The sequence below is a fragment of the Schistosoma haematobium genome, chromosome 6 (genome assembly GCF_000699445.3).
Source record: "Schistosoma haematobium chromosome 6, whole genome shotgun sequence".
NCBI lineage: Eukaryota > Metazoa > Platyhelminthes > Trematoda > Strigeidida > Schistosomatidae > Schistosoma > Schistosoma haematobium.
The window spans coordinates 20,354,822-20,426,910 of record NC_067201.1 but is presented as its reverse complement, the minus strand read 5'-3'; the positions used below and the strand labels follow the sequence as shown (position 1 = coordinate 20,426,910).

At 34.3% G+C, this 72,089-nt stretch overlaps 3 protein-coding genes across 3 annotated transcripts; all 3 read left to right on the top strand.

Annotated features, from left to right (window-relative positions):
• The first annotated feature begins 1,806 nt into the window (after nt 1–1,806).
• On the top strand, nt 1,807–8,330 carry MS3_00008748 (uncharacterized protein). The gene is made up of 3 exons (XM_051217090.1): nt 1,807–2,204; nt 4,417–4,469; nt 5,894–8,330. Exons 1-3 carry the CDS (start codon nt 1,872–1,874, stop codon nt 6,867–6,869), a joined length of 1,362 nt encoding a protein of 453 aa, XP_051065725.1. The 5' UTR covers nt 1,807–1,871; the 3' UTR covers nt 6,870–8,330.
• Nucleotides 8,331–33,796: 25,466 nt separating this feature from the next.
• MS3_00008747 (uncharacterized protein) lies at nt 33,797–62,209 on the top strand. Its single transcript, XM_051217089.1, has 2 exons — nt 33,797–34,075; nt 55,967–62,209. The coding sequence occupies exons 1-2, from the start codon at nt 34,057–34,059 to the stop codon at nt 59,152–59,154; spliced, it is 3,207 nt and encodes a 1,068-aa protein (XP_051065724.1). The 5' UTR covers nt 33,797–34,056; the 3' UTR covers nt 59,155–62,209.
• A 1,330-nt stretch (nt 62,210–63,539) lies between these two features.
• MS3_00008746 (uncharacterized protein) lies at nt 63,540–68,383 on the top strand. Its single transcript, XM_051217088.1, has one exon. The coding sequence runs from the start codon at nt 66,318–66,320 to the stop codon at nt 67,452–67,454; it is 1,137 nt and encodes a 378-aa protein (XP_051065723.1). The 5' UTR covers nt 63,540–66,317; the 3' UTR covers nt 67,455–68,383.
• The last annotated feature ends 3,706 nt before the right edge of the window (nt 68,384–72,089 follow it).

Below are 72,089 nucleotides of genomic sequence, written 5' to 3'. Positions count from 1 at the left end.
AATAGGACGAAACGGCCATCCAGTGCTTCCAGGTTTTCCATGGTGATCTAGTTTCAGTTGACTCATGATCTCAACTATTGGAATATCTGGTTAATACTTGGTAGTTTACAAAGGATATAAATGGAGCCTACGTCAAGTAGGGTTTTCTGAAAATTCTCTACCATCACAAACTAACATCGAACTATAACGTTGATGACGTTGATTGACTTAGAATAGTGGCCATATTACGCAAATCGCTCAACAAGATACGATCACTACTGAATGATTAGACAAATATAACATTTGTCAATTCTCAGTGATCAATTTAATTGTAAATAGATTTGAATTGAATAAAGAGACACAAGTACATTGTAGCTACACATACAATTCATTAAATAGAATCAATTAACAAGATACTTTAGATTATAGCAATTCACCTACAATCAATTTTGATTAGGGTTAACATTTGTCAAGTCCTTTGTTATTCGAACGGTAACAATTCGTCTATTTCTTTGTACTATTATGATCACTATCATGTCTATATAAACGTATACACTTGATCACATGCGGTAGCCTACTCATATATATCTCTCTAGCTTAAATGTTGATCGCTTAAATATAGCTCGGTGAGTGATTCTTCTTCCCATATATGTATTCACTTGAATCCTATTAATAGCATTTGTATTGCTTTGCTTAGCCTTTGCCGTTGATTCGATTTGACTATAAATTCACCACGGTAGTTTATCGCACACAGACATTAGTCTCTTTGCTCCAATCCACTCAATATGCTTGTAACTTTTTTCTATCTGTGCTATCCGTAAACAAACTGTACTCGCTGCTTCTTATTGCCTTCTGAATTCAAACAATGTTGAGATTTATATAACAACGGTTATCAAGGTGATTGATTAACGAAGCTATGCCACTACAAAGTCAAATGTTTGTTTTCGTTAGTTACCTCTAACCTACTAAAACTGATTTATGTTTAGGATCTAAGTATTTTGGTAGTAATAACAACCTATTATTATGGAGAGGTATAAAACCTTGATAGAACGGAGGATTTTACAAAGTAGTTTGGTAATATAAAGTTCACGATTGAATCACTGAATTACCAAAGTTCTTGGAATGTACAAAACTTCGTTTAGCAATCCGTTTCAACTAATTTCATTGTAACCATGTTTGTAACTGTGAAAGATGGTTCTGATGTAAAAACAAAATTGATTAGAATTAACAAAGTGTTCCAAAAATTGAATTGTCAGTTTAATTTTATTATTGTTTTAACAGTAAGTAAAGGTAATTCTTCACATCTATTTGATATTTCCAGTTTCTTGACTTGAAAAATCGATGCGGAGTACTTAGTTACTAAATTATTGGTTGCTCTGGTTGTCAGAAAGGGCATCAGCTTGGTGACTTCCGAAGGAAGTCGGCTCCCATCATGAGACGTCATAACTCTTCTTAATGAAGACATTCTAACTCCCAGGGCAGAGTTTAAATGGTTTGAATTATTATTTCTGGTTAACATTTTTCTAGTGAGTTAGTTTTCTACGGAATGGGGTCACTAACTCCATGCCCAACCCCCTCCTTTATCCGGGCTTGGGATCGGCGGTAGCCTCAGAGGGCCTCCAGGCGGAGTGGCAGCTAAGTGAATAACGTGATGGCGATTGAAGCAAGTGGTTCTGGGTTCGAGTCCAAGAGTGAGCATCAACTCTGAGATGCAGATACATCCATCTGACGAGTTCCACATAGGACGACACTCGCATCCTGGATTTCACTGCTAGTCATCATCTATGTAGTGTTACTTTATATTTCATTTGTTTTCTTATTTTAGACGGCTGATATATATGTTAAACAGGCCTTATTTGACTTCAAAATCAAACAATTATTATTCCTCTAAGATGTTGGCTACTAATGATGTCATTAAATCTCAGTATGATACATTACTAGATAAACAATCAATTAATTCATGGCTTCCATTGCCACATCCATGTGTATTCACTTCAAATTGGTCATCTCTTCATTTTGATTTAACTAAAAATTATCCATTATCTTGTTTACATTCAAAACATACATCTGAATCAAATTCCACATTAACACTAAAAGAATCCTGTTTAAATGTTCATAAACTTGGATCTATGACAAATGAATCAACTTTAAACAATGATCATTATATAGAAGTGAATGAAGATTGTGAAACAGATTCAAATATGATTCAGAATGAAAACAATACAGTGAGTTACTTCTATGATATTAGTAATATAACCTCATCAAATGATGAATTAAGTAGTTCAAATCAAACAGTATATGAGTAATTGTTTGATTATGTTAGTATCACCACTTAATTTAGTGTTGAAAATCAAAGAATTTGTATTGTGAATAGCAAGTTACTTTTGAATTCCTTGTTTAGAGCTTTATAATCGATATGTTCCAAAGAACTTTATGAATAGAAGATCATGATTTTCTTGGCATTCATTCATTCATTACTTACTTACTTACGCCCATTACTCTTCGTGGAGGAGCATAGGCCGCTCACCACCACTCTACATTCAACCACGTCCTGGGCAATCCCTTCCGCCTCTTTCCAGTTGTTATTCTTCCTTTGCATATCTGCTTTTATTTCCCGACGTAATGTGTTCTTTCGCCTTCCTCTTTTCCACTTCCCTTCAGGATTCCAAGTTAGGGCTTGCCTTCTGATGCAGTTTGATGATTTGCGTGATGCATATGCGATCCACTTCCATCGCCTTTTTTCTAATTTCTTCTTCAGCTAGAAGCTGGTTTGTTCTCTCCCACAGAAGGCTGTAGCTGATGGTATCCTGTCATTGGATGTTGAGTACCTTGCGTAGACAACTATTTATAAGTACTTATACTTTCTTGATTGTGGTTGTTGTAGTTCTCCAAGTTTCAGCTTCATATGGTAGAACTGCCTTGACGTTCGTATTGAAGATTCTGCCTTTGATATTGGTTGAAAGTTGTTTTAAGTTCCATATGTTCTTCAATTGTAGGAATGCGGCCCTCGCTTTGCCAATCCTCGTCCTTACATCGGCATCTGATCCTCCTTGCACATCGATGATGCATCCCACCTATGTGAAGGATTCTACATCTTCCAGAGTTTAGCCATAGAGTGTGATTAGATTGGTGTTCTCCGTGTTGTATTTGGGGACCTTGGTTTTCCCCTTGTGTATGTTGAAGCCTACTGATGCAGAGGCTGCTGCTACACCGACTGTCTTTATCTACACTTGTTGATGTGTATGGGATAGGGAGGCTAGGTCATCTGCGAAGTCCAAATCGTCTAATTGGTTCTGAGCTATCCATTGTATGCCATGTTTTCCCTCAGATGTTGAGGTCTTTATAATCCATTTGACTACCAGAAGAAAGAGGAAAGGGGAGAGTGGACAGCCTTGTCTGACTCCGGTTTTTACTTGGAATGCATCTGTCAGCTGTCCTCCATGCACGACTTTGTAGTGTAGTCCGTCATATGAGTTCCTTATAATGTCGACAATCTTTTCAGGAACTCCATAGTGTCAAAGAAGTTTTCATAATGTTCTCTTATCTACACTGTCAAACGCCTTTTCATAATCAATGAAGTTGATGTATAGTGACGAGTTCCACTCAACTGATTGTTCGATGATCCGTAGTGTCGCAATTCGGTCTGTGCACGATTGATCCTTACGAAATTCAGCCAATAAATGCCTACTCCACTTGAAATAAGCTATTTTCTTCAATGATTTATCTACTTAGATAGTTATGAATTTCTTGAAAGCTTGTCGTTGGTGTGAGTGAAAATTAAATTTCGAGTTATTGTTCCAACGGTTAGTTAATCTCCATCTTCAAAACAAGTTAAATATATATTAACTTTGTAGGTTTTAAGTATTTAATTTATTTCAAAATGATACAGTTGTATAATTAGTCTAGAAGTGGGCAATAAATAGAATCATTTGAATGTTTATTCAAAAGATCGAACAACTTGAATAGTTAAATTCATGAGCCGATATAAGCTAGACCATCAATAAAATCCTGGAACTACTCTCTGATTATGATCATTGTATGATCACTAATGACTGGCTTCAAGAGGTATTTCCTGGAGTTCTAGTGAAAAACTGTGACCAGTGAAATTCAATCGGGTCTGTTGTGAGATAGTAACTCATTGAAGACAATAGTGGATATATCGCTGAATTTCGTTGATTAGTTAAAGTTAGACATTAACACCGTCGGATACCGATCGACTCAGTGGTCTGGATGTGAAATGTTCGCGTGCGAGACTGAAAGGTCCTGTGTTCAAATCAGTATCTTAGGTGGGCACTGTTGAGGAGTCCTTCAACAGGACGAAACTCCTGTTCGATGCTTCCAGGTTTTCCATGTTAGTCTAGCTTCAACTGACTCGTGATCTGTATAATATCCACATAACTCCTCTATAATTATAATTTTTTTCTTTTTCCAATATAGAATAAACACCTTAATAAAGAATATGAAACTCTACCAGAAGTAAAGAAACCAATGTAAGTAAGAACAAACTAATTCATATTACCAGATTTCTTTTGTTTTAATTAAATTGGATTATTCATAAAAGAATTGATTAATTGATAGAATGATTAACTAACAGTGAATGAAATATTCATTTAATTGGTTTAAGTTATCCTCTTGGCTAATAGTTTGATTGAATTTTGATCAGTCTTAGTTTGTATATGGGTATCCTGTATAGATTGCCTCGATATAGCCATTATCACACCAGTTTGTATGGAATCGATGAAATATAGTTAGAAGTGAAGTTCAGGGCATACATTTTATCCTATTTTTAATTCGTTAGAGTGGATGTTTATGTATTTTAGAGTGGATGTTCACTTGAGGACTCAAACCCTGTACGTCAACTCTAGTTTGAAGGTATATTCATCTGACAAATCTCAAATAAGACAAAATGAATCTCCTGGATTTCATTGCTAGCCACTATTCATCTTTGCTTATACTTCTTGTGAATTGAGGCAATATAGAGGCAGTTCGTACAGGACGCACATATGCCAATGAGAGATTGACCAATTTCAGTCCTGAACATCAATAAGAAGATTCAAGTAAAACAATACCAAGGGAATTTGAACTTCATACGATGGCACAAGTAAGTCACTATGAGGACTCAGTAGCTAGGTGGATAATGCGAACGGTACTAGGTTCAAGTCCTAGGGTGTGCATTCACACTGAGATTCAGAGACATCCATCTGATGAGTCCTGAATAGGACGAAAGGCGCATCCTGCATTTTAGTGCTAGCCACCATCCATGTTTTTTTAAATGTTTACGAATTAAGGCAATATCGAGGCAATCTTTATTGAATGAACATATGCCAGTAAGAAGGAGAGACTGATCAATTGCAGTCCTAAACATCAATAGGATTATTCGAGTAAATAATATTCAGTGAATTTAATCTTCATCTCATTGCACAAGCAAGTGGCTATCATGACTCAATAACTATGTGAATTACACAATAGTGTTTCGAAGTGAAAATGGTACTGCGTTCGAGTCCCGGAATGAATATCAACTATGCGAATCAGGTACATTCAGTTACCAAGTGAAATAACTAACATCAACTCTTAGATGAAGATACATCCATCTGACGAGTCACGACTAGGACGACACGTGCATCCTGGATTCCATTGGTAGGCACTATCCATCTTTATTTATAAAGCTTGTGACTTGAGTCAATCCTCACAATATGGACATAGCCAATAAGAGAGAAAGAGGGACTGATGATTTTTGGTCGTAAATAAGTGAATTTAACCTTCAACCTATGGCACAAGTAATTGCCTATTAGGGCTCAGTATCTAAGTCATGTTTGAACCCGAATGTTACTGAGGTTCGAGTCCCACAATGAACATCAATCCTGTGATTCAATTCCTTTATTCTTTATTTTTCTTTTCTCTTCCCTTCTTTTAGATTATCAACTCATAAAGGTATAACTAATAATTATATAACAATCAAAAAATTTACAATCCGTGAAACAACAAATTTATTAAAAACATGGTTAAATAATCATCGTCATAATCCATATCCAACAAAAAATGAAAAAATTAAATTATCTATTATAACTAATTTAAGTTTAACACAAATTTCAACATGGTTTGCTAATGCTAGAAGAAGATTAAAAAAAGATAATCAAATGACATGGATACCAAAAATACGTCATCATAGGATAGTAACTAATTCAATCAATTTAAATAATAATAATAATAAAATACAAATTAGTCAAAAACAAGGTGGTGGTGATAATAATGATAATAATAAGGTTAATATGGATCAATTATCACAAACGAAATCTCAATTAAAATCAACAATAATAAGAGATTGTTTAATTAATCCATTCAATACTAATCATCATCATCTTCATCATCACAACTATCACCACCACCACCACCACCACCATCATCATCATCATTCTCCTCATTTGACATCATTCAAAAATCAATTAATTTTGAAATATTTTCTAAATAAAACTATCCAGCAACAAGAAGAAGAAGACGGAGAAGAAGAGCAACAACAACAACAACAAGAACCACCATCACCACAACAAGAATGTCTACAATTCAAAGAGAAATTTAATAATAATAATAATGATGATGATCAGATCAATTTATCTAATGAGAATTCTATAATCAATAATGATCATAGTAACAATGATTATCATTTATGGTATAATGATTATCATACTAAATTAATCCATATAATCAATCAATTAAATTGTGAAAATATTGATCAATATCCATTATTCTACGGATCATTATCGAAATTAACTACATATAATAATACTACTATTAATAATAATAATAATAGAATAGTAAGAGATGATCAAACATCACAATTATGTAATCCTTCATCAAAAATATGGTCAGTTGCTGATGTCATCGATGTATAATTAAATCATAGAAGAGTATTGATGAAATGAATAATGTTCTCTTTACCTTTTTTTCTCTTTTTGTTTCTGTATCTGGGACACTTTGATTACGTAATGTTTGTTAAAATTATTATTATTATTATTATTATTATTATTATTATTATTATTATTATTATTATTATTATTATTCATAATACTTACATATATGTCTATTATCAGAAGGGGTTTACGGAGATTTTAGAAATTTCACTGAATGAAGTCATGAGTCAGTTGAAGCTAGACCAACATAGAAGCACTGGACGGCCCTTTCGTCCTAGTATAGGACTCCTCAGCATTGCGCATTCATGTTACCAGTGGAGTTCAACCAGGTCTGTTGTGAGAAATCGACTCACTCAAGACAATGGTATACGTTGGCGCAACTTCGTGGATTGGTTGAAGTTAGACATTAACATCATTGGATACCGGCTCAGTGGTCTAGTTGGTTAAGCGCTTGGCGCGAGACTGATAGGTCCTGAATTCGGATCTCGCGGGGTGCGGGATCGTGGATGCGCACTGCTGAGGAGTATCATGCCAGGACGAGAAGGCTATCCAGCGCTTCCAGGTTTTCCATGGTGATCTAGCTTCAAATATCTTATGATTTCAATCTGTGAAATATATATCTATTGTAATCATGCAAATGATAATCATATTGTCAATTACATTACATTTTATTAATGATTCAATCTGGAGAATTTAGTGTTAACTAATCAAATTGATTAATGATTATGATATAACATTTACTTTCATTAATGATATATTAAATGATAGATGAAATATTTGTTGAAGAATGGTAAAAAAGAAACGCTAATGATGATAACAACAATAACAACTTACAATTGTAACTATGTGATTAGATTGTATATTTGTATGGTTTAAGTAAAATATGTTCCTTTTTGGTTGTACAAGGAAGGTAGTCAGAAGTTCTATACTTGGACATCTTACTTACTTGCTTACTTACGTCTGTTACTCCCAATGGAGCATAAACCATCAATTAGCATTCTCTAACCCTTTCTGTCCTTAGCCTAAGATTGTATATATGATTTGTTTAAATCTATCTAGATTTCATCATATCCAACGCCTAAAAATAAACGAAACTCTTACCATCTATGAGATCAAGCCAGAACGATGAGTATAAAAGAAGCATGTCCTATCATTATCATTAACTTGACCTTAATTATTATTACTGCATTTCCCCCCTTGACTTATACAACATATTCTCATGATTTTATTCATCATTACTCATGATATTACTTTATTTAATTTTATACACCACTATGACCTTTAATGACCTTGAATAGCCTTCAATGACCTTGAATGATTGTAACAAAAACATTTAAATCATTTTACTACATTTACGTTCTCATTCGTTACTAACTTATTAATTCTATAGATTATCATTCGTATTACATAATCTAGTATTATAATCTTTCTATTACATCATCTTGATTATTTCTTGTTCGTATTTCCTTATGGTAAAAGTACTTTCACCAAATATGTTCACATATATATTGATACGATTGTACAGCTTGATAATAAATTCATTGAATACAGATCCCTTCACTGAACTTGATGTTTTCATATTCAATACTAGACATTGTTACAGAGTTGCAAACAGTTCATTTAATATCTCCAAACATTAAGATGATGGTTAAAGGTAGTCAACAGGAAACCTTAGACTTACCTTCAACTATCATCTTATCTCAACATAGTACATACAATGTCGAGTCATCTAGACTGGTAGCCACATTGCAATATGAACGATAGGATTCGATCTACAGTAAAAAGAACCTGACATACATGACAATGATCATCACCTAGTGATTAATCAATTGTAAATCTCCAAATATTATTCATAGTTATCATATAGAAAACTTAATGTTTTATTGTAGATCTTTATATAATCAATCCAGTGCGAAGCAGTGATCAATGGAGTTCAACCAGGTCTATTGTGAGATAGTAACTCACTGAAGACATTGGTGGATGTGTCATTGAATTTCGTGGATTAGTTAAAGTTAGACATTAACAGCATTGGATACCGGCCAACTCAATGGTCTAAAGGTTAAGCGTTCGAGACCAATAAGTCTTGAGTTTGAATCTCGCAAGGTGGAGTTGTGGATGGATGAGTGAATTTCGTGCCAAAATCCAAGACCTTTTCTCTTATACGTGATTGGTTCGTCCGTAAATTATGATCTCGCCGTTGGAATGTAACAACTTCAATATTGATAGACAGTTTTTTTGGTCTGTGCAAATTATATAATTCCAAATGACACTGTATTACGTTTTAGACAGGAGTTTTACATATAAAGTTACTAATTATGTTCTGAAATCTATAGATAGTGAACTGGAATATTTCTATTATGATGAGTGAATGTGTGGTGTGTGCTACTTATATCAATATGAGTAGTATATAACGATAGTCAGGATTAGAATGTCTGGCAGCAGAAGCTCAAGAAGATCGGGAACATAAAGTAAATGGTATGGAAATGCAGGAACACTGAATTCTGAGACAATTGATTAACATTTTTCAAGTGAATTATTTACTGTATGGTTCTCAGATTTTACTAAGAGATTCTGTAATTTTGTGTCCAATTACATTTGGTTGTCCCCACTGTGTGTTCTCGTTCACTACAAACGTTTTAAGTTATGAAAATACATAATTTTATATATCTTTTGTCAGACTTTACAACCAGTCACAAGTAGAATGACATAATTTAGGTATAGGGTTTGATATTCAGTAAGAACATTAACACTAGGAACCGTGTGCATGCAACTGACTAGTTACAGGCAGTGCCAGATTGTATTACTAACTACAGTTATCAAAATGTTAAATTAAAATTGATTGGGACCGTGAATCGATTGATGTCAAACCACTGTTGTAAACCTGGATGCGCATTGTTGAGGAGTCCCACAATAGGATGAAACATCCGTCCATTGCTTCCAAGTTTTCAATGGTGCTCTAACATCAATTGGTTCATGATCTCAATCAATAATTTAATAACATCCACAGCCATATACTGAAAATTACAAGTGACTTCTGAATGATACAATATAGTTCAATAATATTTGCGTTTAGTTTTCTATCATTTAGTTGCATCTCTAAATCTTCCCCCACATTCTGTAGTCCAATTCAGTCAGTGTAACATTTTCATAGTTGTTTCACTTCATATATGAAGATAAATAATATAATGACAAAAAGTTTCAAGTTAAAATCTGAACGCTCATGCTTAAAACCAATATTTCAGGCTGGACTATCCCAGCTAGAAGGATACGAAGGTAGATGCCATGACTAAGTGAATAATTGGTCTGATCAGAATGACTCCCTCATATTTGCATCCGAGCTGTCATGAGGCTTAGAGATATTGAATATTATCTCGCTTTATTAACAAGGATGTATTCCTCATTAGATTCAACTTCATTAATTGAAGTATGAACACAAGGTTCTTCTTATAACTAATTAGGTAGTATGAAATTCTGTTTCATTATACATGACATAGGGCCAGTGAAATGTAACTAAGCCCTAGGCAAATCATCACCGAATATCGAACAGATCATCGATCCTTGTCAAAGTGAAGGACAACTAATGCACATCAGTTAATCGTATGCTATGGACTGGCGCATGCGGTGGTGGTTTCACTATCTTCTCTGTACTCATTCTTACTAATATATTTTCTTAGTAATAAGATCATCATCAGGGGAAGTATGGGATACAATGAACAGCTTGGATGCAGATAGACGATTTCGATTATGCAGATGACCTAACTTTTTTTTATCCAATACACATCAACAAATGCAGATGAAGATAAACAGTATAACAGTAGCGTCTGCAGTAGTGTGGTGTGTGCTACTGATATCGACAGATATAATTAATAGGTATCATTAATAGAAAGTGATCTACCTAGCGGCAGAAGGTTAAGAAGATCGATGAAAAGAGAACGAGAACAGAGAATGATTGGTGTGGAAACGAATGAACAATGAAATCTGAGATGAACGAGTGACATTTTGCAGAAGGAATAGTCATGCTTGAGACAATTGTTTGATATTTCGCTAATGAAGTATTTACTATATGGTTCTCAGATTTTACTAAGATGTTCAGTAATTTTGTGTTCACATACGTTCGATTGTTACCACTTGTGTTCGCGTTCACTATAGCAGTGAAATTCAAAATACACAAGGGAAAAATCAAGATCTTCAAATACAACACAGATCGTACAAGCACAATTACACTTGATAGAGAAGCTTTGGAAGAGGTGGAAACGTTGAAATATCTAGGAAGCATAATAGATGAACTAGGAGGATCTGATGCAGACGTAAAGCCAGTGATTGGCAAAGCAATAGTGGCACCTATAGAGTTGAAGAACATATAGAACTCGAAACAACTGTCAACTGTTACGTCCTTGATCTGTCTACCCTCTTTGTGCAGAGGATACTTGTCTAAACTAGATTAAGTCCTTGACGCGATAGGCCAACTGGCTTAACCTTGAGGCTAGTATGCGTGAGTTCGAAGTGAGACCTACGGCTTGGGGTAGAGAGCGACAAAAAGCATTCTATCACCTGACTGACTGAGTGAGAGAAGACAAGCCAACTGGAACACTACTCGATTTATTCTCAATTCCGATCTGGTTCCCGACTTTCCGATTTCAGATCATTGTAAAAAAATACATGAATAAATAAATGACTAACCTGGCCACAACGTACAATTATTAGGAAAATACAATTATGTCCAATACTGGGGATTAGTGTAGAAAATAGAGTACAATATAATACGTTTCAATAACAATAGCTTTGGAACAAAAAGGGCTATGGCAGTGAATCATACATCAAAGGAAAGCTTATGATATGTAGAATAGAATATGAACGAAAATAAATATTACTGTTTTACGAGCTTTGGATGAAATGAAATAACGTCCCTAAAAATAACTTCCGTAGTTTGTCAAGGTTTCTTGTTTCTCTGTTCACATCATCAACTAACATCAAATTCAGAATCTTCTATGCAGTTGTCAAGACAGTTCTACTGTATGGAGTTGAAACATGGATAACCACTACAACTTTCATCAAGAGCGTTCAAGTATTTATAAATAATTGTCTACTTAATATACTCAATGTTCGTTGGTCAGAGATCATCAGTAAAAACCTTGTGTGGGAGAGAACAAACAAGCGTCTAAATGAAGAGGAAAGTAAAAAACGACTCTTCAAGTGGATAGCACATAGATTGTGGAAATCATCAAACGGCACCACGAGACCAGCCCCAATTCGGAGTTTTGAATGAAAGCGAAGAAGAGGAAGGCCAAAGAATATATTACTTCGAAAAATAGGAACAGATATGAAAAGAATAAATAGTAACTAGGAAGAATTACTCAGAACAGAGTTGAATGAAGAATGTTAATAAGTAGTCTATACTTGTCTGTTACAGGTAACAGATATAAATAAGTTAATATCAAATTTCAATACTTGAGATCATGAGTCAACTGAAGCTAGACTACCACGGAAAACCTTCAAGCACTGGACGGTCATTTCTTCCTATTGTGTGGCTGCTCAACAGTGAGCATCCACGACATCGCCTCTCGAGATTCAAACCCAAAACCTATCAGTCTCGCATGCGAGCGCTTAACCACTAGACCATTGAGCAAGCATCCATATCCGACACATCCACCATTTTCATCAATGAGTTACTATCTCACAGAAAACCCGGTTGAACTCCATTGATCACTGCTTCAAACTGTTCGAGTAATCCAGAAAATTTCTTGCAAAAGAAAAGCAAGGATCAGGAAACACTAAGAAGTGTTTCATCCAATCAGCGTTCACTTAAAGTTTTAGCCAAAAATATCAAGGAAGTGAAACGTCGCATTCAGAGGTTCTGATTGGCTGATTGCTACACTGCTACTATGTTTAATAGCACTGCAAAATCTTCTAGCAACCCAAGGACATTTAAAAATATTATAAAAACCCTATATTTTCTGTGTTCAAATGAACCTTGGAGTAAACTACTTCTTGCATACTTTGCGTCTTCTCTTTCGTTGTTGAGGTCGCTTTATAGTTCTAGCTTGGGGGTTACATAATAGCTTAGGAGACGAATATAGCGTTCTAATCTGCAAGACTTATCACAAACCAGAACTGCAGGATAAAGCTAATCACTAGTGAGCATGACTTATATTCTACTATACACGCTTATATTCATAAATGTTTATAGAACTTAGTATTTCAGTAGTATATATATCATCCTTATTAAAATACATCACATAGACCAGGATGTTATACATTTAATATCCATTGAATATGATTCGGTTAATTGTCAAACTATTCAAAATTGTATTTGTATTGTTTGTTGCTATCGCTACTATTGTCGTTATTGTTGTTGTTGTTGCCATAAATCATATAAAAATTAATTTGAACCGGATATCTGAATTTCATTTATGCTTCAAAGAATTACAATATCAAAAAAAACAAACAAAAAAAATCTGTGACAGGAAATAACAATAACAGAATACAACAAAAAGAAAAAAACAGCAAAAAAAAGATTAAAAAAAGAAAAAAAACTATTTTGTATTTTGTTTTTTTCAAAAAAAAACATGAAAAATTTAACATGGATACTGAGAAAAATTTAAAAAAAAATTTAAAAAAATAAAAAAAAGTACTACATTCGTTACTACCTAAATGTTTTATGTATGATGAATTGAAATTTTCTATTTCTGTACTTCATTTCTCTCTCCCCCCTCTCTCTCTCTCTATTTTTTTTCTGATAATTTGAAATATTTAAATGTTTAATGAATTTTTCTTTTTTTCTCTAATTTTTTTCTTTTTTCTTTTTTTTTTGTTTTTGCTGTTGAAAAATAATATTTTTCTGCATGGGATACAATAAAAAGAAAATGAATGGATTAATTTTGATAGTTTCATATTCATGAAAGGGAATGATTGTATAGTAGACCATTCATTGAAGAAATACCTTTATATTATTATTATTATGAATGAGTGAATGAATGAGATTAAATGATAATCATTAAGGTATTAGATATTGTTAAGTCCGTTTCTATCATAACATGGATATTGAAATGATTAATTAGTTGTAGGAAACAAACTATTCAGGAATTATTATTATCTCTTCTAATTATAATTGTCATTATTCAAAATTGACAAATTTTATTAGATAGAAATATGAAATAGAAAATAATTCGAATCATTTTTTTTTGGGGGGGGGATTCTATTCTTCTACTACTTATAATAAGCAGTATTATTACATTTGTTTATATAAACATATAAATATTGAAATCATGAGTAAGTTGAAGGTAGATCAACATGGAAAACCTGGAAGCACTGAAAAGCTGTTTCGTCCTAGTATGGGACTTCTCAGCAATGCTCATTCACGACCCCACACCCCGAGTGATTCGAACTAGATCACTGAGCTGGTATCCAACGATGTTAATGTCTAACTTCGATCAATCCACGAAGTTGCACCACCGTATAACATTGTCTCTAGTGAGCTGATATCTCACAACAGACCTGGTTGAACTCCACTAGTAACGGTGCGGGATCGTGGATGCACACTACTGAGGAGTCCCATACTAGGATGAAACGGCCGTCCAGTGCTTCCAGGTTTTCCATGGTGGTCTAGCTTCAATTGACTCATGATTTCAATCTGTGAAATTTCTAAAATCTCCACAAAACCCCTTTTGATATAAATATTGATAAAAAGGGTCACCGAATACATATGTACCACACACAAGTCACTTGATTTGTGTGTGGGCCAGGATACTATCCGGGTGCTCAAACCGAAGCAGATGGTTTTTTGAAGGGAGGCGGGCACATTCAAAGCCTTCGACCTAAAGGTTTAATTCATAAGGCAGTGGAGCAACGTCAGGAGATGCAGTCTTGTAGTGACTGTGTTTCGTTGACCAATCACCCTCGTAACCGTTACTATATAATCCTCAACGGTGTTTGAAATCAGAAGGAAGAGAGAAGCAACGACTACAGTTTTATTAGTAGATAACTCAGACCACAAAACAATGAGGCGAATGAGTGAGTCAACGAACCAAGAGTATGGAGTGTGTAGAGCGTAAATGTACATGTATATATATGTAGGGAAATGAATGGATCATCGAATCAATTAAGCAGTTAATAATAAAGCTAGCAGAGTGGATATATGCGTAGGCGGTAAACAATGTTCAAGTATACATATTTCTTACAAGCACAACAATAATAAAGGTACAATAAGTTGTTGTAGTACGGATGGCTTTGTCCGCTAAATAAGTAAACAAAAGGGCTTAACTGAGTTAAGTGAGAACAAACACAGTTGCACGTGAGTTGCTATAGTCTCATGGTAGGCGGTGACCAACTATAGGTTGATACTCCTTTCGTTCCTTTAGTATCCTGGAGCCTATGTGCACCATTGACTTGGAATCAGGGTTTTCCAACTGCCCTAGATGGATCCTTCATATCTACCAATCCGATTAAAGCGCCGGACATTCGCTTTTCATCCTCTGAATTCCATAAACAACAGTATTGTCACAAGAAGGTAGTGAGTAGAACTTCCTTGGTAGTGGTTGTATGCACGTGGAATTATGAGAATATTTCGAGAGGGAGAGCTGACTCTCTCAACTATCGGTCGTACAAAGGCATTTAAAGGCTTTATATTTTTCGATCATGGTTCATAAAAGGAATCGAAGTCAGGACCCTTGGTCTCATGCGCGAACACATAATCTCTAGACCACTGAACAGGCATCCAACGGTGTTAATGGCTAACTTCAACTAATGCAATACGGTGAAACAACAGTCCATTACTTCCTGATACTAAAGTTAATGTCAATTCGTGAAACAAACCATTTATTAATTAGACAAATCTCCACAGAACCTCTAAATAGTAATATTGAAACAACCAATATAATCTGATGTTATTCAGAAATGGGTATTATTTTTAAACAGTAAGAATGTAATGATATTCTGGGGATACTAGAATCTCTCAGCAAGTTAGTTTAGTTATACAACTTTCATTATCGGTATGGATAACATTTTCAGAGTCTACTTTATGTAAGAGTGAGTTTTCTAGTAATTTTCTATAGAATCAACTCCTCTAACAAACCAACAAAATCACTTCATTTCGTTTCATAGAGACCAAAAGTACAGTCGTAAACGAAAACCATTGCAGTAGCACTTACAAAATAAATTATATTAAATGAAGCAAATATTACATTGGACAAAGTAGGCGCCCCCTTTCACCTAAGCATAGATGAGCAGAGATTAGCAATGAGGCAGTTTGAAATATTACCACTGACATTAATGTATGCAGACAACCAAGAACACAAATCCGGTTGGGGAAACATCGAAATTTTGGATTGAAGGGACAACAAAAATGTCAGATCATTTCTAGAATCATAACTTTCAGATCAACTAGCAACTGACAAACACATCGACATTGACTCAATCTATGAACCCAAAAGGAAGGGGTCAATTAATCATGTTTGGTATAAGAGAACTAAGTTAGTTTGCGGAGACAGTCAATATTAAGTTCAAACTGACCTAGGTTTCATGCCAGTTGGGATTCATCAACTAGTCTGTGATCCAGAAACATTTGATTTTTTCAGGAGTTCAAGATCTCCATCACTTAGTATCACGTTCAAAATTATTACTACAGAACGTTATGATTGCGAAGTTCACACTAATTAATCTAACTACAACAGCGAAGGTTTTCACATTATAGCTTCCTGCTTTAATCTTGGATATACTGCATACATGATGGTTCAGCCAGAATTTAGGAAAACAGACTTTAGTTACTAATTTTTATTTAGTAGCTTATTACTTTAACAAAAATTAAATTTGCATCTGGTGCTCCCGAACTTTTCATGGTCCTCCAAACGATATGAATCCGTTTTTGCATAATCTATTGTTTCCTTACGAATGAGGGTGATTTAGCAAGAACAAATTGATGACAAGGTGGGCAAACTCCAATTCAGTAAACTTACGCTGTGGTAAACTATTTCCGCAATGGTGACAGAATTAGTGTTTGCTTTTTAGTGATCTAATTAAGTTGGGAGATATTTTTCATTGAGGAATAAAATCATCATTTTATGGAACACAATTGTATCGTTCCTATTTCAGTTGTTCCAAACATTCCTGTCAGTCGTCAGATGTCGAGCTCTCTAGCTCCTTTATTTAAATATTCATCATCTAGAATTGAGAAGAATTATAACTTGACTGAATTTAAATTAATGTTCTCCATTAAATCACGATGGAAATGGTTTTCTTAAATATCGTTTTCTACATAAAGAGTTTAATCCGGAAAAGTGTCAGTAGTAGTGAGTTGTTACTCACTTACTTATTTACAACTGTTATTCCCAATGGAGTATAGGCCACCGACCAGCATTCTTCAACCCAGTCTGTCCTGGACCTTCACCTCTAGTTCTATCCAATTGTTGTTCATTCGTCTGATGTCTGTCTCCATTTCTCGGTGTAATGTCTTCTCCTTTAACCTTGAGGGATCCAAGTGATGGCTTGTCTTGTGACGCAGTTTGATGCTTTCCTCAAAGTGTGTCCTATCCACTTCCAGAGATTCTTCCTGATTTCTTCCTCTACTGGAATCTGGTTTGTTGTCTCCCACAGCACATTGTTGCTTATAGTGTCTGATCAACGGACCTGAAGTATTTTGTGTAGACAACTGTTAATAAACACTTCTATCTTCTGGATGACGGCTTTCGTAGTTCTCCACGTTTCTGTCCCATACAATAGAACTGTCTTGACATTTGTAATGAAGATTCTGACCTTGATGTAGGTTGACAATTGTTTGGAGTTTCAGATGTTCTACATTTGTAGATGTGCTACTCTTTCTTTGCCGATTCGCGCCTTTACATCTGCATCAGATCCACCGTGTTCATCAATGATGCTGCCCAGATATGTAAAGGTTTTTACATCTTCCAAAGCTTCTCCGTCAAGTGTAGTTCGATTGTTGCATTCTGTGTTGTATCGGAGAATCTTGCTTTCTCGTTTGTGTATGTTGAGACTGTTGTTGCTTCACTGAACGTGTTCTCCTGTATTTATTGTTGCGTGTGCGATAGAAGAGCCAGATCATCTGCGAAGTCTAGATCTTCCAGCTGCATGCTAGCTGTCCACTGTATCCCGTGCTTCCTCCCAGATGTCGATGTCTTCATGATCCAATCGATGATCAGGAGTAAGAGCGCTGTTGACAAGCATAAAAACAAGTATTAACCATTCGTAGTTAGGATGGAGTATTTTTCAACTTTTCTTCAGGTTATCTAGCTCAAAACATCCATGTATACCTAGTATCTTCTGTCTCTTCATTGAATATTATCTGTATAAATAGTATTGTAGGAAAACTTTCCAACGTAGGTGGTTTCTTTTGTTGATGTTATGTTCTTTGAGTTAAGAGATTTTATTGCAAAGCTTATAGCATGTCTAGAGATCTTACATCGAATTCTCTTGATATTACCAGAGTAATTATATTTTTAAGTTTGAAAACAGTAAAGGCACTTGTTGAATAAATTTCTGTTGACAGTTTAATATACGCTGTCCGTCTAAATACTATGTAGGAACTAGAGAAGATAGAGATACGTATTGTCTTCTCTTCTTCATTTCTACTTATGCCTCCAATCAATATTATCTCTGATGGGATAAAAGATGAGTTTTACAAGAAGCTTTCTAATCTCATTCAGAAAGTTAGGCACTCAGATATAATGATCTTAACAGACAATTTTAACTCTTAAGTTGATAGGCTAAGTCATGCTCTAAAACTCTTAGGTGAGTCTTTTAGTTTTTAATTCCAATGAATATCTCCTGGAATTATGATCACGTATCCGCTTATTTTAAACAAGCGTAAGTTTTAAACTTGAGTAGAGATGCCGTCTAAAATGAGAACTCTGAATAACACCACATCTATCGGTACAAGCAGATCATATAGCTGCCTGTTAGAGAGATTCGAAACTGGATTGCTTCTCCTTTTAATAATTTTTTTTGAATTGCAGTTCATGACTCAGTGAGAGCGCACATTTCATTATGCTTTACAATAGTAAATCCTTTGAGGTTACAGTTATGGAGAGAAAAGACCAAGAATAAGTTCGTGGAAGAATTAGCTAAGCATTTTATCGACTATAGAAAAAAATTGTTCCGAACAACCTTGGTATGACATTTCAGTTTCAGTAAATAAAGCAGTGATTTCTTCCATTAGCTTCGAAGGAAAGGATGGAAAAGACCATGATACTTATAAAACTACTGCTGAGTCGGTAGCCACTTGGAAGCTCGTCCTGACAAGATCATAGAACGATGAAAAGTGAGAAACTCAGAATCGGATCAACAAAATATTTACCAAATGATAATGAACAGAAGTGGGCGACGAAGGCTAATGACATAGAAACCGTCATGTTAATAGGTAATACTAGACAACTGTTTTGACTTATCACGAAAACAGGTATTAAAAAAAGTAGCTGTTAGTGTGATTATTTTGAAAAATTCACATTTCATATGACCTCCAACTACTGATTAGTTACACACTATCCGCAAACAACACGAATGGAAATCGAAACAGGTCATCTAACTCTTAATGAAAGTATGGCTAATCTAAAGCTAGAAATCTTATCATACCTTGTTGAATTAACTCCTGAAGTTTTTTTAGAAAAATGGCCCAATTTTAACGGCTACGTCGACTGAAACAGTAGTGAACAATGGTTTTTTTCGACACAGAGTATTAGGCAAAGGTGGCAATTCAGTTGATAAAATTTTCAGTTTCATCAACTGAGAAGGTTGAGGCATATATTATGTATACTTAATCACCACCTACCACAATAAGTGATATTTACTAGCATTTAGGTAACTTTAGAGCAAGATAGGGGTGTCGAAACCAAACTTTTGCACCTACTCTAAATACTTCGGATCCGTTGGCCAGACACTATCAACAACAATCTACTATGGGAGAGAACAAACGAGATTCCAGTGAAGGGAGAAATCAGGAAGAATCTCTAGCAGTGAATAGGACACACATTGAGGAAAGCACCTAACTGCGTCACAAGACAAGCCATCACTTAGAGTCCTCCAGGCAGGAGGAGAAGTGGAAGAAATTACGCCGCATTGTATTGTGTGCATTACTCAGGAGTCCCATACTTACTTACGCCTGTAACTCCCAGTGGATCATAGGCTGCCGACCACCATTCTCCAACTCACTCTGTCCTGGGCCTTCACCTCTAGTTCTATCCAATTGTTGTTCATTCGTCTGATGTCTGTCTCCATTTCTCGGTGTAATGTGTTCTTTGGTCTTATCATACTATAACAAAACGGACATTTAGTACATGCAGGTTTTATAGGGTCGTTTAGCTTACATAGGTTAATGAATTCAACCATTAGATTATATATTAATTACTTGAGGAAAGTGAATAATAAGTCTTTGAAATATATGACAGTATAAAATATGGTAACTATCCAATGAATGTTCATAAAATTGGAATGTATCGAATCAGTCCAGTGAACTAATAAGTCCTGGGTTCGAAGTACATTATTCACGAAACTTCAGAGTCGATGTAGTCATCTATATGTTCAATAAATATGATATTTATGATAATAATTATTATCGTCTGCTCACTAGTGACTGGCTTCAAGAGATACTCCTGGAGTTCTAGTGAGAAGCCGTTACCAGTGCAGTTCAACCAGGTCTGTTGTGAGAAGTCAACTCACTGAAGACAATGGTGTACGGTGGCTCAACTTCGTGGATTGGTTGAACATAGACATTAACATCGTTGGATGCCAGCTCAGTGGTCTAGTTGGCTAAGCGCCTGACGCGAGACTGATAGGTCCTGGGTTCAAGTCTCGCGGGTTGTGAGGTCGTGGATGAGCACTGTTGGGAAGTCCCATACTAGGACGGAACGGCCGTCCAGTGCTCCCAGGTTTTCCATGGTTGTCTAACTTCAGATGACTCATGATTTCAACCAGTGATATGTATTGTAGACGTTTGCTCAATTATGTTTTCCGCATGAGTAAGTGTTATTCATGAGAAACTGAATACCACAGCTAACATGAATATTATCGTAATAGGGGTTTTGTAGAAACTGTTGTAATTTTAATAATTGAATGCATCAGTTGATCTAAACTAGATTATCATTAAAAACCTGTAAGCATTGAACCGAAGGTTCTGGGTTTGGGTCTCGCATGTGGGATCAATGATACTCACTACTGAGGTTTATTTTATTTATTCATTTGAACACATAAATATTGGTAAAAGAGGGCACCAAATATATATGCGCCACACAAAACAATGAGAATTGAAAGTGAAGGAAAAAAAGGTAAGGAGCGTAAAAAAAAGAGAGAACAATAACGAAGAGATCGGTGTAAGGCAGTGTAATAATAATAAAAAGAATAATAATAATAATAATGGGGGAACGGAAAGGTACAATCAGAAGAAATCTTTCAGTTAAGGAAGATACAACCATTTTTTCTTTTATAAAGAAAGTAAAACAAGGTTACGGCAGGAACGCCACTGGCTTCTATTCTGAGCCATATCTGATAACGTCTCTAGCCACTGTGTTGCGCTATCTCTCGGACCCCAGCCACGGAGTCGTGAAGGACCAACACAAGCCAGTCCATTGCAGCTTTCTTTCATGACACCACACAATCTCATACACTGACCACCTCTCCACCTCGCTTTTTCCAACCAGTCTCAGCGTCGGCAAATAAGGCACGATATGGAATTCTCTAGGATGACATTCGTAGAAGTCGGTGTTTCAAGATGGTGACACTAATTGCATTATCGTCTCTATGCCCGAACACATAATGCCGAACGTCTGCATTGCTAACATGGTGTTGGTGTTGCCACTGGATGTCAGCAATCCTTCTGAGACAGCGATGATCGAACACAGAGAGTCGTCTAACATCCTCAACTCGGAGAGGCCAGGTTTCACAAGCATAGAGCAAAACTGCTCTCACCGACGCGTTGTAGACCCTCCTTTTACAGGCAGACTAACATCACGAAAGTGCCGACGATGATCCACATTAACGTAAGCCACTCTGGCTTTCACTATACGAGCATTGATCTCATCATTCACACCCCCAACAGCACTTATGCAGCTACCCAGATACACGAACTTCTCGACTACTCCTACCTGCTCACCATCCACAGTGAGTACAGGATCAGGGTCTCGCCAGTCTTGTAAAAGTACTTTGCACTTCGAGGGTGCAAAGCGCATACCATACTTACGGACATTGATTGCCAACTGATTAAGCGTGGATTGTATGCCTTGGGTATTATCGCACAGTAAGACAATATCATTCACATACTCAAGGTCGAGAAGTCTTTCTCCAGGCAACAGATCCACACCACCATTACTTACATCCATAAGAGCTGTTTCCAGAATGTCATCGATGGCAAAGTTGAAGAGGAATGGTGAGATTGGGCAACCCTGTCTAACCCCACCGCTCGAATGGAACAATGGAGAGAGGTGGTTGTATGCCCTCACTCAGCCTGAGGTGTTTGTATATAGGTCTATTAGGATGTTTTTAAACTTCTCAGGTGCACCCTTCTTCAATAGACAATCCCATAGAACAGTTCTGTCCAATGAATCGAAGGCAGCGCTGATGTCAAGAAACACTACGATTGTTGGCCTTTGATAAGTATGACGGTGTTCTAACATTTGGCGGAGGGTGAAGATATGATCAATACATCCTCGACCAGAACGAAACCCAGCCTGCTCCTCGCGAGTCAATCTTTCTCGGGTTTTGAACAACCTACGAAGAATGACGGAAGCCAATAGCTTGGACGCAATCGGAGGTAGACTTATCCCTCGATAGTTGTTACAAGAACGACGTGAACCCTTTTTAAAGATGGGGAAAACTATCGACTCATTCCATGACATTGGTACACTCTCTAGTTCCCAAACCTTTGTAAACAACGTCGTCAATTCCTTAGTCAAAAAGTCACCACCATCTTTAAAAAGAGCCGGAGGTAAGTGATCTGGGCCAGGTGATTTGTAGCGCTTCAAGAGTTGGAGTTCCTTGCGGACTTCCTCCTCATTTGGTGGATCAGTCGTCAACGGCCATGGAGGGCAGGACAATCTGACCAATGTTGTCGGAGCAGCAGGCCAGTTGAACTGCCCTTCGAAAAATTCTGCCCATCGTCCAAACGTCGATGGATGTTAGTGAGGAGTTTCATACTACGACGAAATGCCTGTTCAGTACTTCTAGCTTTTTAATGGTGGCCTAGTTTAGATCGAATCATAAATTTGGCTAACAAGACATTACTTACTTAACTAATTACTTAAGCCTGTTACTCCCAATGAAGTATAGGCCGTCGGCCAGCATTTTCCAACTCACTCTTTCATGGACCTTCCCCTCTAGTTCTATCCATTTTTTGTTCATTCTTCTCACATTTGTCTCCATTTCTCGGCGTGATCTGTTCTTCCGTCTTCTTCTCCTTCAGTCCTGAGGATTCCAAGTGTGACACAGTTAAAGGGTTTCCTCAATATGTGTTCTATCCACCTCCAACTCCTCTTCCTCCAGTGGAATGTGGTTTTTTCTCTCCCACAGTAGGTTGTTGCTGATAGCGCTGATAGTAAACAATTGTTAATAAACACTTGTATCTTCTGGATAGCGGATTTTGTAGTTCTCCACGTTTCTGTCCCATACAGTAGAAATGTTTTGACATTTATGTTGAAAATTCTGAGTTTGGTGTTGTTTAACAGACAGTTGTTTTGGGTTCTAGATGTTCTTCGACTGTATATATTAAAAAAATAAATATTATTAGATCCAGATCTTTAAAACCTACATTTGTTTAAGTGATTATATCATGTAAAGAAAAACAATTATTACTAATACTGTAATAAACAAGAACAGGAGGAGGAACAATCAAATGTGTGTGACCACAAAGTGACAGAACATCTCACTAAAATCTGAGAATCATACAGTGAATACTTCATTTGCAACATATCAATCAACTGTCTCAAATTTGACTGTTCATTTTGCAGATATCAGTCCATTGTCTCAGATTTTGTTGTTCATGCATTTTCATATATCAATTGCATTCCGTTTCCGTTCTTACCTTCTCAATCTTCTACTGAAATACACTCTATTTTTGATTATCACTATATACTACTTATTTGGATATAAGTAGCTTACATTATAATACCACTTATGATTTGACATGACTATCATTTCTATTCTATTAACTTTATTAAAACATACAAATCTTAGTTTAGCTTTAAGTTAGTAAAGATTTAGTAACTAACAATAGAACTTAAGTTATAAAACATCATTCTATAAATGACTTGATAAACAATAAAACGGCATATATAATTGAAGATTGTCTCTTGTTTTGTTTCTGTTCTATTATTTAAACTACATCTATATATAAACAAAGAATAGAGAAGGTATTAAAAACATATTGATTTACTTTCTGTCTTGATAGAAGTTTTAAGTAAGTCATTTTATCTCTTTTCATTGTATCCATATGATTCTATTGTTGTGATGTATTATTATTAGTAGTAGTAGTATTGTTTACTATCTAGTTCTATTGACTATAAGTAGTTCTATTCCACCATTATATATATCCATCATATAAATATGCCATTTGTAATGATAAACTAGACATAATTTGAAAAGTTATTTTGATGATAAATAGAAATCAGTCAGTTAGTCAGTCAATCAGTTAGATACAATATAGAACCAAGCACATATATGCATTGATTCAAGTTGCCATACCTCATTAGCACAGCAAGATGAACATCAAATTCATACAAGTAGTTAATCCAATGGTAGTAATATATAAGAAAAAAGATTGTATATAAGGATATAATACAGGAAGAAAGAATTAGTTGGTAGAAAGAAAAATATAAAGCGATTTCAATCTCACAACTCAAGAGAAGACAAAGAGTGTATACACCTACTTCATAATGATCGATTCTGTGATATGTCATTCAGAGTTGCAAACCATTGGTTTTGATAGTCACACGAACCCCAACCAAATAATCTGTATCTACCAACATGGCTCAGACTAGAAGTTAGTGTTTTTGTGGAATGATGCCACATTTTGGTTTAGCTGCCCATTACTTTCTTCTAGTCGTCTTCAATACTAGTCAGTATTGATGGGAGAACTTTTACATTCATGATCGTTGTATATGTATCTATCTATATAATAGCTTACTGATTTAGAATTGAATCAAATGAGACTATTATGAAGTCCTTACTCATCATTCTAGTTATTCTGTTTGTGTGAAATCCAGGACTCACGATTCGTCCTATTCGGGACTCGTCAAATAGATGTATCTGCATCTCAGAGTTAACGTCCACTCTGGGTCTCGAACCCAGTACCGTTCGCTACAAACGCCATCACGTTATCCACCTAGCTACTGAGTCCTGGTAGACACTTACTTGTGCAACAGGGTGAAGTTTAAATTCATTTAGTATTGTTTACTTGAATCTTCTCATTGATGTTTAGGACTGCAATTGATCAGTCTCTCTCTCTCTCCCTCCCTATCTTATTGGCATATGTTCATCCTGTGAGGATTTCCTCGATATTGCCTTAATTCAAAAGCATTGTAAGCAAAGATGGATTGTGACTAGCAGTGGAATCTAGGACACGCGTTTCATCCTATTTGGGACTCATCAGCTGAATGTACCAGCTTCTCAGAATTGATGTTCACTGTGGGTCTCGAACCCAGTACCGTTCGCTACAAACATCATCACGTTATCCACTCAACTATTGAGTCCATCTTTGCTTATAATACTTGTGAATTAAGACAATATCGAGGCAATAGTCACAGTATCTACATATGCCAATAAAAGACTGATCAAATGCAGTCGTAAACATCAATGGAAAGATTCAAATAAACAATACCAAGTGAATTATCATTTCATGTTGTAACTTCATCATTTGGTTTCAGTGAGATTAATTAATTCATGATGACTGGTAATCAAATCTAGGGTAACTCATAGTGATGGGTGTTTTAGTAAATTGTATTTGTATATCACTTCAATTATATCGATAAGTGACATTCTCAATAGGCTTAATTGTGTGTATTCATTGAATAGATCATCAAATGGCCAGTGTACAGTATGAGATTTTTATTTTAAAAGACTAATGGAGTAATTTATGACTTATGCATGATATCAAACAGTAAACAGTTTAATATTATAAGCAAAGATGGATAGTGGCTAATTAAGTGTCTTATAAAGCTTGTTACTTCAGGCAATTTCGAGGCAGTCCGCACAGGATGCACATATGCCAATAAGAGAGAGACTGATCAACTGCAGTCCTAAACAACAATGGAAAGATACAAGTAAAACAACACCAAGTGAATACAATTTAATATTTGTTTGTTAATCTCTTTGAATAGTGAACATAAGTACATACAAATGAGATTGTTTAATGAGTACGTCAGGAAGATAAAAACAATTGTTTTGATTTCTAACTTGAACTCATTTATATCACGTATTGAAATAATGAACCATGAGCAGATATCTTGTCATGATATATAAACTTTTTTCACGATTTTTAATCTTTTCATTATGGTAAATCAAAACTTTTTGAATGACAAGCTCCAGCTGATAAGAAACTTGGTTTTCACAAGGCGACGTGCTTGAATATCTGAACTATCTGGACTGTTTAACACATCATTAGGCCTATTACTCTCATGACCTATTCAGGTGAGTTTGTGAAACGTTTACGACAGTTCACTGTACAACTTACAAAAGTGCTCAATCAGAGATATTTTGGTTGTTGGCAATATGCATCGAAAAGAATATACATTATTCAGATGTCGACCGACTGAACTGTTGACATCTAACTGGAAACCACTCAATATTTATCGTCAGGATCGATCAAGCAATAAGAAAAGGAAACTTGTTAACATACTTTGTGCTCAGAATTCTATATGGTACATAATACATAATATTGAATAAAACTACTACCACTACTACTACTACTACTACTACTACTACTACTACTACTACTACTACTACTACTACTACTACTTCTACTACTACTACTGCTGATAATAATAATAATAATAATAATAATAATAATAAAGTTTCTTCACCAAGAAACGAAAGATCAGTTTACTTAAAATGTTAATGGAAATCGTAAATATGGAAAGTAAATATTACATCCATAGCGTGTTAGATTACTGATGTGTATTGGTAGATAAATATTTACCACGGAAACGTTACATGTGATTATTGAGTGCAATGAGTATTTGTATGGTGAACACTATTCACAAGACTGCTTCTAGGTATTATGTAACGGAACATAATCTCAAAGATGTTACAGTCAACAGACTAAGAGAACAGATTCATTTAATCAAAATTATGGCGAAGACAAAACATTTGATGATAAGACTAGAAGACAATTCAGATTGCAGGACACACTACAACATGCAAATAGATGATCGAAGACTATGTATACATATAGTGATTTCCCAGAATTAACAGTGATATTTTATGTCCACTGTCTTGTTTGACACTAAGTGTTCATGATTTCACATTATGAATCCACTCGGCGTAAATCATACTTCCTTATACTTTGAATACTGTTGAGGAGTCCTATAATGGTATAAAACGGGTTTTCACTAATGGTCTAGCTATGAGTTTTTTAATTGATATCATGAGTCGATGAATGTTAGAGCATCATTAAAAACCTGGAAGCGCTGGACGGCCATTTCGTCTTATTATAGGACACCGCAGCACTGTACACCTACGATCTTGCATGTAGGATTCGAAACCAGAACCCTCGGTCTCGCGAGGGAACACTTAACCTGTAGACCACTAAGCCGGTATCCGATGGTGTTAATGTCTAACTTCAACCCAGGTGGATGTGTCTAGTAGTTAAGCGTTCGCGTGCGAGACTGATAGGTCCTGAGTTCGAATCTCGTGAGGTGGGATCGTGGACGCGCACTGTTTAGGAGTCCTACTATAAGACGAAATGGCCATCCAGTGCTTCTAGGTTATCCATGATAGTCTAGTTTCAATTGACCCATGAATTCAATTATTAAATAATTTGATTGAATATAATAAATTTATTGATTTGTCTATAATTCATTTAATTTAGCTATTTAGAAAATTTCAACTATTCTAATTGTTAATCAATAAATCAATAATCAGTTTATTGTATTAAGGTATTTGAGTTTTCTATGATTGTTTCTTAGTAAACAAAAAGTACCCCATCCCTAAAAAAATTATAAGTGTGTTTTAGTTACTGTGGAGTAAAGATATGGATTACATTTGCTAGTAGAATTTTATATTTTCATTTGTACACTGTTAATTATTATTATCTGTGAGGACGGTCCATGGGTGAACTCGAGGAAGCATAGTGTACGGATTGTTTCGATATTGACTTAGGTCACAAGCTTTATCAAGACTCAGTAACTAAGTAAAGCGTACGGTACTGGGTTCGAGACCCACAGTGAACATCAATTCTGAGAAGCTGGTACATTCAGCTGATGAGTCCCAAATAGGATGAAACGCGTGTCCTAGATTCCACTGCTAGTCACAATCCATCTTTGCTTACAATGCTTTTGAATTAAGGCAATATCGAGGAAATCCTCACAGGATGAACATATGCCAATAAGATAGGGAGGGAGAGAGAGAGAGACTGATCAATTGCAGTCCTAAACATCAATGAGAAGATTCAAGCAAACAATACTAAATGAATTTAAACTTCACCCTGTTGCACAAGTAAGTGTCTACCAGGACTCAGTAGCTAGGTGGATAACGTGATGGCGTTTGTAGCGAACGGTACTGGGTTCGAGACCCAGAGTGGACGTTAACTCTGAGAAGCTGGTACATTCAGCTGATGAGTCCCAAATAGGATGAAACGCGTGTCCTAGATTCCACTGCAATTCACCATCCATCTTTGCTCAGAATTACCTACAAACTGTTTTTTGATTTCTTCTATAGTGGTTAAATCCATGAATCGATGAAGGCTAGACCACCATTGAAAACCTGGATGCACTAGATAACCTTTTCTTCATAGTATAGGACTCTTCAACAGTGCGCGTCCAACGATCTCGCATGTGGAATACGAAACAAGGACCTTTGATCTCGCGCATAAACGTCTAACCTGTAGATCACTGAGCTGCCATCCAACGGTGGTATTGCCTAACTTCCATCGATCCATGAATGGCTACACAACCATTCATCAGAACTCCAGGAAATCATCTTGAAGCCAGTCATTAGTAAGCACACGATGATTATGATTAGAATGGGGTTTATAGATATTTTAGTAATTCTAATAGTTTAATTCATGAGCCGATGTAAGCTAAACCACTACTGAAAACCTGGAAGCACTGGATGGTAGTTTCATCTTAGTACGGAACTTCTCAGCAGTGCATAAGGTGAAAGAATTGTTACCACTAAGAATTATACACGTTTTTTCTATATGATATCCAGATAACTGAGTATTAAAATGATAACTACTAATCCAAAAACACGTATATGTTAAAAATAGTATGAAAATATAACAATGTCAGTAACATAATATAAGTTACTTATGATGTTACCCCTCATGGAGGAGCATATTGCCATCTACCAACATTCTCCATCAAACTCTATCTTGGAAAATTATTTTCCATTGTTTCCAGATACTATTCATCCTCTTGATATCTGCTTCCAATTCTCGGTACAGTGTATTCTTTGATCTTCAGTTCTGTACATTCGAACTATCTTGATATTCTTATTAAAGATTTTGACCTTGATATTGATTGACAGTTATTTTAAGTTCCATATATTCTTCAACTAAGGTTCAACACTTCATATTATATGTTCTTTATTTATATATGAACCGATTAAATGGATATCTCGATATTATTTGTAATTATTAATTGACTGTGTTTCTGGTAGGCGGCCTACGCTCCATTGAGAGTAACAGGCGTAAGTAAGTAAGTAAGTATGTAAGTCTTTCCGAAGAATGATTATCTATGGAACTCAAAATATACAATTCGTATTGTTAAGAACTTGAGTCATTTATTCGATGAACCTACATATCAGTTATTGCCTGATCAAGTTCAATGATGAATAATATTTCTCAGTAAAATCAGTCAGTTTATTGATTTTACAAATTGCATAACCACATTACATTACTGATTAATCAATGTTTTAATTTACTGAAATTTATTTACCAGTATGGGGTTGTGGAGATTATTAAGTTATTGATTGACATCATGAACCGATTGATGTGGAGCTAATCTGTGTCGGGCAGAGACAGGTATCTACCTCAGTACAATGGAAGATGGTCACGCAATTTCGTGGATTAGTTGAGGCTAGACATTAATACTGTTGGATGCTGGCTCAGTGGCCTAGTAGGTTGGGCGTACGCACGCGCGAGACTGAAGGCCCTGGGTTCGAATCCCGCAGGCGGGATCATGGGTACGTACTAATGAGGAGTCCCACAATAGAATCGAAACCTACAAACATTGGACGAACGTTCTGTCCCATCGAGGGACTCCAGCCTCACGAGACTTGAAACCACTAGACCACTGAACTTGCCGGCATCGAACAGTGCTAATGTCTAACTTCAACTAATCCACGAAACTGAGCGACACATCCACCATTTTCTTCAGTGAGTTACTATCTCTCATATATAATTATTACAAAAGGATAGAATAATTTGAACTGTCAGTGATTTTGTATTTCAATTAGTACATATAAAACGTTGGTCATTGATATATAGGTAATTGTTATATCCTGATGAAGAGTAATGAAATGGTAACTGTCGCAAGATGTGTGGTGAATCTGTCGAGGTCATAATTAATATGGTTGTGGTTAGACATTTAAAGTTATACAAACTCCTGTCAGGTGTTATCCTATCAGATACTAACCATCCCCTTTACTCATATTTTTCTCCTTGTATAACTTCTGGTAGAACGAGACGTAATGACATTATAATTCATGAACGCAAGCAACAATATAAAAGTCATATAATACTTTACGTAGGAAATATACTCTGTGACGAACAAGTTGTTAGAATTAACCTAGTCGATAACCTGTATTCTTAACATGTCTCTAATTTGAAAAGTTGTACAGTTTTTCAGATTTTTTTAAAACCTTTTCTTCCCTTTCTTTGTCTTTGTTTCTGTTTTTTTGTGTGCAAGAAACTTGTTGAAATACCCTGTGCTGAGAATTCTATATTGTACCAGTAATATAATACTGAATAAAACTACTACCACTACTAATACTTCTACTACTAATACTACCACTACTACTACTACCACTACTACTACTACTACTACTACGACGACGACGACGACGACGATGACGACGATGACGACGACTACGACTACTACTACTACTACTACTACTACGACTACTACTACGACTACTACTACTACTACTACTACTACTATTACTATTACTACTACTACTACTACTACTACTACTGCTACTATTATTATTATTATTACTACTACTACTGCTGCTAATAATAATATTACTATTACTAATAATAATAATTACTATTGTATATGAAAATCGATATCAAATAAAAGTATAAAATAAATCCATGTTCTTTAGTCTTCTTTTTTTGTTTTTCGTCTTTTTCTTCTACATATGGTTTATTTAATGTAGGGGAATTGTATTTTGATTAGTACATATAGAAAGTTGATCAGTTATGTAGAGGTAATTGTTATATCCTGATGAGAATAATGAATGTTAACTGTTGGAATCTATTTATGGACTAATCCTAAATGTATACTTTTATTGTGTAATTGTTAAGTAACTAAACTATTCATATTCGTGTTCCTCTTATCAAAAGTTTCATACTGACCCATAGAGTATTATTATACGGTTTACCGTTCTTGAGTTAGGCCCTGTCTGTCAATTACTACCTCTTACATTCCTAGCCACTTTTGACTAGATGTTGTACAAATGTTATTTCCTATTTCGTGATGTGATGTGATCTATTTGATTTGAGTATAAACCCAGTATAGTTGAAATACATGATTTATATCTCAGACGCTGAGATTGGTCTTCTGGAGTCAACAGGACAGGCAAGGTTAGTTAGGAAGCAAAACCGATAAAGACTGTAGATTGCTCCTACTTGTTTTATGCGTCAGTGGTTCGGTCGATAATTCACTATTCTCTATTTGGAGATATTATTACGTTATATATATTGATAGGGGCATAAGGCCACAAGTTATAACAGTAATCTCTGTTCACTTAGTTACTACAGACAATACAATAACATTTATTTTCTATAAACTGCTAGTTAATCTCATGAAAATATTCTTCATCAATGTAAATGTAAATATTTGAGTTAAGTATTTGTCAATATTTTAAAATGTAACATTTATTATTGATGAATTGACATTGTAGACAGTGATCATGTAATCGAGGGTAAATATGTGTGTGAGTGATTGAGTGAATGTGTTTCCTTACATTAGACATGAATCTCACATGGTTAACCTTATAGATGAACCTGTCAAATAATAGTATGTAATCAATCAATAATAGATAGATAGATGTGTGGATAGATAGATAGATAGATAGATAAATAGGGGGGTGTAGCTCAGTGGTAGAGCGCTCGCTTAGCATGTGGGAGGGCCCGGGATCGATGCCCGGCACTTCCACGTCGCAACAACCAGTAGCCCCCAAATGCCCTGGTATGGCTGAGAGTGAGGTGGGCCCGCCCTCCCTCTCGAAATGCTCTCACACGGCCACCCGTATACAGCGTCTGCCAGGGAAGTCCTACTCACTGCCTTCTCGTGGTGAGAGTGTTGTTTACGAAAATGAGAGGAAGAAAAGCGAATGTCCGGCGCTTTAACCAGATCTCAAACCAATGGTGCACATGGGCTCCAGTATCCTGCGGGAACAAATGGCGTATGAATCAATCGTTGGTCACCGGCTACCATGGTACTGCATCTCCTCACGATGCTGCACTGCCTTGTGAGTCAGACCTTTAGGTCAAAGGCTCGGGGAGTGGCCTCCTAAGAAAACCACCTGCTTCGGTCTGGGCACCCGGACAGTATCACAGCCCCCACACACACACACACACAAATATGGTGTGGCGCATATCTATTTGGTGCCCTCTTGTACCAATATTTATGTGTTGAAATAAATAAGTAAATAAAAGATAGATAGATAGATAGATCAGTAATAGTGTAGTATTGTTTGTTAGATTTAAGAAGTTCTATATGAATATTAACAATAACACCAATTTCATGTATTATAACACCATTTATATTATTTTATTGTTATCTTTACGGCAGAAAGAACGATTACAACAATAACTTGGTCTCTTTCTTTCTTTTCTTCTTCTTTTTTCTTCTATAAATTCGATTTGTTATCTGTTTTTGTTTACATTCAAAAAAACGAAAAACAAAAAAAAAACAAAAAGAAATCGTATTTTGTTTTACATCATTTTATGTGATTACAATCAACATTACATCATTTATAAACACACACACACACACCAGAGACATACATACGCACATACATACATCCATGCATACATACATACCGACATATATATTTATCCATATAGAAACACAAAATGAATGTATCATCAAATATTGGAATGTATCATTGAATTCCTTCCGAGAGAAATTATATTTTGTTACTAATATCAAATATTTTTTTTTGGTTTTTTTATAAAAATTTTGTTACTATGATGATTATGATTTTACATTATTGTTATAATTTATAATGCCAAATATAGTTTAGTTGTCATCTAACAATAATAATAATAATAATCCATATTCAAATAGAATATCATACATGTATTATTATTATTATTTTGTTTAGTTTCTAATGTTTGTACATAGATATTACAATTGATGTTTAAGTGAATAAGTCAACCAATGTCTAGATCTATCTATCTATCCATCTATCTACCTATCTACCTATCTATCTATCTCTCTTTATATATATATGTATATATATATATATATATATATATATATATATATATATATATATATATATATATATAGAACAACAGAGTACTTAAATGAATATGTATCATTCATAAATACCTATTTATCTGCCATTGAATGATCCTTCTATAAAGAATAACTCATTTAAGTAATATATTTAAGTAATAATATTCAATTGACTTTTAATTAATTGAAACAAACAAACAAAAAGAAAAACAAAACAAAAGAAAAAAGAAAAGAAAAAAAATCAATTTTCAATTATTCAATTGTTTATTGTTTTATTTATTCACTCTTGAATAAACAAAAAGAAAAGAAAAGAAAAATATTTTATAAATATGGATTCAAGTCCTGATGGTAAGTTAATTAATTTTTTCATAATTATTATTAATATCATCAAAAAGTTGAAGTTAGATAGTGATACTTGTTGGATGATTTAGTGGTCTAGAGGTTAAGTGCTCGAATATGAGATTGATAGGTTCTGGGTTCGAATCTTAAGAAGTGGGATTATAGATATACATTGATGAAAAGTTTCACAGTCAAACGAAACGACCGTCTAGTTCTACCAGATTTTCTATGATGGTCTACCTTCAATTAACTCATGATCTGAACTATTAAATTACTATAATATCCACAAAAATACTCCTCTTGATATTAATCAATATATGCTCACTAGTGACTGGCTTCAACAGGTAGCAGAAATGATTGTAAAAACTTCTTTCGAATGTAAAAGTTAGGTTTGTGAACATGCATTACAATGGCTGCGTCTTTTGCAGAGTGCTATACTATTGATTATTCATAAAAATATTTTGTTAGTTCTCTCTTCTCTTTTTTGTATATTATGCAACATAGCAACTGCCTGATTTTCTTATAACTACTTTTATTGTTATGAATCCTCTTACTTCTAATTACTCAATGTTAGTTTATAATCGATATGTATTACGTAACGTATCCACTCGATGAGTGTTATTTCATAATTGTAAATCATATATATATATATATATATATATATATATATATATATATATATATATATATATATAAGGGTGGAGCCATGATGAAAATCAGTGATATTTCTAAAATTTTCACAGAACCCCTTCTGATAATAATCAACTACTCACTAGTGACTGGCTTCAAGAGATACTCCTGGAGTTCTAGTGAGAAGCCGTTACCAGTGCAGTTCAACCAGGTCTGTTGTGAGAAATCAACTTACTGAAGACAATGGTGTACGGTGGCTCAACTTCGTGGATTGGTTGAACATAGACATTAACACCGTCGGACGCCGGCTCAGTGGTCTAGTTGGCTAAGCGCTTGGCGCGAGACTGATAGGTCCTGGGTTTGAATCTCGCGGGTTGTGGGACCGTGGACGCGCACTGCTGAGGAGTCTCATGCTGGGACGAAGCGACCGTCCAGTGCTTCCAGGTTTACCATGGTTGTATAGCTTCAATTGACTCATGATTTCAATCAGTGAAATTTCTAAAATCTCCACACAACCCCTTCTGATATACATATATGTATATTAGAGTGGAGACATGATGAAAAACTAATTGAAAAGAACTTTCTTCGTTCGATTCATTCCTTCTTTATTTACGATGAAATGATCTGTTTTCTTTTTCAGACATATTACATCATTTTAAATTTACTTTAGAATATAAGAGTTACTGATCGTTTGAACTGTTTTTACAATCCATGTTGTAAAATGTTCTTTTACATAAGGTATATTTAGGTATTTACAATATTCAGTCTATTCAATTTATTTACACCTTTGCCATATTATACTAATATGTCTTCAATATAACTTCCGACTAAACCCTTTCATGGAAGTAATTTAAACCCATTATGTAACTAGGATTGCCCAGGACAGAGTTGGATAAAGAGTGCTGGTTGGAGGCCTATGCTCCTCTACGAAAAGTAACAGGCGTAAATAAGTCAGTAATGTAATTATGATTTATGAATACCACCGATTGCAATCAACTGACGTGAACCAGACGAAATAAGACGGATCCATGATATTCTACTAGAATATTTATGCATGCTCTATTCAAAATGATAGAGAGAATTATGTGTATGAAACAAGACATATGTTTAATTATAAGAAGAATTGTCTATTAATCTAACATGATAGATATCAACGTATAGGAAGCTACGACTGATTTGAGTTTTGTATAAATTTGATTAACAAGATTAAAGAGAAAGGAGGGTATATCTTAAATTTTTTGAACATCTTCCAAAAAGCCTATAAACAAGAGAAAGAAAGACTCTAAACAGTGTAATTATCGAACATCTCCATGATACAGGAGATTAGGTCGATACCTTGCAATATTTTAAGGTGATTAGTAAGAAATCGAATTCCAGTTTTCTGAAGTTTGCTGAAGCTGTTGCTATCAGGTGTTAAATACCTGACTTATATGTTCAAAATGTGATGGTTATTAATCTTGTTTTGCATTGGTGACAAATATTCCTTCGTTGCACTGTAAAGTTTTCTCTTTAACTCTTTCTTGAATTTATTACATCACTGAGCTTTTATTTCAATTATCTTCCAAATTAGTATTCTTATTTATACAAATGAGCCCTATTCATTTTATTCCTATCTATGTTTACTCATTATGTAATCACTTGTTTCTAGTCGTTTGAACTGTTATCACAATCAGATTTACGAGAACAGGTCTGAGATTTTGGCGCGAAATTCATTCATCCATTTGGTTAAATAGAGTCTTGGCATTATAGCCTGATATCAGTTAGTGATGAAAACCCTAAATCTAATTCCTAACCTTAATTATCAACTGTAAATCATAATCCTTATTCTTCAAGCAGTTCTATAAGCTTCATATAGTTCTAGTTAGTATGTGAACACTTTAAAGGTCACTATAACGTTGCTCGAAGGTCATCTTAATATTCAGTATATTCTCTTATGCTACTAAATTTATAGTTGACAATGGTTTATCAATAGTTCACTAATGGTTGGAGACTTTTGGTGACATGGCTCAAAATCGGTCACAATGGTGTTGGTGTATATAACCATTGTCTTTTCTTAAACTGTTGAGATTAAAATTGATTTCTATCTGTCTACTTCTTTCTTCCTGTGTTATATCCTTATACCCAATCTTTGTTTTATATATTAATACCATTAAAGTAACTACTTCTATTAATTTGGTGTTCATCATGTTGTCTTAATGAGGTATGGCAACATGGACTGATGCATATATGTGCCTGGTTCTATGTTATAGATGACTGAATGACTGACAACATAAAAATAGTATTCATATCAAACACTTCTGTAATTATACTACTATTATTACTTATTCATAGGAAAAGAAAACGCCAAACATAACAGAGAATACACTTGGGATTGTTTACTGAAATTTTCCCATTGATGTTTAAGACTGCATTTAATCACTCACTTATTGTCATATGTGCATCCTGTGCCTCAAAATTGCCTTCCATTGCTAGTCACCATCCATATTTGCTTACAATGTCAATATCTTGGCAATATGCACGAAATGTACATATGTCAATAATGAGACTAATCATTTGCAGTCCTAACACATCAATGCGAACTTTTATGGAACCAATAAGAATTAAACTTCACACTATTACACAGTCTAGTGGCTAACAGGACTCAGTAACTAAGTGGATAAGTCGAAGACGTTTAAATCGAACGGTTTTGGGTTCGAGTCCCAGAGTGAACATCAAATCTGAAACGTAGGTACATCCACCTGACGAATCCCGAATAGAACGAAATGTGCGTCCTGAATTCCACTATTAGCCACTATCCATCCTTGCTTATCACACATTAAAAGTAGATTATGACTAATTTATCTAAGTATCTAAATACACACATCATTGTATTGATTTAATTTATATTGATTAATGACTCAAGCTTTGAACCAACCGTAATTCATTTGATTTGATCAATGATTAATCGATAATTTGATATGAATTGATTTATTGATTTAAATATGAGGTTACTTACTTCTTTTAAACAATTAACCCATATCTATCAGTGAATATGTATTAATTGATGACCCAGATTATTTGAACCATCGTAAGAGATTTATAAAACTAACTAGTATATGTATGGTAATAAATATAACTTTGAGAGGGGTATTTGTGGGTACTAGATAGTAATTTCAATAGTTCAGATCATGAATCAATTGAAACTAGACTACCCCGGAAAACGTGGAAACACTGATCGACCGTTTTGTCCCTAGTATGAGACTCTTCCTTGAAAGTGCGCATTCACATTCTTGCCCCGCGCGATTCTAACACAAGACCTATCAACCTCGCGCGCTAATGCTTAACCTCTAGACTATTGAGCTGGCCAGTATACAACAGTGTTAACGTCTAACCTCAACTAATCCACGAAATTCAGTGACACAAAATAATTTACATACTAGTATGGAATAGATAATCAGTACTTGATCAATACACGGTATAATAAGTAATTATGTATTTTAAAATGAAAAATCTTCTTTTTTTATAAAGAAATGCACAGTGACAATTCTGTCATATCGTTATAGAATGGAACTATCGAAACCGTTTATTCTCTGTAACATAAAACTGATCACATTTCATAAAAGAAATATGAATTAAATTTATTCACGTAATATAAGTGGAGTTCAATGTAATTTCAATGTTTTCAATTAAGATCATAAATCGATTAATGTTAGAACATCATTGAGAACCTGGAAACATTGTATGGCTGTTTTATCCCAGTATGGGATTCCTCAACAATACACATACACTATCTCACATGTGGAATTCAAACACAGGACCTTCAGGCAATGGAAGATGGTTCTGTAATTTCGTGGATTGGTTGAGGTAAGACATTGACACAGTTTGTTCAGTTGTTTAGAGCTTTAAGTATTTGTCTACAAGACTAAAGGTCATGAGATTGAATCCCACGTATAAGATCGTGAGTTTGCACTGCTAAGGAGTCCTATAATGGGACGAAACGGCCTTTCAATGCTTCCAGGTTTTTAATTATGGTCTAATATTCATCGATTCATAATCTCAATCAAAAATTATAACAGTTATATTACACTTCTCATATTGTTTGGTTTTTATTTCTCACGTTTTACATTTGAATACTTTTTTCAAGACGTAAGTTATCTCTCACAAACACTTATAAGTTAGTGTCTAATCGAATTGAACTAAAACACAATCCTAGAATTGTTTTAAATAACAGTAAATCAAAATGATGAAGAATATTTAATAATACCCACCCCCTCACTCCCGGTAAAAATAGTGTCCAAATCACTTTGAAACACATTATACTTTGGCATGATATCGGTTTCGTAGGCTGAACTATGTGAAAATAAGAGAATATCGATGAGTTTATAACAAACAGTACCTTCTGATTACTTACTTACTTACTTACTTACGCATGTTACTCCCAATGGAGCATAGGCCGCCGACCAGCACTCTCCAACCCACACTGTCCTGAGCCCTCCATTCTAGTTCTATCCAATTTTTGTTTATTCTTCTCATGTCTGTCTCCATTTCTCAGTTAAATCTAATTTTTGGTCTTCCTCTTTTCCTTTGGCCTTGAGGAGTCCATGTGAGGGCTTGCCTTGTGACTCAGTTGGGTGCTTCCCTCAATATGTGTCCTATCCACTTCCAGTGCTACTTCTTGATTTCTTCCTCTACTGAAATCTGGTTTGTTCTCTCCCAGAGTAGGCTGTTGCTGATTACATGATCCAACTACTGATTAGCCTAGTAATTTTTAGAATATAACCATTCAGATGAACGAAAATCATATACTGACAAATGGTGTAATTTAAAATGATGAAAAGAGTTTATAGACCAATTAGATGATTTTGATGGTATAGTATTCTGTAAACTCAATAGTTTAATCTAAGTGCTTTGATTGCTGTTCGGAGTAGTGTCATCAGGGTATACATGAATTAGGATGAATTTCTTTAATTATCTAGCAAGTTTAATAGTTGAATTCATGAGTCAAATGAAACTAGACTACTATGGAAAACCTGGAAGCACTGGAGGACCCTTTCGTTCTATTATGGGACTACTCAGCAGTGCATATTCACGATCTCACCTCATGAGATTCGGACCCAGAACCTATCAGTTCAGTGCTTCCAGGTTTTCTATGATAGTTTAGATTCAGATGACTCGTGATCTCAACTATTAACATTAATATAATATCTACTAAACCCCTTCTAATATTTTCCGTATGGGTTGAAGATTTATATCATTATCGATCTGTCACATAATTACATGGATTGAATGACTTTATTTACTACTATCAAACATTAAGTAGAATGTTTTAACAGCGAAAATATTGTTTATGTAAATAAAGCACAACTGTGGCATCAATCCTTTTATACCTTGTTACATGTTATTTTTAGATCTCTACTATGAGTGGGATTTCAGAATAGATTTTTATTATGATTCCTAGTGACCTCCTGAAGAATTTATTTTATTTCAGTAGGATGAAAGATTTGTGGAAAGAGTTTATTTTCAAGATAGTTTACTGGGGGGGAGGAGGAGTGTAGTGAGGAGCTGTTGAAGATTTAAACCAACTCAGTGGTTTAAATGATATCATCTCAATCTTAACCTAAGAAGGTTTAATGCTCAACTTCAAATGGAGTGGTGAGTGTTCACTATGGAAGGATCTTAAACTAGGATGAAGCAGTCGTCTAGTACATTCTGGTTTTTGAAAATTGTCTTATTGTGGGACTCCTCAACAGTGTGCATTCATTTGGTTGATTTGTAGACTGGTAAAATGTCTGAAGGGAAACTAAAGTTTATGAAGTAAAATGTTTAAAACATTTTATCAAAGAAATATTGAAACTTATGTAGTTCCCTTGTCATCAAATTTGAGTGCAACTGTAATGTGTGCTACTGACGTCGTTCGATATAAGTAGTGTGTATCATCAATCAAAAGTGAAATATCTGGCAGCAGAAGATTAAGCAGATCGGAGAAAAGTTAACAAGAACAACGAATGATTGGTATGGAAATGTAGGAAAAGTGACATCTGAGACAATTAATCCACATTTTCCAAATGAATTATTTACTATATGGTTCTCAGATTTTACTAAGTGATTCTGTCATTTTGTATTCACATATGTTTGGTTGTCCCCATTGGTGTTCTTGTTCACTCCACAACAACACATAAGCTGAGATCATAAAAAATCTATTTAATTAATTAGAAAATACATAAATATTATCTTCTTCAAGATAATTTCCAGTTTAGCTATAGGACATTGATAAAGTTCAAGATGTCTGTGGAATTCTTCAGAAGCCATGATTTTCCGCCTTTTTTCTTCATTTCACATTTATCATATTCGTATAGTCTCAGTGTTCTTCCATCATGATTATATCAGTTTAATTTAAATCCACAAATAACATGCTTAATAACTAAGTTTGAGTATTTCTTTGATAAATTACATATTATGAACCTCTTAAATGTAATATGAAGGATGAGGAATCACCGAGAAAGTACTTAGTTTGCATATTTGCTCAGGTCAAAAGTCAGTCATACTATAAATAAGATAGGGTTTTGTGGAATTCATGAGTCCACTGGTGCTAGACTACTATAGAATATCTGGAAGCACTGGATGGCCGCTTCGTCTTACTGTGAGAATCGTCCTTGGCAATGCGCATCCACGATCCCACCTCGCGGAACTCGAACACAGGACCTCGAACACTTAACCTCTAGACCACTGAATCGGCTGGCATTCAATGGTGTTAATGTCTAACTTCAACCAATCCACGAAATCGCGCTATCATCCATCATTATCATCAATGAGTTACTATCTCACAACTGTAAACAATTCAAAGTTAACATCTTCAAGTTTCTTAGTGTAAGAATATGAATATGAATTTAGAAAGACTCTTGACTATACTCATGAACACTTTTCAATAAATGCACTTATATTTATCATTAACCAATTCGGGTAATGCGATACAAAATCTCTTTAACAGGTGAAATATTTACACCATAGGAAAATCTTATTAAGGTTACTTTCAGAAACTTAATTACGATATTTAGTCAAACAATTAAATATAATTTAATAGTTGAGATCATGATTCAATTAAAGCTAGACCACTATGGAATATCTAAAAGCACTGGATGGCCGTTTCATCCTAGTATTAGACTGCTCATTGGCAGTGCACATCCACGATCCCCCCTAACAAGATTCGAACCCATGACCTATCGGTTTCTTGCGCGAGCGCTTAACCTCTAAACCATTGAGTCGGTCGTCATCCAACGGGTGTTAATATCTAACTTCAACTAATCCACGAAATTAAACAACACATCCACCATTATCTTCAATCAGTTACTATCTCACAATAAATCCTTTAACTATATTATACAAACAAACAAAATGAAAAACACACTTTAATTGGTTGATATAATGACCTTGAGTGTTGAGTTTATAATGATTAAATCTTGACAATACCACTACTACTACTACTACTACTACTACTACTACTACTACTACTACTACTACTACTACTACTACTACTACTTATATTAATGATAGTAATAATACAAACAAATGATAGTAATAATGATAAACAGTTGACTAATAGTTATATCATTTGAATCAATTACAGTTTATAAGTTTTCGATTACACCATATAGAGAACTAATGTTAATGTGTAATTAGTCTAAGTAAGTTTATCAAAGTTCTGATGATCAATTTGAATACTATGATTGTTATTATTGATCTATTTATATGATCTTAGATCATTCATGGTTACTATGATGATATTTTCATTTTATACGTTTATTCATAAAGACAAGTAGTTAGTTAGTTGATGAGTTCTATTTGTCTATAATGAAAGTTTGTCTTTAATATTCACTTGGTATTGTTTTGTTCGTATCTTCCCATTGAGGTTTAAGACTGAAATTGATCAGTCTGTCATTAACATATATGCATACTGTGTGTATTGCCGCGATATTGCCTTAATTCACAAGCTTTTATAAGCAAAGATAGATAATGGCTAGTGGTGGAATCCAGTTTGATGGGCGTTTCGTTCTATTTGAGACTTGTCAGCCGAATGTACTTGAATCTTAGAGTTGATATTCACAAGATACAAACAAAATAACACCAAGTGAAATTAAATTCAACCGATTGCACAATCAAGTGGCTAACAGGATTCAGTAGCTGAGTGGATAACTCGGTGGCGTTTGAAGCCGAAAGTACTGGTTTCGAGTCTCAGAGTGAACATTAACTCTGAGATGCAAGTACAACTGGATGACAAGTCCCAAATAGGAAGAAACACGTGTCATGGATTCCACTATTAGCCACTATCTATCTTTGCTTATATATTTTAATAGTTGAGATTATGAGTTAACTGAAGCTAGATCACCTGGAAGTAATGGATGGCCGTTTCAATTAACTCATGACCTCAACTATTGAGATTACTATAATATCCATAAAAATACCCCTTCTGATATTAATCAATATATGCTTACTAGTGACTGGCTTCATGAGTTATTTTCTGGAGGTCTAGTGATGAGCAATGACCAGTGGAGTTCAATCTGGTCTGTTTTGTGATAGTAACTCACTGATGACAGTGATGGATGTGTCTCTCAATTTCGTGACTTCGTTGAAGTTAGATATTGACACCGTTGGATGCCGGCCGGCTCATTGGTCGAGATGTTAAGCATTTTGCGTGCTAGACTGATGGGTCATGTGTTCGAGTCTTGCGAAGTGGGATCGTGAATGTGCAATGTTGAGGAGTCCCATACCAGGACGAAACGGCTTCCTAGTGCTCTCAAGTTTTCCTTGGTTGTCAATTGACTGATGAGTTTAACTATTAAGTTGCAATAATATCCACAAAACACCTGATATTAAGTATATATGTTAAGTTTTTATGGATACTGTTTGTGGAATAAAAGAGATTCAAGTATGTGGTTAAGAATACTCAATATGTTGAATACCATCACCATTAACCACTATAGGGAAACTCAGGATTTAGTTAATCAGTTATTCGAGTGGCATATTTCTTTTTTTACATTTCCAAATAATTAAATTATCGTATTTGGAATCATGAAGTGATCTTAGCCAGATCATTGAAAACCTGGGAGCACCGAACAGATTTTTTATCGTAATATGGGACTTCTGTATAGTATACGTCCACGACCCTGACACAATATTGCTAGATATCATAAACTAATTGAACTTGAGTATTTACACGATGTTACATCTGTGATCTTCAGGTTAAGCACTTGAACGCGAGTCTGTAGATCTTGAGTTTCAGTGCCAGCGACAGAATTGTAAATAGATATTCTTAAGCAGTTCTAAACTAGAACAAACTAACTGCCTAGTTCTTCATAATCCTCGATAGTAGTCTAGCTAAGCTTAGTTTGTTATTTAAACTATGAAAATCTTACAATTTTCTGAATACCCTTAATCGATCTAAACTGAATTATCAGTCTGTCACGTATAATATGAAATGTTTTAAAAAAAGATGATAAATTAATATAGAAACTAAAAATAACTCATTCCAAATTTCTATACATAGAATAAACACGTTAATTGAGCTAATAAACTGTTGGATGTCACTTGAAAATACCTTTCAGAAAATCTATGAGGGAGGGGGGACGCTATTTGTCAAAACGGAGCATTCAAAAAATTAATCATCTCCACAACCCTTACACTAGTAATTAAGATGTGTTCACTAGTGACTTGCTTCGTGAGGGAATTCTCAGAGTTCTACTGAGAAGCCGTGACCAGTGGAGCTAATCCATGTCGGGTAGAGACAGGTATCTGCCTCAGTAAAATGGAAGATGATCGCGCAATTTCGTGGATTGGTTGATGTTAGACACTATCACCATTGGATGCCGGCTCAGTGGTCTAGTAGGTTAAGCGTTTGCACGCGAGACTGAAGGCCCTGGGTTCGAATCCCGCGAGCGGGATTGTGGATGCGCACTGCTGAGGAGTCCTACAATAGGACGAAACGGCCGTCTAGTGCTTCCAGGTTTCCAAAGGTGGTCTAACATCAATCGGTTCATGATCTCAATCAAAAACTTAACAATCTCCACAACCCCTATACTAGTAATATGACTTTATCGGGAGAGGGTTTTGTAAAGATTTTATTAGTGTATTAATAGTTGAATTCATGGGTCAGTTGAAACTAGACCATCATGAAAAACCTGGAAGCACCAGTCAGCTGTTTTGTCCAATTGTGGGACTCCTTAGTAATGTGTACCTACGATCTCACCTTGCGAGATTCGAACCTAGAACCTATCGGTCTCGTGCGCGAACGCTTAACCTCTAGACTGCTCAGTCGTCCAGTATCCAACAGTGTTAATCTCTAACTAATTCACGAAATTACGCCACCGTCCATATGACTTTTTCTTCAATTTGATGTGGCATATCATTGACATCAAAGTAGAACAGACGAGGAGTATTTTGTAAAGGATAAAATGGTTAGTGTCTTTTTTTAGTAAGATTGTTTTCTACGGGATAAGGTTGCCTACACTATACCCCACCCTTTCTTCTTTGCGTAAACTTGGGACCCGCCGTAGGCTTAGAAGAGCTACAAGGGGAGTTAAAGGATAAAATGGAATTATTTTGTGATTTGAGTCTGTGCATTTATTGAACAGACTACTTTTAACTGAGTAACATCCTTCTAACTAAAAGTTTGTATATTTTTGACATCATTACAATGAGTGATTGTTTTATTCACATTTACTTCAAAGTTCAAAGAATTATGCTTTGATCATTTACGTTTACCATTATTTTAATTTTCATTGGTTGAGATCTTGAGTCAATAGAAGCTAGACTATCATGGAAAACCTGGAAGCACTTGATGACCTATTATCAGTGGTTAAACGCTCGCGCGCGAGACTGATAAGTTCTGGGTTTCTATCCAGCAAGGTGAGATCGTGGATGCGCACGGCCAAGGAAGAGTCTCACAATAGGACAAAATGGCCGTTCAATATTTTTAGGTTTTCCATGGTTGTCTAGCGTCAATTAACTCATGATCTCACCTATTGAAATTACTATAATATCCATAAAAATACCCCTTCTGTTATGAATATTATAAATGTTTGTTATTACTATCATTATGCAAAGTGTTTCTATGTTTCTTTAGTATTAGTGTTTTGATTATGTTTATCGTAGTTCTATTCACATTCATCTTTACAAATCAATCAGTTTATATAATAGATTTTCACTTTTCTTTATAAACATCCGTTAAGTGTCATTTCCAAAGGTATTATTGCTGTTGTTGTTGTTCTTGATAACGTTGTCACTAGTATGTATATGAATGTATGTGTGTTTGAAAAGTAGTCTATACAAGCTTAAAAGACATTAGGTATGAATGAAATTTTAAGTTGTACTATATATCTATTGGTGAATAGTAAGTTGTTTATGTGTGTGTGAGTGAGCTGTTAACTATTTTTAAATGATTAAAAGACTGTTTACTCGTTACCAAATTACATTATCCATATTCAAATTATTTAGTTTAAAAGTTGAGATCGTGAGTTAATTGAAGCTAAACCATCATGGAAAACCTGGAAGCACTGTATGAACGTTTCATTCTATTGTCGGACTCCTTTTTGGCAGTGCGCATCCACGATCCTGCATCGTGAGATTCGAACTCTGGACCTGTCGGTTTCTCGCGGGAATGTGAATCCTGTGGGACAGAATCGTGGATGTGCACTGCTGAGGAGTTCCATACTAGGACAAAACGGTCCACAAAAACTCCCTTCCGACCTTATTTAGTTATTTGAAAAATGGTCATAGCGAACAGATACTCAAGAGGTGAACTTGCGCGTCTTTTAAATGAACTTGAAAAACGTGTTCCTCTGTTTTAGTAGATATACCACTGGAATAAATGATGTGCAATTGAAAGAGCATGAAATTTGACAACATATACGGTATATGAATGTGATTGAAAACCTGGTAAGGTTCTGTATATGTTCTTCTGTTACAAAATTTATATTTACCTGAGAAATTACTCTAATTCATTCTCCTAAATGATTTTTTAAGAAGAGAGTGGTGTTATTAGTGAGAATTTCTGTTACAGAATCTATGGGATAATTTCTATGGTTAGAAACTTTAAGATGATATTCCAATAATCAGTAGACGATTGGATGATTTTCAACAGTCTATATATGTACACAACTGTTCGCAGAAGAATATACTTTTTCATATGAATAAGAATGGAAGGTTTATCCTTGTGAAAATCTGTCACAATTCAATCGATAGTCAGTTTCCTTTGTAGAATTATGAGCTGCAAGCTTGAGTTTCATTGGTTCCCTGTCTGCTATGGGTTTCCAGCTTCTCACCTCAATAAGAACCGGAACCACAATAGTTTGACTATTAAAATAAGGTTATGGAAATTCAAAAGTATGATTTGTTAAGGAACTATAATCCATCTGTAGTGAACAGAACACGGGTGGAGACAATCGAATGTATTTAACACAAAATTACAGACTTCATTGTCCTTGCATCTTCATACAAATTGCATTCTCTTTTCACTCTTGCTTTCTTGATCTTTCCCCATCTTCTGCTGCAAGGCATTACACTCCTGACTTGCATAATATACTACTTATATCAATATAAGTAGTACGCACCACATATCTATTTAAAGCAAAAGCTAACAAAAAAGAATTTATTCACTAGTGAACTCAACTTCAAGTGAAGTTAAGAATAATCAGCCAATTAGACAGTTTTACAGTAACTATCTATCTTTGCTGCATTCAGCAGTGACCCAACTTTCTCTGTACGATCACTTTGACTACATTCTATTCCTAAAGGATTCTACTGTTGTGAATGAGAACACAAGTGGAGGTCATCAAATGCGTTTTAGCACAAACTTAGTAAAATCTGAGAACCGTAAGTATATGCTTCATTCGTGAAAACTTAATCAATTGTCTCAAATTTGATTGTTCCTTCATTTCCACACCAATTATTCTATGTTCTCATTCTCCCTTCTTCCATCTTCTTAACCTTCTGATCCATCCTACTTATATCTATCGACATCAATAGCACACACTACACTAGCAATCATACCTAAATGAAAAAAAATACAAAGAAGTGGACTAATTCAATTTTTTTAACCGGAAACCTAATGTAACCCGATACCATCAAATGTATTACAGCACACAATATTTTCAGTTAGTTACAGTATAATAGAGCTTAGTTGATTCATGTCTTCTGATATAATACTATGTCTACACTTTTATAAATGCATCATATCAGTAATAGTGAATGTTTAGATTAGAAAGGTTTTCCTTTAGAATTACTAGAAATAATTCTGTTTGATATTGATTTATTGATTAAATAATCGCCAATCGATTTCACATAGATTGAAATATTGATTTTCTTGATATAACTAGATGTGTGCTGTATGAATATGGCATGGTTTGAGCCTATGAAAATTTTGTTTAAAATATATTATCATTATTATTTTATGAATTGGTTGAAGTTAGACATTAACACCATTAGATGCTGGACGGTTCAGTGGTCTAGAGGTTAAGTGCTCATGCACGAGATCGGCAGGTCCTGGGCTCGAATCTTGTGAGACGGGATCATGGATGCTCATTGATTCCAGGTATTCCATAGTGATCTAGCTTTAATTGACTCATGCATTCAAAGTATATGAATTAAATTTTATTTGTTTTGATCGTTGAAAATTGACTCTTTACTACTTACAGAGATTCGTTTTCATATGTATTTGATCATTCCGTATTCAGTAAACTGTTTCACATATAAAGTGTGAAAGTAAATGTAAATTCAACTATTATTTCATTCAGAGAAGGGCTTTGTGGATATTGAGATCATGATTTAATTGAAGCTAGACAACCATAGAATACCTGGAAGCATTGGAAGGTCATTTCTTCCTATTGTGGGACTCTTTCTTGGCAGTGCTCATCCACGATTTCACCTTGCGAGATTCAAACTCAGAACTTATCAGATACTTGGTGATTAATATACCAATTTTAGTCTTATTTACTTGATTTGGTTGATCGATTTGAAAATATAAATTTGTATATTCATCACCAGGTATTTGATTTTCATATACATCAGCATTACCTAAACGCATAGTTGTGCTACACTCAAATAATACATATACTTTTCGTTTATTCTTAATCAACTGAATAAATTGAGATATCTTCGATAGATAAACTAAATAAGAAACAAGAGCATCCATACTTTATTAACTAGTTAAACCAGATACACTGTGGTGCGTGCTACTTATATTGACATAAGTAGTATATAACGTGAGTCAGGAATGTAATGTCTGGCAGCAGAAGATTAGGAAGATCATGAAAGGAAGAACGGGAATAGAAAGTAATTTAGTATAGAAATGCAAAAACAATGAAGTCCGAGACAATTATTGAACATTTCGCAAATTAGGTATTATTGTATGGTTTTTCTATTTTACCAAGTAACTCTGTAATGTTGTGTTAAATATGATTCGGCTGTCCTCACCTGTGTTCTCCTTCACTACAATACTATCCACAGTAATATAGAAAATATCCATACCAGATTCGGTAACGACTAATAAATATGCTACATCAATACCAGTTGTATCATATATATATACCAATGAATTGATATATCAGAAGGGGTTGTGTGGAGATTTTAGAAATTTCATTGGTTGAAATCATGAGTTTATTGAAGCTAGACCACCATGGAAAACCTGGAAGCACTGAACGGCCGTTTCGTCCTAGTATGTGACTCCTCAGCAGTGCGCATCCACGATCCCACATCTGTATGTATCACGTATTTTATTGATTTTTCCTTCTCATTCAATAATAAAGCATAATTATTCTCAAAGTGTTGATGGAATATGTTGAAGATAGTTTTATTATTATTATTTGTTTTGTTATCATAAGAGAAATACTAATTTGGTGGTCTATTGTTTTCTCAATTGAATACATAAATTTCTAAATTCTTTATCTTTAAACTATCATATTCTGGTATTTATAATGATGGAGGTAATAGATAGATTAATTACTATGTAGTTGACATGTGATAATTAGTAATTTCTTTAAGTATATATCAATTCATATTTGAATAATCATAGATTTTTATATGATAAATTAGACTATCATATTAGAAAGTTATAGTTACTAATAAGAGGAGTGGAATACTGTTCTGATGTCCAAACTGAAGCAATTGGTTTTCTGAAGAGGCCACATTTGGAATCTTCAACTTAAAGGTTTAATCCACACGACAGTAGAACAATGCAATGAGATACAATCCGATGGTAGTCCATGACCAACGATTGGTTTATACATGATTTGTTCCTTTACGATACTGGAGCCTATGTGCATCAATGGTTTGAAATAAGGGTTTTTCCAACTACCATAAGGTGAACTCTCCATGTCCACTAACCCGGTTAAAGTTTTGGTCATTTACTTTTTGTCCTGTCAATTTCGTAAACAACACCTCCCACCACGAGAAGGTAGTGAGTAGAACTTCCCTGTGAGTAGTTATATGCACGTGACTATGTGAGAGTATATCGAGAAGAAGAGTTGACTCTCCTTAATTTCGGATGTACCAGGGCATTTAGGGGCTAATTACGAAATAAGGTGTTTTATTACATTTATCACCCTTCATATATTCATTAAACATTAAGATAAATAATTCAATGATAATTGACAGTTTTTCATGATTATATTTCAGTACTTCTGTCTGGAATAACATGAAGTCACTAGCTAAAAGGAAAGAATGAATATAAAGAATTAGAAATGTGAATCATTTATGCTTGTCTAATAATAGACGGTCTCAGACATGAGTGAATCTAGAAGAATTCTGATGTATATAATAAGTACCATTGAGTCATAGACTGTCATGAGTAAAATATATATCAATGATGCTAATGGACAGTTATCATGTTTAATGGTAACTTGAATAATGTTGAAATGATCTTAGTTGTTGAGTTGTAACTTAATGTCAATGAGTTCAAAACGCATTCATTTTAATAATATTTCGATGGCTACAGTATCACTTGGAATATTTATCATCTTATGATATATTAGTCAAATAAATGCTTCCATATTCCTCCCTCCTCCCTCTAAAAAAACATTAGTGCATATTTTGTTTCTTTCCAAATAGTTGATGTATCGGTAGAATTCAGTATGTAGGACCAACCAGACAAATAAAAAGTTACTTCAATAGTGAAGATTTGGCTTCATTTATTTTTTCTGGTTATTTTTAATGGTTGATAATAATAATTATTGTCATAAGGGGTTTCCTGGACATTTTAGTAATTTTATAATTGAGTTCATGAGTCAATTGAAACTAGACCATCATGGAATACGTGGAAGCACTGAATGAATGTTTCGTCCTAGAATGGGACTCCTCAAAGTAGTGCGCATCCACGATCACGATTCTCAGAATCCGAACCCAGGTGCTGTCGGTCTCGCATGGTAGCACTTTACCTCCAGACCACTGAACTTGCCGACATCTAAGGGGTGTTAATGTCTAACTTAACTAATCCATGAAATTCAGTCACACATTCACCATTATCTTCAGTGAGTTACTATCTCAGAACAGACCCGATTGAACTCCACTGGTCACTCCTTCTCACAAGGACTCCACGACATACCTATTGATAAATAGTTAGGTTAATGGATAATTGTTTCCCAAAATGATTTAACCGTATGGATTTTTATATAGAATGATAATTTTCATAATTATTTTTAATTCATATCATATCATGTATAATAAGAATGTAATTGATTTCACTAGTTGAGATGATGAGTTAAATGAAACTAGACCACCATGGAAAACCTGGAAGCACTGGACGGCCACTTCGTCCTATTATGAGACTAGTAACTGACTTCAAGATGTGTATCCTGGAGTTCCAGTAAGAGTCAATGACCAGTGGAATACAACTGGATCTGTTGTAAGATAATAACTCACTGAAGAAAATGGTGAACATTAGCGCAATTTCGTGGATTAGTTGAAGTTAAGCATTAGTATCGTTTTATGTCAGCTCAGTGATCTAGAGGTTAAGCGCTTGCGCACAAAACCGATAAGTCTTGAGTTCGAATCTCACGAGGCGGAATCAAGGTTGCGCACTACTGAGGAATCCCACAATAGGACAAAACAATCATCCATTACTTCCAAGTATTCCATAATGGTCTAGCTTCAATTGACTCATCCATTCAACTATATAAAAATAATCACTACAATCTCCATAATACCTCTCTCTGTCTCTCTGATTTTATTCATTATCTAACCAATACATATACATACATAGTAATAATGTTTTTATTCAATTCATAAATTACATAAATGAAATCATCACTTCACAATAATTAAACACACTATAATAGAAATAAAAGTATAATGTTATTATTTATGTCAAACTATTCTTAACTTAGTTTCTAAGTAGCAACTTGATTGAAATAATAAAAAAAAGTAGATTAAGAGAACGAGAGTGTGTGTGTGTGTGAGAGAGAGAGTGAGAGAGAGAGAGAGGCGGATGGAATTTGGAATATCTTGTGTACTTTATATAACTTGAAAAGTTATTCATTTGATTAACCATAGGGGGTGATGATGTTGATGATGATGATGATGATAATACTTATTGATTACTTTATAACACACTAATTAATTGCATAAGATTATTGATTATGATTGAATTATTCTTTAGATAGATTTTTGTTCTTTTATTATTATTATTATTTTCCTCAGTATTTATAAGCAAACTATATTGTTTTCATCAGTATGGGGGTTGTGGAGATTGATAAGTTTTTGGTTGAGATCATGAATCAATTGATGTTAGACCACCTTTGGAAACCTGGAAGCACTAGACGGCCGTTTCGTCCTAGTATGGGACTCCTCAGCAGTGCGCATACACGATCCCGCACCCCGCTGGATTCGAACCCAGGACCTACTGGCTTCGCGCCTGAGCACTTAACCATTAGATCACTTTGATTAGATCATTATCAAGCTTCACTCTAATATACAATAATATTTATATATACATACATGTAATTATTAAATCAATCAAGACAGTTTATGAGTCCATCTGAAGTTTGTGCTGATGATGACGATGTTGTTCAGAAGAATAATGAAAGTTTCACAACCATATCATCTAGCTCGGAGAACAAAACTCCATCAACAAGCAGTTTATGAGTCAATGATAATAGTGGAATAGATTATATAAATAAACATAATAAGTAAAGAGTACAAATTGATGGTGGAATGATAAGTGTATTAGTTGTGATAAGAATAACAAAGGATTGTATCCATGTTTGATCATGGGAATTATGTCAATGATTTAAGTGATATAGATGTTCAGAGGGGATGTCTTCAGATAATTAGACAATAAAGCGTATGTTTGAGGAAAAAGTAGATGAAAGAGGGTGGAGGAAAATAAACAAAGTGTATAGAAAATAATAATAAATAAAGTCATTTATTAAGGCCAAGGTAGAGATAAAGGTGTTACAGATTTCTTATGTTCACAATGAGTTCGATTATTAGCTTCTGTTATGTGCAAGAGACGAGATCGAATCCTAAAAGGAAAACTAGCAGTAATACGATAAATCACTTTCACTGATTTATTTCTGTCTACTATATAAACGTTATTAATTTATTTTATATTGTTTGTCTGAATCTTCCTATTGATTTATGGACGAACCAATCACGTATAAGATAACAGGTCTCGAATTTTGATGCGAAACGCATGAGTGGCGTTTGGTTAAATAGAGTTAAGACATTATAGCTGATGTCAGTTCGTGATAAGAACCCTGAATCTAATTTCTGACCGTAACCCTGATTTGATCCTAGTTATTTGGTGGACATTCTCAAGGTCACTTTAATGTCTCTTAAAGGTCGTCCATAAATTATCGACTCACCGACCAGTCTCTTATTAGCATATGTGCATCTTGTGAGGATTGCCTCGACATTGCCTTAATTCACAAGTATCATAGGCAAAGATGGATAGTGGCTAGTAGTGGAAACCAGGACGTACGTTTCGTCCTATTTAGGACTCGTCAGCCGGATTTACCTACATCCCAAAGATGATGTTCACTCCGTGACTCGAACCCAGTACTCTTCACTGTCTAATTATTTGAACACAACTTATTACATAATCTTATCGATTTAACAAATATTATCTCAACATCTATATCACTTAAATCATTGACATAATTCCCATGATCAAACATGGATACAATCCTTTGTTATTCTTATCACAACTAATACACTTATCATTCCACCATCAATTTGTACTCTTTACTTATTATGTTTATTTATATAATCTATTCCACTATTATCATTGACTCATAAACTGCTTGTTGATGGAGTTTTGTTCTCCGAGCTAGATGATATGGTTGTGAAACTTTCATTATTCTTCTGAACAACATCGTCATCATCAGCACAAACTTCAGATGGACTCATAAACTGTCTTGATTGATTTAATAATTACATGTATGTATATATAAATATTATTGTATATTAGAGTGAAGCTTGATAATGATCTAATCAAAGTGATAACAATATAGTTTGCTTATATATGTTGTTCTTCAGTTTCTTCAGTATCACTTTTCGGTGAATGCCAACAGGTGCGAAATTTTTCATACAACATTATCCTCCTAACTAACTAACTAACTAACTAACTAACTAACTAACTAACTAACTAACTAACTAACTAACTAATTAACTAACTAACTAACTAACTAACTAATTAACTAACTAACTAACTAACTAACTAATTAACTAACTAACTAACTAACTAATTAACTAACTAACTGTCAGCATTCGTCATTGATAACGAAAGAAGACAGTTCAATTTTATAAGTCTTATTACAACTATTGGTGAAGTTACTATTCAAAATCCGTTTATAGATCTCCTGATAAGTTTGATCACAGCATAAGAAACTCAAAACTTTGAATTATATTGTGAAATAATAAATTTATAGTCATCTATGCCAACAATGATGTCATGATATTGTTCAACAAAAGTATACAATAATTTTGTTGAATGTAAAATAACATTGTTGAGTATTCACAATTGATAAAATACTGAGTGGTGAATAATGTTATGTGTGTCAGGTCCTTCTTAGTGCAGATCGAATCCTATCGACCAAGTTTCAATGTGGCTACTAGTCAAGGCAACTCGACACTGCGTGCACTATGTTGAGATATGATGATGGTTGGAGGTAGTCAACAGTAAACTCTGGAACCGAGTTTCATGCTATTTGACACTCGTCAGCAAGGTGTACCTGTAATCTTGAAGGAACTGGTGCTCTCTGACGGATTTGATCCCGTGTCATCCGGGGTTTCCTGTTGACTACTTCCAACCACCATCTTATCTCGACACTGTCGAGGTCATTTATAAAGAAATGTTTATTTATCTACAATCTCAGTATTATTAATGTGTAAATGGAAAGCTTGACGTTAGGCATAGTTAAATGAAGAACAATATGATACATAAATTTAGTATGATCAACCATGTTCACTCCTGTGAAGTATTTGTGTTTTGTCCCAACAAGAATAATGAATGGTAACTTTTGGGACCTATTGATGAACTAATAGCAAACGTATATTTCTATTGTATAATTGTTAAGTATCTAAACTATGCATATTCATATTCCTCGTATTATAAGCTTCATTTTGACCTATAAACTATTATTATACGTCTTACCATTTTTGAGTTATACTTAGTATATTAATTACAGTCTCCCTCATTCACAGCCACTTTTTGCCAAATATTGTACAAATGTTATTTTCTATTTTATGGTACGATGTGGTCTGTCTGGTTGGTATATAAACCCAGAATGCTTGCAATAAATGATTCATATTGCAGAGGTTGAGATTGGCATTCTGGAATTAACTGGCTGGGCAAGGTAGAAAGGAGAACTGATAAGGACTCTAGACTGCTCGCACGTGTTTTACGCGTCCTTGGTCCGATCGATAAGTCACCGCCCTCTAATCGGCAGTCACAATTTATAACAATTTGCCTGTATGAAATACATATATTTTCCGTGTATGTGATTCCTCACATGACTAATTTATTCTCTCTAGTGACTGGAACTTACTTAGTAAATGGTTTACGTATGTGAAGAAGATTTGTGAAGGTTATTTAGATTAAAAATAGTTTTCATTACCTGTGTTTAGCGTCGGAAATTAACAGGACTGTTTGACTGGGCCCTTCAGCTCTTTTAGTCTATCAAATCTAACATGATCAGGATCTATAATAATTGATTACTAATCTGACAGTTATTTACTGGAACTCATTCTATAAATAACACTTATGAGTTGTATTTTTACTGGGTTTTTTTTTTGTGATCGTTTTAGGATCATCGATCAGTGAATCAACACTTACTTCTGGAACATATACTTTACCAGGTGGTGGAAATTCACAAATTCAACGACGTGGTTCAGCTTCTTGTAAATTTGAATCTCCTATTATTTATACACCAAACTATAACTATAGAAAAAACGATACATACGAAAATTATCGTCCACTTTCAGCTCCAAAAACTTATTCTAATCATCGTTTACAAGTAATGAATTCAGATCTTTTAATCAAGTATCCTGAATTGGATTATTCACATGAAAATCATTCATCACAGCCTTATGATATACAAATTCAATCTAATAGAAACTATAATATTCGATCAAGTTATGAAATTGAATTGAATAAATATAAACATTCTAGTAATAGAAATAATTCCAGTAATAGATCCCATTCAAGATTCAATACAATCACAGGTTCGTTTAATCATAAATCATTGAATGATGGATTGAAATTTTATTCATCAGTAAGATCTCGTTCCAATCCATTTAAAGTAGACAATCATCATGAGAATGTATCTGATACTCATGATCGATATAGTTTCCTTCATTCAGGTAATGAATCACATAGACGTCCACTTCTTTCTAATTTACAAAATCAATTAAATCCCCCTAATACAAATGATGTATCAAGAACATATAGACCATTAAGTAGTCATGAAAAACACTTATCAACACGTTCACTTTGTTCAAGATTACCATCACAAAAACATCTTGAACAAACTAATGAGATTGGTTTATATAAAACTGCAATGTTTGTTATTCCTGCACCTACTTCTAATTCTTTACCGAATGTACAAAATGATGATTTTATATCTTATAGAAAAACTCCCATGGATCAATCAGTTCATCATTATAATCATAGTCGTCGTCAACATCATCACCATCATCATCATCATCATCGACATAGAGATAACAGTGATGGTTGTCTAAATACTAAATATAATGAAAAAGTACGTACTTATATTTGTAAAGGATGTGGACGTTCATCGTTGAAACGTAAGAAAGTGAAAAATTCAACTTATTCTCTTGGTAATTCATGTATATCATTAGATAAATGTTCAACTCCCCAATTTATTCATTCAACTAATAATAATAATAATAATAATAATAATAATAACAGTCATCATTCTCATCATGATATAGAAGATGATTATGAACGGATTATATTTCAATCCCCTGAATATTCTCAAGATGATCATCGATATTATACATCAGTGGATAGAAAATCTTACAATTCCAATATAATAAGTAATAAGTCTCGATCTAATGTCATTCCAAATAGTAATGTGAATAGTTTAAATCAAATTGAATTATATGATCATTTATCAAAAAATTTAAAATCTTCACATCAAATATCTAAATTAGATTGTAATAAAATTATAGTTGATATTAAACCAAGACAAATGAATGAAGCGGATAAACAACAACATATAACTCAATGGATTCAACTTGGTACATTAGGTGATACACCTAGTTCACCAACTATATCACCATTACCACCTGATGAATATCAAGATAAAGATTTTATGATACATTCATCAAGATATTCTGAGGAACAAGATAATAATAATAATAATGATAATGAGGATGAGGATGATGACGATGATGACGATGCTATTGCTATAACTACTGATAATGAAGAGAATCAAGATTACATTGGTTGGATCCATTCAAAAGTAATCACCCATAATCAAGACATAAATAACAAGGAATCATCTTATGAACAATATAAACAACAAGAAAATCATGATCATAATGATGATAAAGATAAAGAAGTGAAAATACAAATTATTAAACAACAAACAGATTTTACTTTGAATAATGAAAAACATGAAAACCCTCATGAAGGTAATTTAATTATTAGTCGACCAACATCTGACTATACAAATACTTCGACTAATGAAATCAAATTAGAATTTGTCAATAATCCAAATCATAATCATCATCATCATAGTAATTTTAGTAATACTAATTACGCTACTGATAGTGAAATAAGTAGTATAAATAATAAAATAATTATGGAACCAATGAATACAAACTTAAATCTTCTTCTGAATAATTCACTTGGTAAAAATACTTTATCATCTGAACCATTGAATGAACCATCACCTCAATCAACATCTACAGAAGATATTACTTCTAATTCTAAATCTAATCATAAGAATAAATCTCAAAATGAACGTATTATTACTATTAAAGATTTAAGTAGTTTAAATGATCCGACTAAATCATCTATAGGTAAACATTCTTCATTATTAAATCCTAATATGGATTCAAATGAATATAATGATACAACAACATCATCATCATCATTGAAATGTATTCCATCTATATTACCTAAACCAAAATTATATAATATGAATGAAATCAGTAGTATGGAAAAACAAAAAAATCCTACATTAATTACATCAGAAATACGTTATATGAATAGTAAAATATCAAGTCATTTATCAAATACAACAAATATTAATTCATTATTATTAAATACAAATTCAAATCATATAGAATTATTAAATGGTTCAACTGAGCTAGCAACTGATTTATATCCAAATTTAGTGAAAACACGTGATACACCAATACCAAATGTTAAAAGTTTAGTAACCTATTTTACAGAATTAATTAAAGTTCATACAGATCTAAATGAGATCAATCATTCGAATAATAATAACAATAATGATATAAATAAAGAAAAAGATAATAATCATTATGATATTACTTATAATCAATTTAATAGTAGTAATAATAATAATGATAATGATAATGATGATTTAGATATACCAGCAAATATATCACCATTTTTATTACATCATGAAACACCTATTGCAAGAGAACGTCGTTTACAAGCTGTTGAAATGTTAAGACGTCGTTCAACAATTCATATGACATATGATCGTTATAGAGTATTTCCACCTGGTTACAGTACATCAACATCACCATTATTAGAAAAATTCAATCGTAATATAATAAATAATAACAGAAATGACTGTAATACTACTACTAATAATACTACTACTACTACCAATAATAATAATGTTTGTAATGATAATAATAATAATGAAAACAATAATCATATATTTATAAAGCAACATAATATTGATCCTATTCATCGATCCATTTCATCACCAAAATATCAAGTACGTATGCAAGCCAATTTACAAAAAGATTCAACAGCTATAGTTGCCTAATAGATTTTTTTTTCGGGGGTGAGAGTGGGGGTGGAAATTATTTTAATACATTTAGATCATTAATAATAATAATAATAATCATCATCATCGAACGTTGGTTTTTTTCTTCACAATTTTTTATCTCTTTGGCATCACCTCCACCCTTTTTAAAATTTTCTTGACCATTTTTTTCTTTGTTCTTTCCATTCCCTTTTTTATTTCATTTTAACGATAATTTTAAATTATTCTGTTATTATCCATGAAAGTTTTTGTAATTTTTTTCGTAGTTTCTTCCCGCTCCCCCCCACTTTTCGTTTTCCTTTATTTCTTCTCCTCTATTTTTGTTTTCATCTCAAGTTCAACAGAATAGTTGATTTTTTTCACCTTATGAACCATAATTTTAAATCAATTTTGGACTATGGATAGAAGTTTTTGTATTTTTTTCATTGTTTCTTCTCCCACCCCTTTTTGGTTTTTCTTTATTTTTTCTTTTTTTCTTTTTTTATTCCTTTTTGTTTTATTTCAGAATAGTTCAGTTTTTTTAACCTTATGAACTATAATTTTAGACCATTTTTTTATTATGAATAAAAGTTTTTGTTGTTTTTTCGTTGTTTCTAAACCGGCATCCCCCCCCAAAAACTTTTCACTTTTCTTTTTCTTTTTTTCTTTTTTTCTTTCTCTTCCATGTTCATAGTTTAATATTTTATTTCAAGTTAAACTCATTTAAACATGAATATCAATAGCCAATAATGATTTCACAATGTATAAATAATCAAAAAAGCAAAACAAAACAACAACAAAAAGAAAAGAAAAGAAAAGAAACAAACCAACTTTCCATGATGACAATGATGTCGTTTAGTCAATCAAATAAATAAACAAACAAACCTAAAAGTAGTCAATGGAGACTACGGTGTTTTGAAAGATTGAAATTTATTTTGAATAATTTAATCAAACTTATAAATAAGATAATGAAAAGGTATCTAAGTGTTTCATTGAGAAAAATTTCATATCATTTTATATCATTCATAAGTAATTGTAATAATCAAAAGGATAACAACAGTACTTATACAAAATAAACAATAAAGTTGTTAAATGTGTTTATAAGTCAAAAGGGAATTGAGGAGATTTTACGAATTTCACAGATTGAAATCATGAGTTAATTGAAGCTAGACCACTATGGAAAACCTGTAAGCATTGGACGGCCGTTTCGTCCTAGTATGAGACTCCTCAGCAGTGCGCATCCCAGATCCCGCATTCCGAGAGATTCGAACCCAGGACCTATCAGTCTCGCGCCAGGCGCTTAACCAACTAGACCACTGAGCTGGCGTCCAGCGGTGTTAATGTGTAACTTCAACCAATCCACGAAGTTGCGCCACCGTATTTATAAGTGATAAAGTATTTTACTATGATTTAGTAGTTGAATACATGAATTCATTGAAGTTAGATCAAGATGAACAATCTAGAAATCTATGACCTATAGAGTTTAATCGAATCTGTTGTGAGACAATAACTCACTTAAGAGAATATTAGACGATGGCGCAACTTTGTGAACTGGTTGAAGTTAGACATTAACACCGTTGAATGCTGGCAGTCTCAGTGGTTCATGCGCGAGAGTCACAGGTCTTGGGTTCGAATGTCACGAGGCGGTATTGTAGATGTGCACTGCTGAGGTGTCCCATACTAAGACGAAACGGCTATCCATTACTTCCAGGTATTCCATGACGATCTCGCTTCAACGAACTCATAAATTTAACCACTTAATTACAATGATATTCACAAAACCCCTCTCTAATTTTGCTATGAGTTTGTATTTGATTGAGATCATGAATGGATTGATGTTAGATCCCGCGAGCAGAATCGTGATGCGCACTGTCAAGGAGGAGTCCCACAACAGGATGAAACGGCCGTCCAGTGCTTCCAGGTTTTCAATGGTGGTTTAAAATCAATCGGTTCATGATCTCAATAAAAAACCGAGTAATCTTTACAACCCTATACTGATAATTACCATGTGCTCAACAGTGACTAGCTCCATGACGGAATTCTCGGAGTTCTGGTGGGAAACAGTGACTTCAGTAGAATGGAAGATAGCCGCGCAATTTCATGGATTGGTTGAAGTTTGACGTTAACACTGTTGGTTACCGGCCATATCAGTGGTTTAATGGTTAAGCGCTAGCGTGCAAAACTAATACGTTCTGCGTTCGAACCTCATGAAAACACACTGCTGAGGAGTCCCACAATAGAAAGAAACGGTCGTCCAGTGCTTACTGGTTTTCAATTATGGTCTAACATCAATCGATTCGTGATCTCAATCAAAAAATTAATAATCTCCTTAACTCCATACTGATATAAATTTGTAATAAGTTTGCGATAATCTCAAAATATTATAGTAAATAAATATTGTACCTATATAGTGGATTTAGCCGACTTACTCCACAGGTATCCACAAAGATCTTGTTTAATATATGATAGATGAAAATGTAAATAGCTATCTCATTCATCGAACATTGGTCTTCTTATCACTCGTCGCTGTATCAATAACAAACCACTGCTGAGGTGATGTACTTGTTTTTTTTGCTCCCGATTTCTATTGACAATCATTTCATCAATGTTTTAAAAACTCTTCACCAGCTGCAACCCTCGAATTTAAACTGAGAATTCATGTGACATGAATAATCCATCTTCATTCCTACTATTCCAACAGTTAAGTATTTACTCATCTGAAACATTCAATGAGAAATATGATCTGAATTTGGATGAGATGAAGTATTTAGTTCTAACATAAAGCAGGAAGTTTACTAGTTCATTAATATCTAGATATTACTGTAGACTTCTAGGTTTAGTTAGAAAGCTTGTGAGGCAGTCCGCACAGGATGCACATATACCAATAAGTGAGAGAGATTAGTCAATTTCAGTCCTGATTAACAATCGAAAGATAAAAGTAAACAATACCAAGTGAGCTTGAAAATTTACCCTAGTTCACAAGCAGGTGGCTATCAAAACTCAGTAACTGAATGGATAACATGATAGCGTTTGAAGCAGATGGTACTGGGTTCGAATCCCGGAGTGAACATCAAGTATGGGATGCGGGTTTATCCAGCTGACGAGTCTTAAATAGGACGAAACATGTGTCCTGGATTCCATTTCTATAGTCACTATCCATCTTTGCTTAAAAAGCTTGTGACTTGAGGCAATATCGAGGCAATCCTTACAGGATGCACATATACCAATAAGTGAAAGAGACTGATCATTTCGGAAATTGTTTTCAAATCAAAAATGTTTTCTCTTAGCTATGTTAACATAGTTTGAGAAAACTAAATGAACGAGATAAAACTTAAATGTTTGGTTTAAAGTTCTACCCTAACCGTATGAAATGAATCCCTCTGGGTTATTTCTTATTAAGTAGAAATGACTTTTGTCTATATAATCACTTATCAATTTGTTTATCACTTTAAATTATATTTAAAGCAATAACTACAAGCTTGTAATTTCGTTATACAATTCTATTTGAACTTTAAAATAAGGCCTTCACTACTGATATATGTGATATTTCTGTTGGGACGGCTTCCGGAAACTACACCGGAGCCTCTAGAAGCCCTAAAGGAGTCGAAGGGTTCCATCTAATCAGAACGTAGTAGAGCTTTCTAGAACATCAACGTGGCAGGCTACTATTGTCCAGTAGCATAACATGGCTCTTCGCTGATTGGTTGAATTATAATGTTGATTTAACAAACGTTAATATCTATAAATACCCATAATTTTCTGCACATCTTGATTGTTATCGAACAAGAACTTTCTCCAGTCTTCTTCTGTCTTCTTATTTGCAACTTGAAAGGTTCTAGCGTTCGATTGCTCAAGTTATATGCGATATATAAAGTACCTAAGCTCTAGATAAGACAATTTTTGGTTATTTGATCTATCCAAGAAGATAGTACAGTTTTAGTCGTCATGAACATAGATTCAAACATTTTCAGTCTAATGTTTGCAAAGAGTTCAAGTTACTTAGGTAAATTCAAGCTTTCTTTTCTCTATATTATATCATTATGTTAAAGATTAAATAGAATGATATCAACATGTCTATCTAAAGTGATTCAAACGTAAATGATACTGTCCATCATGATAAACAATTGAATGTTTCAGTGTCCGTATTAAATGTTACATGTGAAACGTTAATACTTTTAAATTATTATATATTTAATTCACTTGGTATTACTTGCTTGTATCATCCCATTGTTGTTTAGGTCTACAATCGATCAGTCTCTTGTTGGCATATTTAATATTGACAATAAAAAAGTGAACAAAAATGTATAGTAGCTATAGCAGTGGAATCCAGGACACATGTTTCGTCCTATTTAAGACTCGTCAGCTGGATAAACCCGCATCCCATACTTGATGTTCACTCCGGGATTCGAACCCAGTACCATCTGCTTCAAACGCTATCATGTTATCCATTCAGTTACTGAGTTTTGATAGCCACCTGCTTGTGAACTAGGGTAAATTTTCAAGCTCACTTGGTATTGTTTACTTTTATCTTTCGATTGTTAATCAGGACTGAAATTGATTAATCTCTCTCACTTATTGGTATATGTGCATACTGTGAGGATTGCCTCGATATAGCCTTAGGGTACAAGCACTTTAAGCAAAGATGGATACAAGTAAATCAACACTAAGTAAATAATAAATGAGTTTCAAATTGATCTTTGAGGTTCGTTTATCACAGTGTCAGTTGCTACCATGACCAGTATGAACTTTTCCATTACAATTTTCTTATATTATTTAACAAAATGTTTTAGTGCTACATAGTCAACTTTTAGCTTTATATCCCGAACACTATAAAATACAAGATTTCTATCATGAGAGTGATCTTTGATTCAAAATATGGACAAAGATTTTCCAATTATTGCCTATTTCTTTTACATTCTAATCACTTTATGACATCTATGTAATGCCAAACTGTTAAGTGTGTAAGAGAAAACTTAGCTTGTCCGTTTAATTTCATAGTGACAGTTGACTTCACAATGATAAATTTTGTTAATTAAGAAATGTATGAAACAAATGATGAAACTGGATAAACGTTCTGGGTTCGAATCCCACATGCAGGATAGTGGGTGTACATTGCTGAGGTGTCCCATACTAAGACGAAATGGCCGTCCAGTGCTTCCAGGTTTTTAATGGTGCTCTAACATTCATCGACTCATGATATCAATTGAAAACAGATCATAGCTAGACCATTAGTGAAAACCCGTTTTGTACCAATATAGGACTCCTCAAACAGTATTCGAAGTATAAGGAAGTATGATTTACGCCAAGTGGATTCATAATGTGAAATCATGAACACTTAGTGTCAAACAAGACAGTGGACATAAAATATCACTGTTAATTCTGGGAAATCACTATATGTATACATAGTCTTCGATCATCTATTTGCATGTTGTAGTGTGTCCTGCAATCTGAATTGTCTTCTAGTCTTATCATCAAATGTTTTGTCTTCGCCATAATTTTGATTAAATGAATCTGTTCTCTTAGTCTGTTGACTGTAACATCTTTGAGATTATGTTCCGTTACATAATACCTAGAAGCAGTCTTGTGAATAGTGTTCACCATACAAATACTCATTGCACTCAATAATCACATGTAACGTTTCCGTGGTAAATATTTATCTACCAATACACATCAGTAATCTAACACGCTATGGATGTAATATTTACTTTCCATATTTACGATTTCCATTAACATTTTAAGTAAACTGATCTTTCGTTCCACGGATAAGTTAGTTATTATTATTATTATTATTAGTAGTAGTAGTAGAAGAAGAAGAAGAAGAAGGAGTATTAGTATTAGTAGTAGTATTAATAGTTGTGGTAGTGGTAGTAGAAGTAGTAGTAGAAGTAGTAGTAGTAGTAGTAGTAGTAGTAGTAGTAGTAGTGGTAGTAGTTTTATTCAATATTATGTATTATGTACCATATAGAATTCTGAGCACAAAGTATGTTAACAAGTTTCCTTTTCTTATTGCTTGATCGATCCTGACGATAAATATTGAGTGGTTTCCAGTTAGATGTCAACAGTTCAGTCGGTCGACATCTGAATAATGTATATTCTTTTCGACGCATATTGCCAACAACCACAATATCTCTGATTGAGCACTTTTTTAAGTTGTATAGCGAAATGACTTAAACGTTTCACAGACGCACCTGAATAGTTCATGAGAGTAATAGGCCTAATGATGAGTGAAAAAGAAACAAAACAGTAAACATAACTTGTTGAAATATGTAGATGGCAGGAATAGGTAGTTCAGATATTCAAGCAGGCCGCCTTGTGAGATCATACCTCTCACCTCAAACTAATATGTAATTGAACAAGATGACTGAAAAAGATTGAACTGCAATTCTAAGAAAGCTTCGTTTTAGTGACCCCTTGGCTATTTCAATTGATCACCTTCCGAAAGATATGAGATATTAAACCAAATCTTATGTATATTTAACTTAAATCACTAGGTTTTACTCAAACCATAGAAATGCTTAACTGACTACTTATTACTGTACAAGTTAAATAGTACTTTTTTAAAGAGAATTTGACATTCTTAAGTTGTTATAAATGATTCCATGATTTCATAATACTTAATTGCTTAGATAATACTGATTCATGTTTTGTCATACAGTGTGAAATCATGAGTCAAGATCAAGAAAACCCTGTTCAGTAAATTTAGTTTGACTAAGAACAAATAACTATTAGTTTAAATTAGACACTAACACCGTTGGATGCCGGTCGGCTCAGAGGTTTAGTGGTTAAGCACTCACGCTTGAAACTGGCAGGTCCTGGGTTCGAATCTCGCAAGGTAGGATCGTAGATGCGCACTGGCAAAGAGAAGTCCCACAGAAGGACGAAGCGACCGTCTAGTGCTTCTAGGATCTTCATGGTGGTCTTACTTCAAACGAATCATGATCCCAACTGATAAAATAATTATTCGATTGTATTGTTCAAAATGTTTAACAGATCTATAATGATGGAATAAAAATCTGACCTAGAAATTGAAATTACTTCATATGATAACTTTGTCATGTGTACATAATTTAATATGATATTATTTTATATAAATACACTACTCAAATGAGGCTAATTAGAAAATTCTGTTATCAGTGTGGTATATTAATTCGTTTAAGTAAACTAAGGAAAAAATATATTCAACTATGGCCGGACATGAAGACGATAGTAGTGGACTTGTAATTGATAATGGATCCGGTATGTGTAAAGCTGGATTCGCTGGTGATGATGCACCAAGAGCTGTATTCCCATCAATTGTTGGTCGTCCAAGACATCAAGGTGTTATGGTTGGTATGGGACAAAAAGATAGTTATGTTGGTGATGAAGCACAATCGAAAAGAGGTATTCTAACTTTGAAATATCCTATTGAACATGGAATTGTTTCGAATTGGGACGATATGGAGAAAATATGGCATCATACATTTTATAATGAATTACGTGTAGCCCCAGAAGAACATCCTGTCCTACTTACTGAAGCACCAATGAATCCTAAGGCAAATCGTGAAAAAATGACACAGATTATGTTTGAAACATTCAACAGTCCAGCCATGTATGTTGCTATCCAGGCAGTTTTATCTTTGTATGCATCTGGTCGTACTACGGGTATAGTATTGGATTCAGGTGATGGTGTAAGTCATACTGTTCCTATTTATGAAGGTTATGCTCTACCACATGCAATTCTTCGTCTTGATTTGGCTGGTCGTGATTTAACTGATTATCTTATGAAAATATTAACTGAACGTGGTTATTCATTTACAACTACTGCTGAACGTGAAATTGTTCGTGACATCAAAGAAAAACTGTGTTATGTTGCCTTGGACTTCGATCAAGAAATGAATACTGCTGCAGTTAGTTCATCTCTTGAAAAAAGCTATGAATTACCTGATGGTCAAATGATTACAGTTGGAAATGATCGATTTCGATGTCCTGAAGCATTATTTAAACCCAGTTTCTTAGGTATGGAATGTTCCGGTATACATGAAACAACTTATAGTTCAATTATGAAATGTGATGTTGATATTCGTAAAGATCTTTATTCAAATATTGTTCTATCTGGTGGTTCTACTATGTTTCCTGGTATTTCAGATCGTATGCAAAAAGAAATTTGTAATTTAGCTCCAACAACAATGAAAATTAAAATTATAGCACCACCTGAACGTAAATATTCTGTATGGATTGGTGGGTCTATATTAGCTTCATTATCAACATTTAATCAAATGTGGATCACAAAACATGAATATGATGAATCTGGTCCAGGTATTGTACATCGTAAATGTTTTTAGACTAACATATTTTCTCATATTGGATTACATTATTGTTGTTTATTAGACTGTGTGTTGTTGTTTTGGACATTTACATTTCAGAAACTCTTTACAATGAAAGTTTATGCTTCTTTTTTTTCTTTTTTTCAGTTGCCTTGGCAACTAATTTCTATACTTGATTTTTTTAATTTTTCATAATATTCTGTGTCAATGAATGAGTCTTATGAACTAATATAACAAGATTATGGAGATGTTAATATTGTCTAAAGAAAAAAATTGTTGCTACCATTGTTACCACCATTTGTGAACACTTTTCAGATGTATTATGTACGTTTCATTATCCTTATGACAGAATTCTCTAATGGAATTTCTCGCGTTATAGTTGCCATTTCACTATAAACTGGATTATGTTCCACTATTCATAACGTTGTTCATCTAATCATAAGTTTATACATTCCCATCATCGATATAACAATCAATCTTATTGTTTAATACGCTTGCTTATTAATATAACCATGTTTGTTATGATCATTTATAGTTGAGAAAGCTTTATTATTTATAATGATGTAATAACAAGTAGTGTAATGAATGAGAACAATAATGGGGGACAATCAAATGTATTTTATGACATTACAGAATATCTTAGCAACATATTAGAACCATACAATAAATACTTTATTTTCAACATATTCATCAATTGTTTCAAATTTTGCTGTTTGTTTGTTTGTGTGTTCGTTTCTATACCGATCACTTTTTGTTCTTGTTCTGTTCACTTGGATTTTTTCAACCTTTTGCAGTCAGGCATTCCACTTTTGACTACTGGTACATACTACTTATATCTATCGACATCGGTAGTATATATTGTAGTAATATCAACCAAACTGGTGTTTTGCTGTATCGGATTGTTATATGATCAATGAATATCAGAATAAATTGGATATATTCAAAAGGATTCATTTATGTTGTTCTTGAGGCACATTTAACTGAATACCTGGTTATTTAATTGATAGACAGTTGTGTAGAAGTTTTATGGAGCTTGATCAGTTTACATTACGAACAGCAGTGTTACATGTGTTACGTATGCTCAACCACTGACTGCCCCGACGAGTGATGTTTTATGGTATAGGAATAGGTTGAAAGGAAGCTAGGGGTGGCCAAACCAAAGCATGGCACAAATCCATGAACTCACTGACAAGTGAACTGAGCCATTTTGGTAGGTGTAGACTACGTGGTTGGGATCTGCGAGACGATAACAACCGATGGTTAGAGACCTTGAACCACATGGGTCAAAATGGTTTGCAATGGCACGGGTGCATCCATTCTTTGTGTTCTCACAAATTCTAATCCTCTGAATTACTCATATCCTTTTTTCTCTTTCTACATTTATTTCACTGGATTATATTCCATGAATAACATCTTCAAAACCTAATGTTTTCGATTACTGCTTATGCTCTTACTACCTATATCACTATGGGATTGGAATCAACAATTGTATCTCTGTGCTAATGTGGTATGGCAACTTGAACTGATGTATGTACGTACGAAGTCCTACGTTGTTGCTAACTAACGGATAGCAGTAAAGTTAAAATAGCGAACAACTGACATCGTTGTGAAAACTGTTAAGTATTGTTAATTATTCACGGGCTTGTACCTAATTTGTATTTAGTTCAAAGGAGAACAAGAAATTATTTCTTAAAATAGGTACTTGTTAACACTGGGACTCTTCAATAGTGCGCATCTACTGTCACGTATGCGGGTGCGTACTGCTGAGGAGTACCATGTTAGGACGAAACAGCCATCCAAATTTTCAATAGTTGTCTAGCTTAAATCGACTCATAGATTAAACTTTTAGCTATTAGTTGTTTATTTCATGATCTTCCCTAAGATCCTTCAATGAATATTCCAGAGAAGACAGATGGGAATATGTATCCATTTCTTTTACATCACATAGAAACCAAGTAATACTTCATGTTTTTTCCTAATACAAATGTTTTAACATACAGAATTGATGAAAGTGTACTGGTGGATAAGATAATAAGGGTGGGGGGAATGTCAAAATATTTTTGAGTTTTTTGTAGAGGGATTCTTCAAAGTTTTCATAGAAGAAGGATATTTGCGTGTACGATCACTAGGATCAAGTATTTTATAATGATTTGAATTAATTCTCATTAGATAGGTAATAACTGTTTTGGTCAGTCAACAATAACGCTAATGATTCTGACTAACTAACAAGTATATAAGTAGTATATTAAGTGATTATGATTATAAGCTGTGCATTGTGATGTGAATATCATAAAGAAAACAGTAAATACTAACAAATGAACTTTCTATCCATTGTGGTTACCTGTTACGGTTATATGGACTCAGTAGCCTAATGGATAGTAAGCTAGTGTTTGAGTTTAAGTGGGAACATCAACATTGAACAAGTTCAACTGATGACTCCCAAGTTGAACTGGATATGCATCCAGGATTCTACAAACCCAAAGCACCAGATCCGTAGCAATCCAGTTATAATGAGACATGCCAATGAAAGCTGACTAGATTTAAGTACTGAAAATCCGGCAAATACAAATCACTACAAACGTTTTTTCTTGGTTAGTTGTTGTTGGTAGTGTGTAGTGGACGAGAACGCAAGTGGGGACAACAAAATGCATTTAACCACAAAATTACAGAATCACTTAGTAAAATCTGAGAACCATGTAGTAAATACTTCATTTGCAAAATGTTAATCAATTGTTTCAAACTTTATTGTTTCTTCATTTCCACATCAATCATTCTCTGTACTTATTCTCTTCACTTCGATCTTCTTAACTTTCTGCTGCCAGGTATTTCATTTTCGATTGATGGTACATATTACTTATATCTATCGACATCAGTAGAACACATCACACTCGTCCCCCGCTTAAGCAGTCGTTCTTGCGGTGGTTCTGCTTGCCGTACCATCTCTAGGAATTTTGGAATCGATAAAAGTAAGTTTTGAATGAACGAACGAATGAATGAAATTAATACAAGTTTAAATAACACTGAAGAAACAAAGTCGAATAGTTTTAGTGTAATCGAAATTGTATGGTTGAAATCATGAGTCAGTTGAAGCTAAGCCACCATGGAAAACCTGGAAACACTGGACGGCCGTTTCGTCCTATTGTGGTACTCCTCAGCAGTGTTCATTCACGACCTCGTATTGCGATATCCCAACACAGGATCTATCAGTCTCGCGAGCGAGCGCTTAACCACTAGACCAGTGAGCCGGCATCCAACGGTGTTAATGTCCAACTGTCTATGTCTATCTGTTTATGTTGATTTTATGTCATTTACGACTTCATATGAATTTGTGTGCATATTGGCGAGTTTGGAAAATGTGATATTTGTAATGCTGAAGAGTAAGGTTAGATGTAATTGTGTGTTTGTTAATGGTAAAAGATATAAATTAATGGCTCATGTTGGATGGATCATTAAAAATTATTTTCTTTCAATCGCGGTATGGTTAAGGGAAATATAAAAGTATCAGTATAGGGTTTGAGGAGATTATTAAGCTTTTGATTGAGATCATGAACCGATTGATGTTAGACCACCGTTTGAAACCTGAAAGCACTGGACGGCCGTTTCGTCCTATTGTGGATTGATTGAAGTTAAACACTAACACAGTTGGATGCCGGCCGGCTCATTTATCCAGTAGGTTAAGCGTTCGCGCGCGACTGAAGGCCCTGAGTTCGAATTCCGCCAGCGGGATCGTTCTGAGGTGACCCACAATGAGACCAAAACGGCCGTCTAGTGCTTCCAGGTTTCCAACGATGGTCTAACATCAATCGGTTCATGATCTCAATCAAAAAATATAAAAGTCTTCACTCTTCATTCCTCATACTAGAAGATACTTTCTGTATTATTTTGATATTATCAACATCAATTTTGTGGTTGTGAAAGGAAGTATTTATTGCTTTTATTGGTTTGATCTGTAGACTTTCTAATTTTGTTGAATTATAAGGTCATTTTGTGCATTTTAGATGCTCTTTGAGATGAGGTATTGTGATGCATAATACTAATATCGTCAGATATAAGTAGTATGTATCAATAGTCGAAAGTAAAATGCTTGGCGGCAGAAGGTTAAGACGATCGAAGAAAAGTGAACGATAACAGCAAATGATTTGTGTGGGGACGAAGAAGCAATCAAGTCTCAGACAAATGAAGTATTCACAGTATGGTTCTCAGATTTTACAAAGACGTTCTGTAATTTTGTATTCGGACGCATTCGGTTATCCCTACTGGTGGTAGAACTATAATAATAGTCCATCATGTTTCATTCAATTTGTTATAATTAGACTAAAGACCATTTTGTTTTTAGTATAGTCATAATAATATTCTTCACGCTTCTTTTCATCTGATATACTAATCTTTGAAACTTGTCTGGATAAATTTAAAGCCAGAGAAAGTTTTGCATTGATGGAGAAGTTTGTGTTGAGGATGTCATTCAGAAGAACGATGAAAGCTCCACAACCAAACCATTCAACTCAGAGAACAAAACTCTATCAAAAGTTTTACATTGATTAGATATGTTGAGCTAAAATCAATAAATCAATTGAAGTGTGTCGGTTTAAGGTAGACGGTTAGAATTGGATGTCTATTTGAACTTCTTTAGAATATATTGTCTAATACAATTAG

Bases quoted from the DNA above. Each gene is read 5' to 3' on its own strand.
- MS3_00008746 (XM_051217088.1), top strand. From the start codon at position 66,318: ATGGCCGGACATGAAGACGATAGTAGTGGACTTGTAATTGATAATGGA.
- MS3_00008748 (XM_051217090.1), top strand. From the start codon at position 1,872: ATGTTGGCTACTAATGATGTCATTAAATCTCAGTATGATACATTACTA. The intron at 2,205-4,416 runs GTGAGTTACTTC...TTTCCAATATAG, and splicing joins TTCAGAATGAAAACAATACA to AATAAACACCTTAATAAAGA. The intron at 4,470-5,893 runs GTAAGTAAGAAC...CCCTTCTTTTAG, and splicing joins CCAGAAGTAAAGAAACCAAT to ATTATCAACTCATAAAGGTA.